Genomic DNA, 56131 nt, shown 5'->3' with positions numbered 1-56131 from the left:
ACATATATATATATATATATATATAATGACGCTGATTAGTAAAGGGAAAAAAAATTTCCCGCTTCAATGCAAAGGCTGTATTTACTAATAAGTTACTAATTCTGTAAGGAAAAATTTAAAGTGAAGAACATAATCGATGTTTTCTTGGTGCTGGTGTGCAGTACCTCTTTTAATTAAGATCTCTGCCTTTAGCCTTTTCAGGACATCGTGGCAGAAGTCAGTGGTTCCTTGCTTTTTACCCAGTGATTAGAGAACTTCTCCAGGATATCGGAGATCAGTTCCATCCCCCAGGGCTTCTGAGCCTGCATCTCTCACCTTCCAGGGGAGTGCTCTCATCACCACGCTATGTGTTATTCCGAGGCTGAGCTTTGTGTGTCCTTTTAAATCTATTTCACTTCATCTGGAATACTGTAAATATTTGCTGGACCAGGAAGCAGGCATGCCTTTCTGCCTTAGTGATCAAAATATTAATTTGGGATTGGCGGGGACCTGGGTTCCACTTTGTGCCTTGATAGAAACGTGGTGTGGAAGACGGGAGGGGCTGTGGTCTGGGGGGGTCGTTCAGGGTGCTCCTCTAGAGATGTAAGTTGGAATTCCCACAGACAGAACCTGAATATGATTGCCTGTGTCATAGGTAAATGAGCTGTTAGGTAGGTGGATCTACCATTATCGCTACCTTGTCTTGTGTTTTGTGTCAGGTTCGATGAACCTGAGAGCATCTCTTCCTTTTATTGAAGGATATGATCCAATAAAGTAATTGCTTATTTTGTGCGCTTTGGGATTTTGGTAGGAGTTAAGCAACCTGATGCTGTTGGAATTTGAGGAATTGTGTGTGGACCACCAGACAGGCCAAATTAATTGAGGATATTAAGTTCTTCTGAGATTAGATGTGTTTTGGTAAATACTACGGTTTTAAATACTAGATCCAGGTGCTGAAATCTGGCCCTAATCACTTGTCACTGAAACACAATGCCAAAAAATGTATACATATGAAACCTTCCTACGAGATGTGCTTTGAAATGCATGTCATGCTTTTTAAAATGCAGTGATTTCAATTTCCTAAAATTTGGAAGAAGAGCAAAGTGGATTCTGGTCTTTTTTAATCTCTCAGCTGTTTTATTTCATTGTTTCAGTAATGTGGTGTATCGACATTTCTGGCGTAAGTGCCACCATCTTTATTGCCCTTTGACATTTTATGATGACTCTAAGCATTATAGTATACTCAAATATTCAAATAATTAACACGTGCCATTTAGTCAAACAGTCCGAGTTAGTTCTGGTGACATCTGAATAAAGTTTCCAGGAAGAACCAAGGCTGAAATTGGTAGAAAAAAATCATTGTGCACATTTTCTTTTTGGTGCTACATTGCTTTAGTGTAACTAAGATGAAAATTTGAAACGATTTAGCCAATTATGTCGGTCGAGTGGAGTGAAACACAAGCTAGTGTGCTAGCTGAACTGGATCCAGGCAATCAAACTGACTTTGAAAGGTGGTGATTTAATAAGATTAATGGAGCATATGTGTCATTGCAACAAGTCCTGATCCCCTTTCTCCCCTTTAATTCTTCCAAGGATGTTCTTTTCTCCTACATCTTTTACAAGTGGTGTCTGTGCTTGAAATACTCCGATCTGTCAGACCAGGGTTCCCCTCTCCTGTGCCGTCCCTGCAGAAACTCGGCTCTCGTGTTACATTAAGTGTCTCTGTCCACCAGAACCACCATGATGAGATTATCCTGGAACTGATTAATTGTGTAGCTGTTGTGCTGTCATCTTCATTATTAGATTCTGTTGAGTTTTTCTTTTTAGGGCCAGGTCTAAGCTCCAGGTCCCAGATTCCCTTGGATAGCCTCCATATCTGTCTGTCACATTAAGTGGCATGGTATAGACAGGGGCGTCAGAAAATAAGAATGTTCTGCTGACTTTTTGGAAAGACGTTCTGTAACTGATAACTAATCAATTAAACCCGAACATTTTTAATATCCTATGACAACAAGTATTGAAAATAATAAATGTATTAAATGAGACTATCTTTATACTTTGCTTGTGTGGGGACAGACAGGGTTTAGGGATGGAGTGACTTTTCTTTTTTTCAGGATGTCAGAACAGAGATTCTTTAAAATCATCACGGCCAGTGTCCTGAAGTAGAGGAGAACGCGCTGAGAAAATTATTCTCTGTTGCACAGTCTTGTGCTTAAGATGCCTCCCTTGTTACTGAAGTTGCCCACGTAGAAGTTGGAGAGAGAGAATCATGTCTTGTAGTTTATATATGGCGGCATTTTCCCTAACCAGTGGAATCTGAAAGGAAAGTGATGATGTTTGACTCTACTTCTTCTCTCCTCCTTCCTTCTGAAAACAGTATTTTCTTCTGTGTCTGTCAGGCGTGGATGTTCTTCCTTTACTTTCTGTAGCTAGTTCATAGACTTTTGACCCAAGAAAGTATTCTCCCGTGCGGCATGAGTTTGTAGCTGAAGACTGTGAAATGATTCTCTTCCATTTTTCTCTCTTAGCTGCATTTCTGCAGGCGTCTCCACGGCAGAGGTAGTGTGGGGGAAGCAGGAGGAGACCCAAGGGGTTCCACCCTCTGTTCACACACACAGTCTTTAACTTTAGGCATGAGTTGGCAAGCTTACCTGCAGGAATAGGCTTGAATCTAGATTATTCTTCAGTCCAGCTGCTAAAAGAAGAAAAAAAAAGTGCTATGCAGTGTGTGTGATCTACTGGGTTTTAAAGCCAAGCACCCTCCAGTCCTCTGGTGTTACCAATTAGTTCTACCCCATCAGTGCTTTTCTGCTTGCCACTTTCTGTCTCGAAAGCCCAATTTACTTCTTCATTCCTATGGACTCTGCTGATTTTGGACATGGGTGTCTTTAAAAAGTCCTTTTGTTCATCTGATAACTTGCCAGAAGATAACTTCATTTATGTATGTATTTGCAATGATACATAATTTTAAATAGCTTTAAAAGTTTGGCAGAAGTTTACAGAGATCGATGGAAATGTTAAAGAGTTGATAGTGGTCCACTGAATCACAGAAGTTTGGGAACTCTTTGCTTACACCATTTTCTTGTGTCAGTAGTACCACAAATAGCAACTTCATGCTAGAATAGCGAGAGCACTGTACGGATAGATTCATGGTTTCAGGTGTTACAAAAAGTCAGCTGCTCTCAGCACGTAAATGTGGTGCACCTGTCTCTATAGCAGTGATGCACAGATAGTTTTGCAGGGGCTTTCTCCATACAGGTTAAACTAGTAGCAAGTGTATATCCTCAAGATTTATTTCAATTTCAGTAGTTGCTTGGATGAATAAGTTCAACTTACTCCACCTGAGATAGCATAGCTTGGGCACGAAGTAGAATTACAAAACATTTGAACTCTGTGGTAGTGCGATTAGTGGGACAGAGGTGAACGCTACGGCGGAGTTACGGCTCTGGCTGCTGCAGTGTTAGTTCTGGTGTCTGTGGCACTTAGCAATCAGCCGTCCCTTCTTCTGTTGGATAGCTAGCTCCAGTTTAAAACTTGACTTAAATTTATTTGGAAACATTTGCAGTGGGTAGAAATTCAACAACGAATTCTGAATAATCATTGTAATTAGGGGCAACCAGCTGTTGGTATAGATACGTTGGATGTACAAGACCAAAGCTCAATGGTATGTTCTTATACAAAGGACCATCAAGGCTGCAGTTGTGGTTTGTCTCACCATCATCTGTGTCAGACCCATTTGGCAAGATAAAATAGGTGTAACTTGACTTTGACTTACTTAATCAATGAGAAGTCCATTTTCCAGGTGACTGTTAGCTAAAGGTGAGGTTGATGAAATAGCAGGAGGCAAACACAGCAAACAGAGATGGATTATATGGATTTCTGTGGTCTGTATTGCAGACTGGTGAGGTGAGGTATGTCTGTGTCTTGCTTTCTAGGTTTGATGGCAGAAGGTCATTCTGGTCCTTTTTAGAAGTTCAGATTGGTGGTCTGTTTGCTGGAGGAAAGATTATCTGCTCTGTGAACTCGTTGCTTGAGGTGGCTGATCCTATACCTTCACTTGAATAGCTGCTCTGAGAAGTTATCACAAAGGGCTAAAAGCTCTCCTGGGAAGTATTATGATCTCTGCAGGGTTTTGAAGATGAAGAGTAGAATCTAATTAAGCTTTATGTTGAAAATAGTTTAAAGAGCTTTCTTTTTCTTTCTCTTGAAAAAGGAAACTTTAAAGCTAAACAGTGAAGAGCTGGACTTTTTTTTTTTTTTTATTATTTTCTGCTAACTCAACTACTTCTAAAGCAGATGCAGCTGTAAGCAGTTACCGATGGTACAGAGCAGAAAGAACCTCTTTATCATACTTCAGTGTCGTACAAGGACCCCGATGTTAGTTTTCCAGCTAGTTATCTTTCTCTTTTTTTTTTTAATGTTTTTGCAGATCGAACATAAAAAAGAGCCACCTTAAAGCTAAATCGAGAGATGAAAAAAAGTCTGCCGTAAAACAGAAATACTTCTCTGCAGGGTGGTTTGCTGGAAGAAGTTTCATACGATTCCCAAAGCACCCTCTCTAAAGAATGTTCCTACTTTTTGTTGTCACAAACAAAGGTTTTTAGATATTTCGTATAGAATTTGTTGAAAACAGTCTCTGACTGTTCTTCAGCAGCCTGTTTTTTGCCACTGAAACTGAAACTTCTACCTTAAGCCTGACACTTGAGTATTAATGTACCGTGGTTCTCTTGCATACGGGTTGTAAGGCAGAGATCAGACCCTATCCAGTCTATCACAGGACAGCTTCTCTCATCTATGTGGTGTGTTTATCTGTAAAGTGGCCACATTCGTTACTGTCAAGACCTTTTGTTTTTCGAGTTTACCTCTCTTAATTGGAGGGAGCAAAAACAGGGTGCCAAGTTTTGATGGGCTATATTTTGTGTTTTCATATCAGCTGAATCCCCTCTCTTCACTTTGTGCAGTTGTGAATAGTCACGTTTGCTTCAGAGTCTCACCATCCGTCATCTGACAGCATTAATTGGTCTTGATACAGACCCAGCGTGATGAAAGCTGCTTAAATCTGACTAGACAGACTGGCTACTCTATAGCTTTGACTCATACAGGAATGTACTTTCAACATTGTCGCTGAGGAGTCATAGTTTAGTGCTGATGATGTCAACTCGTTCTTTTATGGATTTTTTATGAAAATAGTGTTTAATTCTACCTAGGCATGTCATGATAAAGTATATACCATAATCCTGTACTGTGCAGGTAAGTCAGCTCGTCAATAGCACTCATAGCTGCTCTTTCTGTATGACAAGGTCATATTGAGCAATTTCACTTTGGTTTTGCCTTGTTGATTGTAAGGCCTGATTGTTAAATGCTTTGATTAAACTATTAGTTGTTATTTTTATTTTTTGATTTGAATTCTGAATATGTTGCTAAAAAGAGTTTGGATTTCCAAGCACATAATCAATAAAATACTGGCCTAAGTGTCAGAGGTGTGAGGTGTGGTTTTCTTTTGGTTTTTCAAGTCAACAGTGGAGTCAATATAGATGAGATAACACCCTCTTTTCTGACTTCAGTGATAAAAACAAGCAAACTTTTTTCTGATTAGAGAGCCTACTACATTTTGATATCTTTAAAAAAAATATTAGAGAGAACCAAGGTATTCTGCATGTTTGTAACTGAAGTATGGGAATTGCTGTGGAAGTTAAACCTCGAAATAAAAAATATTTTTTATACTGGGATGGAAATACATGCTTTGTCTAGGAAGCAATGCAGCATTCAGATCAATATCCTTCGTACCCGAGAGGACTTCATAGTGTCTTTGTACATTAAGTCTTAGGTGAGTGTTCTTCAGTCGATTTGGCCAGCTGCATTTTTGAATCTATGTAAAGTACAAAGTGATGATACCAAGTTGTCGGAAAAGGTAGACACCTGGGGTCTCTGCTGGGGAGTCTTCCCGGGACATATTCTAGGATTTGATGAATTAATTCTTCCCAGTAGTGCCTGCATATGTACACGTTAAGCTTTTCTGTAGCGCTCATTGCCAAAACGCCTATGTCTCACAGATATGTCTGTGTATGGTTCTAGTACAAGTATTCTTGCACTTTCTCGGTCTGTGAACCACTGTGGACCTTCAGTTGTTGCGTTTCCTTTCTGAGGAGGCAGTGACTTAGCAAAGAGGTGGGATGTACAGCACGTTCTGCTATTGGAGTTCTGCTCTGCATGATCAGCTCTATCACTTACAGAAAGAAACCTTATGAATGTGAAGAAACGCCTCTTTTATTAGGCCTTGACGCTGGTGAGTATTATACCCCGGATAGGTAGAACAAGGTTAGTGGAAGAGTATCTGTACTGCTGGGTCTAGGTACGTTGACAGTTACAAAGTCCAGAACTGGGCACAGACTTTATCGTGTTCTGGGGCAGTTTGCGCTCTGGGAGCGAAGCTTTGCTTAGAACCTCGGGATGGCCATGCAAGCCGAGGAGCAGGGCTAGCGTGAGAGCCCGGTGATAAAGGATGGAGCTGGCCACAAGGCAAAGAAGTTAAGCAGGAATATGCACAGAATGTTTTTAGGTAGTACTTTGAGAGTGGGTTAGGCCACTCAAGAGGGACTCTCCAGTGTAAGCTATGTGTCTTGAGTGAAACCATATATATAGAAGATGATCAACTTAATCTTCTAGTTTTGGCTTCCGGATGAGGTCAGATATGGCACTGAGTAGTGGTATTCTTTTGTGTGCTTGTTAGGAAACCTGCTGTACTTTTTCTCTGTGTTTTTCTTTGTGTTGCTTCAAATGGAGATACTTACTTTGGTCTGAACTTTCTTGGTTTAGTCTGTTACTTGCCTCTCTGCATCCCATAAGAAGTCAGAATACAGATTTGTTAAGATTTATTGTCTTAAATATTTAAGTATTCTTTTTGCTCAGTGTGATGTTTCCTGTCCAAGCAAAGCTGCCAGAATGATTACATGTCTGTCTTACAGTGCTTTACAACAAGATTTTCAAGGTGAAATCGTTTATTGGGTCCTCAGAGGCAATACAGCTTGTCCTGTCTCCCGTGCTGGATTATCGGTGCTGCCTGGTTAGCTCCTGGTGTAGCAAACAGCAGTCGCTTCAGTTCACACATGTAAGACACCTTGGCAAGCGTCTGACCGCTGCGGCCGTGCAAAATGTGCACTTGCCTGGATGGGCTGAAGGACAGTCTCAGCACAGCAGTGTTGCTGTGGGGCTCTGCCCTTCGCCTTGGGATTTCTCTTGCGGAATATTGCAGGCTAACAGATACACGGGAATTTCCCTGCATATCCTGTGGGTGGTCTCTTTCTGCCACATAGTTAATCTGTTTTCTTTTGTCATTGCCCTTTTTTAAGTGCTTGCTAGCACCATGACAGCCATAATATTCTGCATATGATTGAATGTTGATAAATACGGCGGGGATGATGTACCTTGGCTCAGTGGCGTATTAGATGAACTTAGCACTGGATCTTCAGCAGATGTCTGATACTCGGGTAATATGGCTGTAAGAGGAGCAAGAGGGGGAAGGTGAAGTTGAGCTATTAGTCATATAGAGTATTTACCTTGAACAACCTTATACAGAAAAATGCCATTTCTGAACTTGGATGACTGACAGTGTCTGGGACAAGACTGAATTGCATTACTAGAAGGCAGACTGTGTTTTCTTATATTAAAGACTCAATTGATGGAACCTTGTTCAGATAACTTACTGCTTCAGTTCTGGAAAACACTAATGTAGTTTCCTCTCATTACGGTAAAGTATGAAAATTTGTTGTCCCTTGTTACTAATAGTAACCTTGAATTTGCTGCTTGTAGCGCAACTACTGTAAGGTTTTCGTAATGGAATTTTTCCATGCTATTAGGGAAGTTGCTGTTGATTATCCTGTATCTTGGTACTGCATAGGAAATGGATAGCTTTGGATGAACAGGATTCCAGGACTCCATGCCAATTTATTAATAGGATCTATATGACTAATTTGGAAAGGCTGCAGTGCCATAGTCTTTCAAAATTTAGACTTGTTTGTTGAAGTGAGATAACAGAATCTCCTGACCCCTCTGGACACTGAGTAATGCCCCCAATCATCTGAAGAGATCCAGCTTATCCTCCATTTCTCTGGCTTATTAATTCTTTTGCTGACAATTTGTGCAAGAGAGAGGAACAAAGGAAGTAATTTAAAAATAGTTGTAGGAATGATGTGAATTCATGACTTTTAGCAAGTATGGTGCCTTATCAGGGGAGTGATGTCCCATATTTTTTTCCATGCAAGCTATTCAATCCTAAAATCAGGCAAGTATTTAGATTTTCTTAAGGTTGTGGACACCCGAGGATAGTGAGTCTGCAAAATGCCCAACTAATAAAAGTTCATAGGGCTCTTATTTTGGAAACAAGTGTTCCTTTGAGTAGTAGATGTTTTGTAACTAAAAGTGTCTTGAGTATATAATGTGTTGAGAGATGTTTTAGAAACCACTGCTGAGTTGATGTTTTCTTGATGATGGAGGGGCTCCTGAGTTAAATTTTTAGCATGTTTGTAACTAAACTCTTTTTTTTTTTCCTTTTTGAAATCTTGTGTTACTAAACTTAAAGATGTTACTAAACTTAAAGATATGCCACCTTCACATTTCTGATACAAGGCAAATGGGGAACATAAGATCAAATGGTAATAAAAATCCTGCACAACTCTCTGATGCCATTTGGAATTTTTATCACAAAACAAATTTTTTGCAAATCTTTTTATTAGAGTATAACTGTACCAGAGATATACCAGAACTTGGTTTTGATTTTGCAGTTAGGGAAGTGACTAACCTGTGTTCCGTTCTTCTCTTCCCAAGAGGAAAGATCCCATGAATGTGCAGGTGTGCTGGGAAGGTTCAAGGAATGGGTTGGATTTCTGCCGCCCCGTGATGAGCGGTGGGCTTCCTCATTCCTCTGAAGGGGTTGCTCGGTTTTAGATCAGCTGCAAACCTCCTTGCTGCCTAGCCAAGCTATGCTTTCCCCGCTGGAAAGTTACAAAAACTCTCTTAAGTAGAAAATGTGAAGAAAGCAGCTGAGAAACCCTTTATCTGACGGTGTTGGTCGGATTTAAGATCTGAGTTGTTGTTTTCATGACAGTAAGAGAGAATTGGAAGTCCGTGATTTCAGCAGAGTTTATCGGCAAGGTAATCGGTTACCTGCTTTGCTTATTAACAGGCTGTTGTGTTCCGCGCCAAATCTCATTTCACACTAAGACATATTCCATCTCTGTAGTCGAAATGGGAATTATGAGCTGGTATGTGCTCCTGAATCTAGGCCTTCTGTTCAATCTGAGGGGTAGCTGTTATTCCGGCATTGTGTCTACGTAGCACCTTTGCATTGCGTATGCTGGAGTTGAAAATATTTCTGTTATATCACTTCTTGGACTCATTACTGTCAAGTGCTTGTCTCTTAGAAAACACAAGCAGTGCTACAGATCATTAGTATTAGCAAAAAAATCCCTCCAATATTAACTGTTAAAGGACTCGCTTTAAAAATAAATTCCGTGTAACTAGTCATTAAACTTATCTGCATGGACAGTTAGTCTGGGCAGTTCTGTGATGCTTTTTCTGGCTTATTTGTTTATTCTGACACTTCAGATTGTTTATTTGCTAATTACAAAGAGAAATATTTCTACTGTTCTAGAACATCCTCTGTTTTAAGATGCCAGAAACTTGAGCTGTCTTTTGTAGTGTCACTGGGCTATTCCAAACTGTTCTGGTGAAAGAATGCTTGACTCTGGAAGTACTAAACTTAAGTTTATTTTAAATTAAATAACTTTTATGCACGAATTGTAGGAAGAGCTTCTATACTTTGGGGCATTCACTTGGACTGCTGGGGTTGGTTTTGTTTCTTTGTTATAGGAATTCATAATTGTTTAACTTCTTGAAAGAAAATGATTTCTGTTGAATGGCTTATGCTATGGCACCAGACATCTGTAATCAAATGCTGTAGGCCCTACTGTTTTGCTACAACTTGCCTGTGACAGTTGTCTGAACATTGAGTTAGGTAACTCTCACAGGCGTGCGAGGACGTTTCCAGGCTCGGTTGCTTACGTTTCTCCGAGCTCAGCATGAGGAGCACCGTAGCATTCACGTAGCTATATTGTGTTTTGTAAAGGAATTTGTCACTTGCGCAGTTGTCTGGGCTTGGATGTTGTAGAGAGGCTTATATTTTTGTTTGTCTTTTGCTAATACAGTCTCAGGTGGTGTATCTCTAGCCAGATTCTTCTGTTTGAACTTTCAGGGAAATCGTCGTTCTGTGCTTTGATTATTTCCATATCACCGTGGCAAATAATTCATGCTGCTAATTAAAACGCTATTAGAATTGCATGGAAAGATGGGCAGGAAAAAAATACAGCCTGCTTATGCTCACAGTTTATCTGTCTTATAAATTTATAGCACGGTTATTGGTAAGGTACCTCACAGTTTACAAATGAAAATATATAACCTTCTGATTCATGGTATCAGTCTACTGAAGGTAGAAGGGAAGAGCCACGTATTTCAAAGAGCCTCATTTTGTCTGGTGCATACGGAGGTGTGTGGGTAAGAGGAGCATTGTGCCCCAAACTAGATTTGTGTTCCACTGGAGAGAAACACATTCAGAGAGACCCTTCTGTTTGGTACTGAGAGCCTGAAGCTGGGAAGGCCATGACTTCCCAAAATAACTGATGACTGGCATTTTTATGCTTAGCAAAGTTTCTTATGCGGGTCTCGGAAACGAAAAGGAGGCATCTTTGCAATTGTGAAATGAATGGCAAGCCATTGCAGACTCTGGGAAGTAGATAATAAATCCAGAAGACTATCTTAGTCTTGGTTGAAGTGCAGAGAGAAATTAGGAGACCTAATTAAGGTATGTGTTGAACACCTGGGAAGTATCAACACTGAAGAAAACTAACGGTAGTGTCTTTGTTGTCCACATCTAATACTGGAGACTTCAAAACTAACGATAAGTCTGTGGTACATTGTGACTGCGCATCGCAAGCCAGATGTGCTACTTCTGCCTCTCTCTTTTCCTCCTGTTAGAAGTCATACGAATTCAATTCCGTCTTGTCTGAATTGTGGTGGATAATTTGTATATTCTTTCCTGTGTTCAGAAAAAGTTATTAGTAATTCTTGTTTAATACAAAAAGATGAAAATCGTCAATATTGCCGATGACATTAGAGTGAAAGATGTCTCCATTGTGGTAGTTCATACTGCACCGTGTCTGTAACTGGGTAGTGCTGCCATTGCACAACTACTGCAGGAGAAAATGAGATGCCCAACGTTAAAAGAGAACGTGCTTTTATAGTCATCGTCTTAATAAAAGACACTGTTCTCCTTTGTCGAGGACCTATGTGATTAGATATTTATCCTCCTTCATTCCCAGGAGAGCGGACATTGTGGTTCATACCTTGTTTTGTGAAATAAGGTTTCGTGTAGATGATTACATCTCGGGAATCTTATGTCATTCTCCCCCTAAAAGGAATTGATAAGCAAATTGGTTTTCTAAAACATGAAAGAAACCTAGAGGAAGCTCTTTGTCATCGCATTCCTGGTCAAATCCAGCATTTGCCTTCCACAGAGTTCTTAATATTTAGTAAAGTCTGTGGTTTCCCACAGGGTTGCTTAGGTGAACATAGTAACTGAGAGCTGTTGAAAGAGAAAAGGGTGAAGACTGGCTTCATCATGAGCTAAAGTGGGTGAAAACTATTTTGGATTGTGTACGTGTTTTGTATGTAGTTTTCCAAAATCATACTAGTGTCAATCCATATGTTTCTTACCTTCACAGTACGTTATTCATCAGAGAAAGAAAATGCCAACTATTAAACAAAATTTATGGAGATTAATTGAATTTTTACTCATATATGCTTCAGAAATTATGAGGTGATTATTCACATCATCTTAATTTTAACCTCCAGATTTAGGACTGCATAAATACCTGAACTGAAGGGAGAGACCAGAGGATAATTGCAAACCCTCGGTAGAAGCACGCCTCTCTCCGCAGACTCCGTAGGGAGCACGGTCTGGTAAATTAAGTGCTTCCGATGCCCTAGGTAGGAGGACTCGAATAAGCTCTGTATCCATTTGCTGCACCACCATTTCAGTGAACATCTCAAACCAATTTGTAGAGAGCATGACAGTTAGAAAAAAGGGAAGTGTTCCCATTCATCTGCTGAGGTGTCAGCAAGTACTAGTTGCTGTCTGAAAACTTCCCTCTGACTTGCACAAATGCAATCTCCTGAGCATCTCCTGCAGTAACACAAATAAATGTGAGCCCTTGCCATCAGATGTGTGCTGTGAGCATGGCTCTGTATGTGTTTAGCATTTTTATAACTAGTGTTGAAAATGTGCTTTCCAAGGGTTGTGCTGTTATAGTAATTTCTGGAGAGATGAGAGGAAAACAGTTGGACAAACCAGTGTTAAGTCCTGAATAAAGAAAAGTTCTCCTCAGTTTTTCATCCAGAAATCACATCTGTCTGTTTGTTTAGTGTTGTTTTTTTTTTTTGGTCACTTTCTCACATTAGGACGTCACCCAACTTTGTTTGTCTTGCGTAATTATTTGCTTTTTCTTGCCTTTCAGATACCTTGATTTAAAACTCTCTTAGAAGTAAAATACAGGAAACGAAACAGGCAGGAAAAATGTCTTAAACTTTGTGTGGTTTAGATTTTAAACTGCTTAATCCTGCGCTTTGCTTCCTGTGAAGCGTTGGAGCATCTTAAGCCTTGTCATCAACCTCTGCCCATTTCCAGACTGGTAGACGGAGAAGCCTAAAGGGAAAGTCTTTTGTGCGTGTGTGCCCACGCCGCTTTCCAGGTACAGTGACTGACGTGGGACTTGAGCTGTGGCTTGTGCCCACCCTTGGGAAAGCTCCTCTAGCCACGCTTTAGTCCATCCCTGGAACAGCGTTGTTCTTTGTTCTAGCCTTCATTTGCTGGGTTTGACAAAAATCTGGTCTGGTAGATCTGGGATCTCTGGTGTAAGTCTCAAGCAGTCGCTTGGATCTTCGCCGCTGGAATCTGGGGAAGAATGACACTTAATAGAGAGAAATTCCAAAGCTCCTTCCTGTTTCTCATCCAGAGCCTTTTGATGTTTTCACACACTAGCAGCTATGCAAAAGTGACAGTTAAGTGGCTGTATAGTAGGTATTAGTACTTGGATGTAGACTGAAATAACACTTTCCAATGTGTTGTGAGTGTGTGGGGTTTTTTTGTTGTTTTTTTGGTTTGGTGTTTTTTTTTAATTCGAGCTTGGGATGAATTTGAGCAGAGCTGATTTATTTTTTTTTCTTAATAATTTAACTTGCAGAGCATGAGTTTGTTCCAGCTAGATGTTACTTACAAACCTCAAATATTAAAATTACTTTTTGAACATCCAGAAGCAGCACCACATTTCTTCTGCATTTTGTATCTTTGTTTCTGTAAACTTTTGGAATTGGTGTCTGTGAATGAAATGTACGTAATTTACTTTTCTGTTTCTCTAGTATTTAATTTGCAACTTCATGCATGGCTGGTGAAAGTTAATAACTTATGCATTGATTAAGATAACTTTCTCTTTTTGTATTTCAAAAACACAAGATGCAGTTGCTCACGCATAAGATCTTAACTTAAAAAGTTCCCCAGACACCAAGCAGTAACGAAATAGTGTTTTAAAAACAGCTCAAAATTTATGGTAGCTACATACTCACTGTGCTTTACTACTTCTTATGCAAAAGTGGTTTTTAAATAAAATATTAAGGATGATTAAGCGATATTTATAAATTGTTGGTTTTACTTTGTTCATCACTGTACATTCTAATCTGAATAATGCTGTGAAAGTGAAATAGCATTTTAGTAGTATTATGGACTGAAAATAGCATATAGTTTTTAGTTAAGGAATCAAAGCAAAGTGACAAACTGAATGTGAAATATGTCTAAATTTAGCAGGTGGCTTATGTATAATACTTAAACTAACCATCAACAAAAGATGCTAATATGCTTGAGTTAGGTTTGTCATCTTGCCATGACATTTTTCTGAGTTTAACTTTTGCTGGAGATGAGTTTATCTTCTAGTTCTCATGTGAGTGCTTTTGCCTGTAGGGCGCCCTGAGATTAAAAGAGCGTTCCAAGGGTGAATTCGGTTATTTTTAGGAAGGTTAAACATCTGGATGTGCACTACAAAACCTTTTCCAGGAAAGCGATTTGTTCCTGAGCAAGAAATATCAGCAGAAATATAAATGCAGCACAACAGCATGTAATCTCTGGCTTCCCAGGGGACTCTGGTATTTTCGGACTGGTCTGTTGCTTAAAGTAGCTCTGAGGATTACAGAAAGATACTGGGAGGATTTACCTCTGTAGTATTTTTCTAGGTGGTTTTGAGACGTGGGAGTCCAGAACAGGGATGAAACCAAGCAGAAATGCCAAATTAGAAAGGAAGGAATTGTTATGAGGGACGTAGGAAATACATTTGTAATGTTCCTAAGACTCCCAGTGTTTGCATTCTGGCTGAAAAAAAAGGTAGATTTTTGATTGACATAGGTTGATTAGTAGAAAATTGTTCTCTATCAGTATTAAACAGTTTTCTGGATTCAGAAAATATGGAAATGTTAACAAGTACAATGTAGGATTTGGGGAAGAAAACTTAGGTTGTACGTAATGGTTTTAAGGCATTCCCATATACATTGTATGTGTATGGAAAACTCAAGAAAGTTGTGCAAGTTAGATGAATTAAATATGTTTAACTGAAATAACTTTGTAAAGAGCCAGACTTCTGTTTTATATGAGCTATCTTACACCCTTGGTTGTACAGAATACTGCTTTAAAAATGTATCCTGGCTGCCTAGCTTGAAACTTGAACGGCTAGAACAAAAGTCTTATGCAAATACGCTAATGTGTTTTGAAATTCCAAATTTCAGCAATGTTGATTGCTAAAAAACTGCGTTTGCAGCTGAGGGGTATTTTGCCCCCTTATCAGTTTCCAGATTCTGCTTAGAGAACTGTGACATTCCTTTTTCATGATCTTAATACATTTTGAGTATCTTTAACTCTACACTTCTTTTTTTTTTTCTCAAGCAGGAAAACTTAAGATTTTCAAATTTTAGTTAGTTACTATACCAGTTTTCTAACATTGTAGATATGATGGTAAGTCTATTTGTGGTGAGAGGCAATTTCAAAACCTCTCGTGTTTATGTATTGCAAAGCTTATGTCTCTCCAGTTGTACATTAGCTGGTCTAGTAAGAGGTTGCTCCTCTCCATAAATACGGTTTGATTTTACTTGTATGCATTATGATAGCATGAGGCTGTTGCCGAGTTGAAAAGACTATTTTGTTTATTTGAAATGCTTAAATCTGGTCACTCACTTTATTTTGTTGTTTACTACATATATGACATGAAAATGTGAATCAAAATAGATGCTGAAGGATCAGCATTTAGGCTCCCAGCATGTAAAGTTTCCTGGAAAGCAGACTCCTCTGCTATAGCATCAGCAGCATGTCTTCAAAGCCACATAGTGTTTGTTTTATAATAGCTCCCGGGTGCCAGGCATATATTAAGTCATTCTGAGCCTGCTGGTACATGGACATCCCTATCAAGCCCAGCAGTTCTGTTTTTTTTAGGAGAAGTATTGAGCTATTAATTCCCTAATCCTTACGGAAATTATTTTAAGTTACTGTAAAAATTAGAGACTATTGTTTCAGTGGGCTTCAGGATTCCTACAAAAGTGTCACAAAAAGAAAGAAAAATAGAAGTTAACCTGACTTGTATTTATGAGTTTTCCTTTCTATTGGTGTGGTTGGAAGTGTGATGCTTTTTATTAATACCTGAGAAATCTGGTACGGCAGCTCCTGGCAGTGCTGGATTGGATTTCTGTCTGGGTTAGAGTTCTGTTGCTGAAGATTTAATCTGACTCTGCTGTAACATTTAATAAATACCTAAGTAAAAACATTTTTTTTAGAAGTGGACCACTGCTCTGATGTGTTCTGGTTTTTCTAGCGTACAACACCCATTAAATGAGTACGACTTGAATGAATGAAATAAAAAGAATGTTATACTAAGAGGGAGATGGGTACAGAAGGAATCATCTTGGGTCCTTTTGCTACGGAGTGTCAATTATCCTGTATTTAGGATGACCATTGCAAATTAACAGATGACCTGTGAATAGAACTTATTTTCCTGTGTAACGTTATCTTGATGCCTTTACAGAGAAGTTTACTTTTTAAAAGGCGAACATTTTGTCCAGTAGAAATAATCTTTTTTGTTTTGTTTGAGATTTCTAGTAGCGTTTGAACATAGTTACCCCTGGCTTGCAGAAATATTACAGACTCACCCTCTGTGTTTGATGCTGGATTTGGTGCGTACGTTTCGCTTCTGTGCTTGTGGAAGAAGAGTGGTACCTAATGAAATGACAATATCTCTCAGATAAAATTGGTTAAATTTTCAAGTGGGTGTAATTTGCTACGGGTCAAACATAAATTTCACTGGGTCCTGTACACGAAGCCTCATACACTTCAGTTTGTCCAAAAGGTTGACGTGGTGCAATATTGAAGACGCAACAGCTGCTGTTAGGGAAGCTGGCTGTTAATGAGCATGGCAAGGTTCAGAGTCTCAGTATCTGAGGTGCCTCGAATAATCTGTCTGAACATTATTGTTTCATTAAACCTCTACTGTTTAGAATAAGTGAGTACAAAAGAGCAGTAGGACGTGTTCTCCTTCTTGTTTCTCAAGACTGAAAAGAGCATACTGGATACTACATTTGAAACGGGTCCGTTTGGGTGTTTTGTGGTGTTTGAGTTTTGGTTTCCTCTCCCCCCCAAGAGCACGGTGCATGAAAGTGGAAGAACTGCCATCTCTTGTGCTCTCGCTAGTGTTCGTGAGACTATGGAGATGTTAATCTGAAAATGAACTTGGATTTGATGGGGGAAAAACTTGTTCAACTGGATCTGCTTACTGTTTGGTGTTGGGAAGGAAGGTGGATTCTCCTATTGCTAGTAACGCAATTTTAGGTCATTTTAATCTCATAGTTCCCCCGTTTGGTGTTTGCTTTTGCCTGTGTGCTGGCTTCTCCTCTGTTGTGTATTTTTCTAGGCTAAACAAACTCAGTTCTTATCTCTCCTAGTCATCTTGGAAACTTTTCTGCACATGTTCCAGTGACAGGCTGATAATTCTGCTCACACTAAAGCTCAATTCACACTTAAATGCCAGTGCCTGCCTTCCCCCTTAATAGTCCTCTCTCCTTCCTGTACTGTATTTATTGTATGCTCTTGCAAAACAGGATTAAAAAGAAGAGAAATGAAGAAGAGAGAACACCTCAGGAAAATTGTGACTACAGAAGTGTCTATCCAAAATACTAGTATTAGTAGGCTCAGTAGTACGGGAAAATCATAATAATCATAATGGAAAACCTTAAGTGACTCCTGTATTAAATCATGTGCAGTTTTAACAAGTTAATTGCATTAGAGTCTGTCTGTATGCATTTAGTACCATACCGACAATTTAAGCTGAAGTTCTGTTCATGCTACCCTGATCCACGGAGCCTTTGGCACAGGTACCTTGGAAACACGCTGTGTTGATTGTCTATTTCTTTGTAGTGCGGTGTTCTTCCCGGTGAGGGTGGTGAGGCAGCGGCAGAGGTTGCCCAGAGAAGCTGTGGATGCCCCATCCCTGGAAGTGTTCAAGGCCAGGTTGGATGGGGCTTGGAGCAACCTGGTCTGGTGGAAGGTGTCCCTGCCCATGGCAGGGGGGTTGGAACCAGATGGTTTTGAAGGTCCTTTCAACCCAAACTGTTCTATGATTCTATGATTTTGGTGCTTTATACTCAGAAATTTTCTTCCTGTAATAAATACACGTAGCTCTCCGATTCACTGGTTTCCATTTTCTTTCTGTACTAAGTAAAATAGCCATTCTTTCTCTTTGATTAAGAGACTTTGCAGAGCGTCCCCCGTGCTTGTGAGTGTGAGAATTTTAACTCGAGTTAATAGGGAGTTAATGATGTGAATTAGAACAAGAGCAAAATCCCAGGTTTATGCTTAATTGCCCCCCTCCACCACCTCTGTTGTGACGGAACTACTGGGAATGGTGGTGTGTTCATATACAGCTTTGTGCGTTCTCTCCGGGTGGGATCCATTCAGCAGTGAAAAACTGGTAATGTAGATCCTAATGATGCTTGAATTTGTTTGCCTGTTTAAAGAAGTTTATTCTTTGTAGAGAAGTTGCCTTGCATTTGCTTTTCAAAAAGCAAAATATGTTGCAGTTAGTTTTTTAATTTTGTTTTTTTTTTAAAGAATTATACTTCTGGTTTTGTGAACAGCGGTGCCTTATTCCTCTACAAATGAAGTACTGGAACCATGAAATATTATCATTATAATATTACAGAAAACCTGGTGTGAGATTTTACTTAAAGCTTTTCATTCTAACTACATTAAGGTTTGTTTTTTTGGTTTGGGTTTTTTTATGTTCTAACCTCCTTGCTGTTCACTTATACTGTAAAGTAGAAGGGGTGTTATTTTCAGTCAGTGCTTTTGCTTCAATGAAGAACTTAAACATACCTTAAATTTTCAGGGTTCAACTGCTGGTAGTTCCTTGACCCACTTGAAGCTCATTTTTTCCGCCACCAGCACTTTTTTCTCATATGATCCAGAATAATGATGATACTTTCTGTTTATATCAGTATGCTTTTTGATCATATTTGTACACTTGGAGAATAGATTGATTCATCTTAGGTGTTTGACTTTTGTGTGTGTGTGTGTGCCAAAGTAATCTGATGCTATTGTAGGGCTTTCGGTCTGCTATAGACCCAAGAAGCTTTTTTTGTTGTTCTGGAGGTGAGCAAGTGTAGAGCTGAAGTCTTACTATCACCCACTTTCCTAAATTTAGAAAAACTTAAAGCCTTCGTGGCACAGTATTAAAGTACTCAAAAGTAAGGCTAGCCCTGTATGACCAATTATATGAGCTTATTTTGGTGCTCTGGGAATATGTGGGAGAGAAGTTTGGGTTTCAGGGTTTTTTGTTTATTTTTCTTTTAGTGAAAAGATTTTTGTGTGTTTATCAGACACTTTTACAGGACATACGGTTGGACTTGATGATCTTTGAGGTCTCTTCCAACCATAATGATTCTATGATTCTATATTATCGTCAGAGGTTGTAAATTAATTGTTTGGCAATAGCTTGTAAAGTCAATGTGAACCTCTTAATTGTGAGACAGAGGTGAGATATTTGCTCACCGCTGTCTTGCTGGTCCAGAGGGAGCAGCAGTGAAGATTGGGACAAATATTTAATTCCAAATAATGAAAACTCCCACGTTTTCTCAGCTCAGACAGCTTTTGGTTGTGGATTAGGGTCCTCTGAGATGTTGTTGGCTGAAAGTAATAATGTGCTGTAGTAGCTTTGTTAACAGTGTTGAGTCATGATATAAATTGCCTGTCAGCATTTTCACCGCAGTGACTTCTAGCCCTGCTCGGAACAGGTCTTCCTGCTCCGGTAAGAGCAAAATACCCACATTGAGCCCACGTCGAGTCTGTTCTGACTGTGCTGTGGGTGACAGCAGGAACCGTTGGGTTGTTGGCATCTCACTATAGAGCGTGAGCAGGGCTTGGTTATAGGACGGGGGATTCTTGTGCAGGAGACTTGTAGTCGTTCTTCAAGCAATAAATGGATTTTATTGTAGACTGGAAGTAAGGAGCATCCTCGTGTTCTAGGTGATTATAGTAATTGCTAATGAGGTTTTCTGTTAAGTAGAAAAAGGCTTACAGAGATGAAAACAGCTGGGAGCCTACGGTGAAGACTTTGGGGAAGTTTTCATCTTCTTCCTGTAACTAGAATAAGTGCAATAAAATGAAACCTAGCACTAAGCAGTCTTCTCTAATGCAGACCTGTACTACCAAGTGATTGAAACCCCTGGCTTGCATATATGACTGGAGTATAAATTGATCTCTCTATAACCCAAAAAGGTCTTAGCTGTCAAAAATGCAGAAAACTTTCCTGCGCCAGGGATAACCACTGACATTTCCAAACGGCCCTTCCCGAAAGCACCATGTGTTTTGGATCATGATGAGGTTGTCTAGCATGAAACTGTAGACAGCTTGCACAGTGGTACCCTGTAGACTTGAATTACCATAACCACACCCTTGATTTGCCTTTTTTTCTGATGCAAAAAGGGCTATTTTTGGAAAATTCATACAGTTGAAAGTCGTAATTTAGATAGAAGAGCTGTTTCAGCAGAGCTTTGGGATAGGCTAAATATTGGACTGACCTTTGCAGAGTTCACTGGTCTGTTGGAATCTGAAAATTTACATAAAGAAATGTGCTTGTGGCTCTGGCGAGAAAGGATTGTGTGTAACAGATCTTGATTTGACCTCCCCTCTTCTCCCTCCTTCTAATCCTCCTTCTGATGATTTGTGGAAGGCGGAAACAGTTTCCCAGATGAGGAAAGTCTTCCTATGTGGTCACTTTGTTCTTGCCGCTAAGCCACAACCTTCTTGCTTTGTCAGACGTCTCATACATATGTTTATGTATCTTTTCATAGTTATATATTTACATCTTGCTAATCTTAATGCTTCCACAAAAGCCTTATATTAATATTTTTGTTTGGCAATTTATATGGTACTACAGCAAAGCTTGAATCTATGCTCTGCAGTACGCTGACGTCTTCTATGAATTGATAAACTATGAAGACAATTACAGACAAGACTTCACTTACTTCAGCAAATGAGTCTTCTCTCTTTTTCTCATTCTCATGAAACATGTTTTTTAACACACTAATAGTTTGACCCTTGCAAATGCGGTGTAGCTACTACTTCTACCTCACTGAGTACCCTTACATGTTAACGATGCTGAGGTTTACTTGACAGTCTCATTAATGGATGGCTGGTGCCTCAAGGTGTTGTCCTGTGGTAGGAGCGTGCGGCTGTAGCAAAGGTGTCTGGAGAGCCGGGGGTTGTAACAACCTTTGTACAGGTGCTCAAAAGGCTTGTGGGGACAGCTAAATTTAGTATGGTTTTCAAGAGATGGTTAATACTACATGCTGCAGCGGTAGAGTTTACTAGTGAAAACAAATCTGGAAGGAATGAAATAGCACAAAATACTATAAAAGGTTGTCATAGATTGCAGCAGCTACAGTACCTGTGGTCTGTTTTGAAAACTTGCTGAATTAAACCCATGCTAACTTCTGCGTGGGTGGTTAGTTAGAGGGAAATAGGAGGGTTAGTTTTGTTTAATTTACATTAGCTCCAGTAAAGCTTGGATTCCCGTTGTGTATGTTACAATGTGCTTAATCAGACCTAACTGTAAGCTGCTTCTCAAAGGGGTTTAGTCCCACGGTGTCCCTGGCCACACGTTGACTCCTTTCGTCTTTGCGTCATACCTAGTAATTGTGCAAGTGCTGGCCTGACTGAGCACTCGCCTCACAAAAACGGTAATTTACCGTGTCAGCTTGCTGGTTTGCTGGGGTAATGTTTCCACCTCTTTCTTCTTTTCCTGCCCATGAATAAAATAAGTTTTACTAGCAAAACCCAAGCTAATAGTAGTGGCAAATGTTTGAAAAAGGAGATTTTGTTGGCGGAGCTCTCTTAATGCCGCTGAAGTCAGAGGTGAGCTAACTTAAGGTGACTAAAATTTACAGTGTAGGGCTGGCCTATTAATCTTTCTTGTCTCAGACTTTTGGTTTTTCAAACCAACTTAGGCAATTCTATCTGAAGCTGGAGTCCTTTAGATTTAATAGTCAAGAAGGGATAAAAGTAATACTGGTTTTAAAAAGTAAAACCAGGGCTGTGCCTTGCAAGGCTCAGCAGTTTGTTGGGGCTGGTCTGTAGTAGGATGCCAGTGTTCTGGAACAAGTTAGCTGATCTGAAGCAGCTCCATTAAAATAAACATTATGCAATTAAAATACAAAATTGAGTAAAACATTCACTACTAACAGGCTCTGTGTTTTGATATCATATGTGTTTTTCCATATAGTCTTGTTCAGTTTATCTCATTGAAATGATACCTACTGACTTTTCTTCCATGGGGATCCATTATTGCAGACATTATTGTATGGATGTTTTGTTCACATTTTCAAAAAATGTTTGCAGTTGTGTATACTTGCGATACAGTTTCAAAATCTGCTGCTGGAGAGGATTCCTTGGCTGATGGTGACATATATTTGGCAGTAAAAGCATACCCTGTTATTCATGACATCTTGTTTTTTCTTTCTTTCTTTCTTTGAGAAAGAGAAGAAAGAAGGGGAGGTTCCTGGGTCTTTTTTTGTTTGTCTGTTTTAGAGCAAAAACCCCAACTCAAGCCAAATCAACCAACCAAGCCTCATCGATAAAACAATGCACCTCAAAAAAGTAAATTTATTTTTATGTGTAGGTGGGAAGTGAAAATTATGTGTCCAGGCTCCCATTCAGTCTACAAATGGATAATATGAAATAAAAAAGCCTCTATTTTCTGTTGCCGCAATGTCAAAGACATTCAATATATTTTTGGATATTTATTTTGATTCTGACTCCTTAATTCTCAAACAGATATGTGTGTCCACTATAATTTACTTGAAGATGTAATTTTTCTCCAGTAACCACTGATGGCAAATTTTGCTCCCAAGGGTCCTGTTTAGTGTGGTTCCAGCAGAGCGGTGGGGAGGTGAGGAGCTGAGGGTGCTTTTGAGGTACACTGGTCTGTGTTGGTTGGAAGTAACGCCGCTTTGCATGAGTAAGGTAGTCTTATGCTTCCATGCAGCAGGGACTGGAAGTTACGCTCCCATTCCTGCGGGGAAGCGAGTGCTCCAAGCTGGATGTGAAATCTGGAAATCTTTCAGTTACTGTAATTCTTAAACACTATGAAGCATGTAATTCTTTGTTCTGTTGGCAAACAGTCCGGTGAACCAAAGGAGTAGCTCCAATAATGTTTTTAACAGAAAATGCTTTTTTTTTGCAAGATTGTGTCTCCTGATGCCTCACTGGATGTACTTCAATTTCATCTCCAAGTGAGCTCAGAGGAGTGTTTTCTCTTAGCAATTTAGTTGGGAGCTTAGAATTTGGGTTTGGGGGGAGAGCTTTAGGAAAGCAGCTTTCTGGAAAGGGTAGAAGAGGGAGTTGGGTTTTTTAATTGGATATGTAGAAATAGATATATATGTGGTATCTAATAGTGTGAAAATGTTGCTCTGAGACCTCTGTCTGATAAACAGCAGAATTATTCTCCAGCAACAACTTTGAAATGCCTGCCTGAGCCCTAACCAAGTCTGTGTAGGAAAATCTGATTTTAGTGGGACATCTCAAATTACTCTTTTTTTTTTTTTCCTTCTTCTTCACTTCAGACGTGCTTTACTTTTTTTTTTTCTGATATGATCCGTGTTTCCATAAATTACTCAGACTTAGCAGACCTTATCTGCATGTGACAATGAGATGAAATCGTAAACTGGCTTTAGAAAGCAAGCTATTCCTTTAACGTAAGTGAAGCCATAGCAATTTGCTTGTTTTTCCTGTGAATCACACTAAAGAATGGAATAGTGTTGAGATATGTTTACAGCTGTGGGTGCCATGACTTCACGCTTAAAATTATACCTTTAACTGTTACACTCGGATTTAACTTTGGTTTGGCAGCAAGCCTAATGGAGGCTCTTAAATATGTATATATCTTGCACATATAAGGCAGTTGAAAGAGGCTTTTTAGTTATACCCTTGACCTGGAATGCAGTAAAGGAAAAAAGTAGTATTGGTTTTACCTACGGAGTGAGTCCGCCCCCCAACCAAAATGAATATTTGTGCAATTAACTGTAATTGATCTTCATGTATGTGGTGGTGCTCTTCTTTCATGTGCCCTAGGGCCGTGCTCTGGAGTCCTTGAGTTTGATTTGCTGGTGTTAATAAATGGTGCTACAGTGATAGCTCACAAATGCCTTGCTCGGAGGCATCAAAAATTAATTGCTCTTAGCAGTAAATTGTCTTGATCACTGTACACTCTCATGCTCCTTTTCAGTTCTTTTAAGGAATAAAATAGTTAGTCGAATGTCTGGAAAATGTAAGGGACACGTAGATTCAGGAAAACATGTTCTTCATGCGTGGCATACTCTTGCATGATCAAAAGAAAATAGATGCATAGGGTCATTGCAGCAGTGTGAAAGTGAACATTGATTTCTGCCTACAGCTGATAGCTCCAAAATCCAGGGGTGGGGCGGGGGAAGCGAGTTGCAAAATATTCTTCAACTTGCCTTAAATCTACCAACTAGTATTTCTTGACTTTCTGTTTTTCTATTGCTATAGCAATCACTGATGTAATAAACACACTAAAAAGATTTTGAAATATATGAAAGCCTTGGAGGAGGTGGGAACTTTCCCCATCCTTGATTTTGACATTTAACACCAGATTTTCAGCAGAAGTTGATTTTTGGGGTTTAGGGTTTTGGTTGGTTTGTTGTTTTTGTTTTTTTTCCTTTGAAAGAATTGGCTGTCTGCTGAGATGGGACCCTCAAACCGAATGCGTGCATTCAGCAGGTTCTGAAAATGAATGATGAGTAACAGGGCAGGGAAGGAGATGTTTGTTGTCACCCTTCCAATGCTGATACCTACCTACGAGGAGTTTTCTTTCAAAGAGAATGGAAATAGGGGAAGTGGGATACCTGTGTTGGTGGGCATGGATTATTGTCACTTACCTTGTGAGAAGACTGGACATTTGATAATAAAAGTGGTATTTGAAGTGTAGGTGAAGAGTACCATATTGATTGAATAAATAGTCACGGCTTTTAATGTGGGCTGAAGAGTATTTGAAGGTTTGTGTGGTCACTTCTGAAGCAGCCACATCTTTCAGAAACTGGAATATGCAAGTGAATTCATGTATGGATCCAGTTTACCCCAGTTGTGTCTGGTATGAGAAGCTCCCCATGAGTTTTGAAGGACTTTTTGTATAGGAGAAAAAGTATGGACTAAAATTGTAGTCAGAAAGATTTACATTAGATGTCAAGCAAAGTCTTCTGGTTTCACCAATGAGTGTTTTAAACAGCAAATGAGGTAAACATGTCATGACTGATTGATTGTCTTTCCCCAACGCATGATGAAATTATAACTCAGTGAATGAAATGATCTCCTTACATTCCTGTCAGTGTGAATTTCTGTGATTCTGTGATAGATGTCTGCAAGTTGTAGGTTTGGTCCTGTTAAACAAAGTAAAAGCTCTTCTATTTTAATCCATCCTTACACTAGCCTATCTAGTGTGCTTACCTTCCTTTTATAGTTTTACTTTCCTTAATCTTGAAAGCACTTGCATGTCATGATTGCTGATAAAGAAAAATACCTGCTGAGATGCAGTCTTCTCTCTTCCTGCGAACTTGAGTGAAGTTAGTTCAGCTACTGCACTTTTCAAGTTGATGGGCTTTATTTGTTGCTCTATTATTTGCATTCTCATGTGTGTACAGTAAATGCAGGGAAAGTTCATCTTGCTGCTGTTATAACAGCTTTTATAGGAGAATGACTCATGTCAGAGGCCTTTAGCATGCATTGCTATAGAAACTTTAGTGCACAGGCTTCTCATTTCCCCCTCAGCAGAATTCTTCACAATAATTTCTCTTGTACCTGGAAGTCAGGGGAGTGATACTTGCTACTGAAACATTGAGGGGCTGAATTTCTTTGATCATACTTTTAGTCGGCATCTTGTTCAAACAGAAAGAGGTTTTTATTTCAATTACATAAAACTTCCCTGATCTCTTAGGTGATACTTTTGGGGTACTTAAGCCAATGCTGCCACTGAAAAGTCTCTCCTGTTTGATTTTATGTCCAGAAACAGGCCAGATCAGGATTCTGAATCGCTTGAGAAACCTTCCCGTTCATTCTCCATTATTCAAGCAGACAGGTCCCCTCATCTAGTTTTCCACGTGGTTTTGCAAATGGTTGTGCTGGCACGGGATGAAGAAAGAAGATAGGTGACTGGCAGTAGGTGAGAAGGTGCTTTTGTAATGGCAGTGTTGGCTTGTGGTCACTTCAAACTGGACCATGACAAGTAGGTTACGTAGAGGGTAATGCTCTGCTGTCATCAGGAGACGTGTTTGGTTCCTAGTTCTCTGAGTCTTCATTGAACAAAGTGAGTTGCAGATAGTTATTGCTCAAGACGGAGGGCAAAAAGAAGTACCAGGCTTTGCCTAAGGGACTCCTCCTGCTGGTTTGGAAGGACTGTTGAGACTCATATCAAGAAAGTGCTTATCTTTTGGTGATAAGGAAGAGCTGAAACATAAAAACCAGTGCTTGCATTGACTGGGTGATTTTCTTGAGTGGAAGTGCAAAAGAAATGAGAAAACCAGAGAAATTAAAAAGTAAGTACGTAATAGGAAACAGAGGGGCTGAAAGAGAGGGTTTTATACGAAATTCCTAAGCAGGCAGATGGCAGGGACTCTGTAGGGTTAATGTTCACAGAGACAGGTGAGCTTGGACCTGTGCCGACAGGCGAAAAGAGCTTGACCTGCAGCTACTGATACCGAGAAAAGTGAGCTTGCAAGTGTCTCTAATGTAACGCTATTGCTGTTGTTGTTGCAACTTGCGTTAGCTGGTCACCATCTTCTCTAGCTGGGAATGAAGTGGGTCTCTGTTCCCTTGGGAATACAGAAGTTATTCATTTTTTCCCAGAAGAAAGGAGAGTGCTGCTCAGAACGCCGTTTGTAACTGGTGTGGCGTATTTTGCATGGTTACTGTTTGGGACACGTGGAAGTGGTGGTGTGTCGCAACGGCCGGGCATCCCTGGAATTGTTCTGTAGGTAAAGGTCTATGGAGCAGTCTGTGCCAGGCTGGAGAGCTCGCTGCTTGGATTGTTGTCTGGACAATACTGTCACTGTATAGCTGCAGGGCTGACACACAGAGTATGTTATAGAACAGTGCTTGCTGTGTCTCTGTCTTGGCATGCCTTAGCAGGCTCTGTGTTGTAAGCACTTGCCCATGAAGCTGCCAGAAATAGATGCCTAATGGCAGAGAATTTGTTAAAATTTATCTCAGCCCTGTAAAGATGTAGGTTCAGAGTGAGATCTCAAGTTGTAGAGAAGGCGTTTGGGAAGTTATCTCTCATGAGCTGGCTGGCAAAAGGAGCTTACAGAGAAAAGTAAGCCGTCGGTGTGTTTGGTTTTGTAAAATACTTGGGTCTAATAATTAGCTTTAGTTACTTGTTACTTGACTGAGTTAGCAAGAATCTATCTGATAGCCTGGTTAAATAACTTACTTCTAAGCCAACTTCCTTACATGGATGTTGAATTTCAGGTGTGGTAATGTAAGAATCCTAAAAAATGTACTTCCCTGTAAAAACCCATGGAGTCTTTGTATTTTGAGCAATGTTCTGCGTATATGCTAGAGTTTAGAAAGGGGTTGGTAGTTGTTCTTGTAATGTAGCACTAAAACGTCCTTCAGAAGGCAGCAGTCTTTAGCATGGCCTTATCCAGTGTTAATTTTCAGAATGAGAATGAAGAATAACAGTCTTTTCTTCATGGATTGTCATGTAGTAAGAGCTAAGAATTGCTGCTAAAATCAGCGTTTAAGTCAAAGGACAACTATGCACAGGCTTGTTACAGGCATTTTCTGTGCTTAACTTTCCCCTCCTTGTTCTGAGATTAAAGACTTAACCTTATAAAAGTATGTTGATGAAGGAAGGTGGTTCGGTTTTATATGTGCAGTGGAAGCCTGATTAAACGTGAGTGCACAAAGTCTACTCCAACTTATGAAAAATTTCGTTATTGTGGGGTTTTGTTTTGGTTTTGGCTGATCCCATTTGAGAAGAACGTAACACTGATGCCATGTTTGGCTGTGGGAGTATGAGAACTTGCATACTTGAAATATGCTTTTAGGAGAATCCAGTTATATGCATATGGACTCTGTTGAACTTGTAGAAGATAATTTAAGTTTCCGTTAAAAATACAAATGGGTTTGCAGATCACTGACATTTTAAAAATTTTGAAGTAATCTTACTTCTTGATTCTTTCATGTCATGCTGTCATTTGCTTATTATCTCTGGACTAGATGAATGCATCAGCAAGTGTTTATTAGGGATCGAGTGTGTCTAGTCTCTTAATGAATTGTCCAGTGCTTAGGATTTTAGGAAGCAGTTCTGTTTTCAGGTTTTGTGCAATACCTTTAGGGAAACTAGATGTTAAAAAGTTGCAGGGTTTTATTACGATGAGATTCACTTCAGCATTATAAAATTATTCTTGACGTTTGCTTGTGGGCTACTTGTGTTGGAAACTTTGGATGGAATCTGGACATGCCTGAGCCGCTCGCTTGATTCCTGCCGTGCGGTTACTCTTAGACTTGCCATACTGTGTGTGTTTTGCATTGCTCTTTTTCCAGCTGCCTCAGGAAGAAGGAAAGTGTGACTCCATCTCCCTGGCCCTGTTTCCTGGAGTATCAGTGAACATGAGTTTTCCCAGACCATCATCGTGATACCAACATTGAGTTTTTAGGATGTCCTGCTATAAGATCTCTAAGCGGAGAAGTTAGGAAACATCACTGGTCTGTGATGAGTTTATAATTACACTATTGCACTTTTCCTGTGCAGGTTGGAAGGACTTTAATTCTTGTTTCTCCCTTGCCTAGGATCAGCTGTCCTAACCATCACTGCAGCCTATCAGTAGGGTTATGGTATATCAGTTCATTGTTTAGAATGGGTTTGCATGTATTCAGTTCCTTTCATTGTACCAAAAGGCCCTCAGTTTTTAATACAAAACTTAATGGATTATGCACAGGGCTGATCCATCATCTGGGTATCATCCTTATTTTATCTGTTTTGTAAACCATTCTAAAATTTACAACCTTGTTTTGACTAATCGTTAGTTATTATGATGAAATGGCATTTTAATTATCATAGATTCCAAAATTGTCATTGAATGATGAATTATATAGAAAAGATTGCTCATCTCAAAAGTATTTGCTGATTTATGAAGATACAATTTTACGAACATCAGTTAATAAAGTTTAGTGCATAACACTGGATGTGTTTAATCCCAGCTGAAATTCCATTCAATCATTTTGCTTTTCTTATATATTTGGAGTTCCTGAGTATTCTTTTAAAAGATGAATTCCACTCTTTATTCTCAAATCCAAACAGGATACGAAGTTTCCCTTTCCCTTCACTCAAGGTTGGGTGAGGGAATGCTGCTCTCTGAAACTGAACCCAATAACAGGACGTAAAACTAGTATGCTCGTCCTTAAACTGTTTCTTCTTGGTGTGTGCTTAGCTGTAATCATTGACTAAAAATAATACGCTATGAACTATATTGTATATAACCTGAACAGCGTTTATATATACGCTGGTTGTAAGTGCTTACTTACATATTACATGCATTTGCAATTCAGTATATTGGTCTTCATGGATGCTTTTAAGACCTCTGTTCCACAGCCTGGAAACTAAAGGTCAAACATGACCGAAAAAAAAAAAATACATAAAACTTAAGATCGTCTTTATGTGTTGGCCAACTTTATGAGCAAGTAAGACATCTGGTTTTTCACTTTTAGTGTGGGGTTGTGTTGAAGTTATTTATGGTAATTAACCAAAGTAGTTTCTCGTTTCTTAAAAGCTTATTCCACAAGTATATAATTTCATCTAAAAGAGGCAGTTTTTCAGTGACGTTTGGTATTGAATTTCTGTAGTAGAAGGTTCACATTTGTGTTTCTATATTAAAAAAAGTACTTTTAAAGTGTGTGCCTAGTAGTTTGGTAATTTTCTCTAAATTGCTTTTAAATTGGGATGGGGATGAGTGATTCTTTAACTATCTTGTAGCTTTAGTTTTTATTTGCTTAGTGATATTTAATTTGTAACTATCATGTAATTCAATTATCTTTGTTCCATACCCATAGTCTTGCTGAAATGAGGCTTTTCGGTTGGCTTTCAGAAATGTTTAGTTATCTTTTTTGTAGGATAAGACTAGTGCGATTAATGTTGGGCATTACGCTTTTCCTTTTCCGTTACTTTAGCAGAAGTTGTGGAAAAACTGTTGGGAGTTGCGGGGTGACTCCCAGTGCCTCTCCTTGTCTGCTGTACGCCAGCCAGCCCGCTGGCCCTCTGCTTGGCTCGCTCCACTCTGCCAGGGTTTTTCTCTTTTGGGCCCCCCAAACTGTAGGCAATACCTGAAATACGGCTTCACAAGTGCTAAGTAGAGGCAGTGATTGTTTCTCTTGACTTGCAAGCTGTTGTCTTCTTGTTGGTCCATTCCTCAAGGTCCCCCTTAAAGATTTTTCTGTCCTCCAGTACATCAACCCCACTCTTCCTCAGCTGGGAACGTGCTGAGGCTGCCTTCTGTCCCCAGTTTTTAGAAGTTTCGGTGTAGGCTACCAAGTAGGGTTTGGTCTGTCAAGGGTAGGAAACAAAATTGGCAAATATCTATGTTTCTGTGCTTTAAACACAAAGGTATCAGGAAATCGATCCAGATAAAGCTGGGTTTTAAGCCTCCTGTCCTGCGGAAAAGTCTATCCTGAAGCCTGTATCAAGTGGCCTGTAAGATGTAATAGGGAAGTAATTGTGTGTGGTTTACTAAATGCGTATTGCAGCTTGTTGCGAGGTTTGGGGTTTTTTTGCTTGTTTTGTTTTTTTCCTTTTTTTTTCCTGGACTAAGTGAACCTTGACTGCCATATTGCAACTCAACTATTATCGGTTAAGACATAAGAAGTCTTACAGAAAACAGGTCGGTGTTATTTACATACAAGGTTGCGTTAGTTGCAATTGAAGCAATTTTAATGTGTTTGAGGAAAAAAAATCTGATTGCAGTGAGTTTAGAATAAGTTACCACAAAGCTTTTGAATTGTCCTTTGGTGGTTGTACAGATTTTGCATGCTGCAGACTTGAATATAAAAAATTAATTTACATGCTACAGGTTTTATATTCCTAGATAAGAGAATTTGAGAGAGCGCTGTCGTAAAGATTTGTCATCCAGTTCTCTATTTGTATTATAATAAGAAAAAGAATTAGCAAATGGAACTGGAGAAATGGACACTCATGATGACACACCTGCCTTCTTTTTCCTAATTCCAGGGCATATTCCCTTGTGGATTCCAGTCAAGTGTCTACCTTCCTGATTTCTATTCTCCTCATAGTCTACGGCAGTTTCAGGTAAGATATTTCTTTAAAGTTCTGCAGAATTTTTCTTTTTCAAATAAAAATATGGCAAGTGACTGAATACACTCTATGCCTTTTGTTTTATTGTATCTTTGTCAGACTGATGGCTAATGTAAATGAAATATTTCTTGCTTCTGAAAAGGAACTGGAAAAGGAAGGAAAAGTAGCTAGTTGGGGTTTCTGAAAGACATGATTGTACGTCAAGTTACAAGCACATATAAGATAACTTAGAAGTTAGTCCTTGAAAATAGCTCTGTAAAATTGTATTTTGGGGGATATGAAAGGATTGTTGAGAGAGATAGGAATGTAATGTTATCAATAGTATATAATGTTTCAGTGTTGGTCGTTTCAGCATGTCCTTGTGATTGCAAACAAGTCTTGTAAAACAGAGATTCCCAGTCCCAGTGCTGTTTACTTGAGTGTGAGTAACAGCTTAGTAGAGAAGTAAGAAACATCATCAGTGTTGAATTCCAGCGAAGTGTCTGAGAACTGCTGCAGAATAAGTTTGAATCTTCAAAAATCAAATTTGCCTCATTTTAGGAGACTTGAGTATAGTTTAGAGAAAACATAGTTGTCCCTTTAGACTTGCATCTTGTGTCATACAGTTTGTTTTAATGTAGTGGCACCTAAGGAATGAGGTTCATACTGACATACTAAAAAAAATAATTAATCACAGCATGAAAGTATTATTTTTTTCAAACTTAAGTACAGAATATTTTTCTTTCTGTTTCTTGAAGAATATTGCTGCTTTTAACAAGGCTATGATAAAAAGCCATACATTCACTATGAAGTCTCTGAACTGCTATGAGTATTCCTGAAATAGATGATAGCCATGGTCATACATATGATGTAAGTTGCAGCTGTTAGGATAAGAGGTCTTAAATTGCCGTCATCAGTTAATAAAATCATATAATGAAAGAGCCAATTTTTCATAAGAGCTGTCTGTTGTTGCTAGCAAGTATTAGGTAACAGCACTGCTGGTGGAATTAAAATAGAAGGCTTTAGGAAAACAAAATCTAGAGATGATGAAAATAAAAAAGAAAGGTGGTATCTTGTCTAGTTTTTTCTTCAAGTTTTGAGTAAGTCTAGCATATAGTTGAGGGACTAACTTAGTTTTTAACTATTTGAATTTATGCAGTTGTGTAAAAAGGAACTATGCATCTGTCTGCAAGAAGCCATAGCGTTTATTAAAATTCAATTGTGAAAACATAATGGAATATAAAACAGCAGGAGCGCGTGAACTTAAATTGCCTGCCCTTCTCAGAGCTTCTTGCTCTTAAAAATTTTCCCCTGCTGTTTGCCATCCTATTCGTATATGCACATGCTCTTTTACCATCTTGTCCTATGTTTTACATTTAAAACTTGCTCACGTAACAAGGACTGCAACCTTCAGAACAATCTGACTTATTGGATGAAGTAATGGAGTGGTGATGGATACAAATCAATTGAGCCAATGCCCTGTTCTAGTCCACTTCCTTTGCATGTGTCCTGAAGACCTCAAGATGCAAGTTATTACAGCCCAAGATAGGGTCCCATAGTTTTAAAATTAATTTCCTAATTAGTTTCCTGTATGTAGTTTATTTAGCAGATGTCTGAGCTGAAACCCAGAGTTATGATGGTGACTTGGACAAATTCCTGTTCTGTTGAGTCAGCAAGTGAGGTCAAAAGCTGGTTTTTAGAGAAAATTGTACAGTGGTGTTAACGAAGAGGTCTAAGATACAATTAAGTTATTTAATAAATTCAAGTGTGGTACTAAGTTTCCAAATTACATTAATCTGGAAAATCCTAAAGTAGTAAAATAAAAACTTCTGGCAAAGTGAGTGGATTTTCTTAGAAGAGTATCTTGCTGGAAAGACGAAAGTTATGGCTTAGGGTGCTTATTCTCAAATGACAACAATGATGTCTTCATCTAGATTTGAGTGCTTTGTCTCAAGTGGAGCTGTTGTAAGACAAAAAGAAAATAGCACTCTTGAGTTAACCTTCATGTTGCAGCAGGTGGGTTTAGTTTCTCATTTTCAGTCTGAAAAGAAGCAAATCGAGTTATTGTGGTATTGCTGGCAAGTGACTTGAACCGAAGTGCAGTAATAGGATCAGAAAGAATTGGGTGGATGAGTCATTAGGATAAAATCCACGTGCGTGGTAGATCTAATCTCATGCAAGGGGTTTCAGGGAACAAAGGAAAGCCTTGGTCTACTGTCCTTATTCATACAAGCAGCATTTGTCCAAAACCAAAATAAACCAAAAAACCCCAAACCCTCAAGCTATTCAGAAGAGCATCTACTAGATCCTGGGTAAAGTCTGCATCCAGAACAAAGCGCAGTTTATAGGTTTGTGTTCCCGCTTCTCTCGCTGTGGATGATCGAGCATTTCCTTCCTGCATTTGTGCTGGGTCAGGAGTTTTAGCTTTAAGCCCTTCTGAACGTCCCTCCCATACACATTCTGCCTCTCAGTCCTTGAACTTGATATACTTTGACTGCCAAAGGGGCAAGTATAATCCTTTAAACTGTTACAAGCTGTAAACTGGAGCGTGCAAGTATGTGTGGTAGTTACAGGTTTTTAAAGAGGTGAGCTTAGCTTGGAACAGGTTGTTTCCTATGGGTTCTTGTAAGACCTGTTCTTGTCCAGGTGCTTCTCTGTGATTTAAATGTTGGGGTTACTTTGCAGGCAGGTAACAGCTAAATCTTTTTCTGTCCTATCACATACCCGGACATGGTGTCTCAGCTTATGTAAAGCCAGATTTAACCCAGAATCTACCTGTTCAAGTATCTGCTTTCAAACCAAACCAAGAAGCATGGGAGACTGATGTCTTTTATCTCTAGGCTTTGGGTACCTAAAGTATGTGTGTAAAGAGAAGGTAGTTCAAACGGTGTCCTTGTGGTTGGCTTTACGACTTGACGTTTACAGAAATCAGGATACATATTTCACAATTAAAAAAAAAAAAAAAGACTGCGCTTGGAGTTCATAAGCAGCTACAGCCGCAGCGCTGGCAGGGTGGAACCAGGGTTTTAGAGAGACCTCACCAAATGCTACAAAGGTGGTCTGCATGTGCACACACAAGTGGGTGGACATAAAATACCTGCTGAAGGTGAGATGTTCTTATCAGAGATGTGGGACTCGGGCACTCCTACTCCATATGGGCTGTGGAAACATTTTTTTGCATGCACTTTCTGCTATTGTTTCCCCTGTTCTTATTCCCACTCCAGGTCTTGCATTGGAACTTGTCCTTTAATCTCACAGGAACGTTTTATAAGCGACTGTAGCAATGTTAGAGCACACAACGTATCTTCGGATCGCTCTCTATTTAATATGCATTGAGATTTGGTTGAATTAAACTGTCTCAGGTCAATGACTGATTCTGATAGTAATTTTTTATTTAGAGCAATTGAAATCTGGCAATTCTCTGGCAACCCACAATTTTCATAGTCCCAGAGCTGTTAAGATGGGTGACTGTCCTCACTGATTAGAGCAAGAAGGAACTTCTCAATATATTGCATCTGCAAGTGACTCTATAGATACGTACTTGCTTTCATACTTCCTCCGTTGTTTCATAAGAATGTTCTGCAAGGTTTCCCTGAAGCATTACTGCAGTAGAAGTGATCCGTAGTTGAATCTGAACTTTCATGATAATGATGTGCCAGCAGCTTACTCATTCCTTTGGCCTTGGTGTAACCCTACTGAGTGGCTCCCTGTGGGAGGCTGAGCTGTGCTTGCTTTGAAACATCGTGCTAGAAATCCTACCAACTTCCAACTGCGAGGACCCACAGAAGAAACAACTGTGTAGTTTATTGCCTGGTGGGAGGTGCTGGCTGGACGTTGCCTTTGGAAGCCCAGCAGAAACTTGAACAAAAAAGCAAATGTTTCTCAGCTCACCATTTCTTTACAGTCCACTAGTTTTGAGTGTATCTTGTTTTACAATATACTTTTTAACTTTCTTGGAGGATGTTTTAGTGATCACTTCTCAATTTTTGTACTGTGTTAGTGATCATTTGTGGCAGAGGGAAGAGCCAAATCATAAAACGGAGATTGTTCGGACATTGTCTTGGATCAGCAGCTGTGAGGCTAAGTGACAGTAATTTCCTAATTTATGCTTACTTTTGAGGTAGGGAGGTTTATAGGTAATAATGTAATAATTGCTGACACTATTGCAATGAAAGGAGAGAGGCTGCGGTTGTTCGTGAGCAGTAGATCTAATAGTTTATTTCCAGTTTTCTTTGCTGATAGCAATCCCTTAAATTGTGAGTTACCTGATGCCCCTGGGAGAACGATGGTGTGAAGTTCTTGCTAAAGTGCGCTAATTCAGAGAGGAATGAAACGCTGCACTGAGAAAAGAATTATCTTGTTTGACTGAGTCTTGGGTCAAGTCCTGGAAGGCTGTCGGCCTCCTCCCAGATTTTTATAGCTTGAGAGGAAAATTATGAGGCTACAATGCATTAATGGGGAAAAAAGGAAGTGTGAATGAAGGATAAAGGCACCCCGAACAAGATGCAGAGCAGAGAGATCTTTAGAAGAACAAGCTAAGAACAACTGATTAATTTGTCAGAATTTTAGCATTCTCCATTGCCTTTGTGTGTTTTTTATAACTTTTTAGTTGATGATCCGTAATCTGTGTAGAAGTACTGTATGTCTTAGGTTGAAGCTTCCTCATATTTTGCCTGAGCAAAAAAAGCTGCTTTAATTTCATACCACTGTTTGGGAGCGCTTGCATAATAGAAGCAGAAGAAACAAACCAGTTTTATACTGGAAGAGCCTTTTTCTTGTTTTTCTTTTATACAGTGAAACTGCTCAACTTGTCTGTCTTTAGTACACCACGCCTATCTTGATACTATAGACCTGTGTATACTTGATTTCAGGTTGTATGGCTGCAGCACAAAATGGCTCACCTGTGCATTGCAGTAGGTAACCTGTACACTAAAATGAAATAACTTTGATACCAATAGAATTGTATAAAAGATTGTGGTGTATTTTTTACTTGTCTGATAAATTCATAGACTTGGTTTACTTTGCGTAGCGCAATTACTCACAGCTAAACTTGAAAAGGAGTTTAATGCCTGTTGACCTGGAAGTTTTATTGAAATACTTGGGACAGTGCTGCAGACTTAAGACACTGCTTCTGGTGGTTCTCTGTAGCTTATTTGAATAAATAAATATGCAGCTAAATCATGGATAACATGCATGCATCAGAATGAAAAACGATCATGGTCAACTTGATTGCTAGTATTTTGATTAGAAACAACATAGAATTTAACGATAGAAATGATTGCTGGCCAAAACAGACCTTAAGTGCAATTCCCCCATTTCAGAATGTATTGTGAAAATTTGTTAGAATATAATTCAGAGATTGCGTCAAAGTAAAGGACTGTAGCAAAAGGGGTAGAATACTGTGTTATTTTGGAACGTTTTTAAAGTACATATGTCAAAATGAAAAGATGAATCAATTAGCGCTGAGCTGGATACCTAGGGGAATGTTGTCGGCTCCTATGGATTAATTAAATTGTATCCATTTGTACTATTTATTCAGAGCTTCCTCTAGTCATCTGTTCTGCGTGTATGTAAAATATATATATGGTTATTTTCCAGGCTTTGCTGAAATTTTTAAAATCAAGTAAGACTTTACATTCAGCAGGCAATTACTTAAAAGCTAGTTTTGATCATCATTCATAACAAGATTTAGAGGAAGGAAATAATATTGTTTTAAAAATGAAATACGGTAGTTGAATTTGAATGAAAAGTATCAAAATGAGAGCTTGGAAAGAGTTTGAAGTCATCAGAGAAGTGAAATGTTGATTTCCATCATGTTCTACACTTCCCAGTAATGCAGATAAGCATCTTTGTTGTGGTGTGTTATTAACACGTACCATTCAGACGCTATGGTGACTAGTCTCACTACTACAACCTGTGTGATTTGGTGCCTCATCTGTAACTGTAAGCATTTTCTTTTTTTTTTTTTTTAATTTTCTGGTATGTATAGTGTTTTTTCTGATAACCACTGTTAAAGGGCTTTTCCAAGGAGAAGGTGCTGTGGCAGAATGGTAATGAGACCGTAGCTGATGAGCCTAAATAGGAGTTTGAAACATGTCTGTTAAGTTTGCTTTGTTTCCTGCAGGTCTCTTAACATGGACTTTGAGAATCAAGACAAAGAGAAAGACAATAGCAGCGCAGCTGGGTCTTTTAATGGCAACAGCACCAATAACAGTAAGGGTTAGCTTTGCTCTTTATCTTTCTTTCCTCGCGACAGTGTGCTGCATCTTCTTTTGCTTCATCTCTCCGTGTGTTTCAGCTGTGCGCGTCGTAGATTCACCTGATACAACGGAACTGTTTTGTCTGCGCACTTACCGTCTTGCTATGCGCTAATGCTGCTATCTGGTTCCTGCCTGTGGAAGCTAAATTTAAAACATCAACATAACATTTCCATAATGCGTAGAAATTGCATGCTGCACAATTTGTCAGGTTTTACTGGAAATGGCTTTACTTTTCTAAAAAAAACCCACAAACAAACGCCACACACTTAGGAGAAGGGAATGTAATTTCTTTTTGTCTGGAGTTTATCACTGTGATGTATTAGCCAGCCTGTAAGCAATGAGAGATCTCGTGGTATGCGAACAAGTCCATAAGGATGATTCAGCTTTATCAATAGAGAAATTGAAGTACAGAGTTCACATGGCTTTGGGCAACTCATTTATAATGGACAACAAAATATGTGTCTACACACAATCTATTCAGAGTGGGGATTAACATGTCAGCTCCTACGTGGTGATTGTCCTCTCTGTAATCTATAAATAGATTCCAGGCAGCTTGGCCATTTGAGATGCGCTGTTTTGCAGGTAAAAATACGGACACGAACAGTTAGTGCAATGTGTTGTACACGATGTGCTGTAAATTCACACCTGAGTTTAACTTGAAGCAATTTATATGGCCATATTCTGAGAATAGGCTCCAGAAGGAATAGCTTCCACAAGTGTAGAAGACAGGAGTGAGATATGAGAGAAGCCCTGTGGACAAAACCCTGAACGCTAAGGTTGCTTTGTTTAAAGTAAGAAATATAGCTTAAAAATTATAAATTAATTAACATCGATTGTATGTGTCTTTTGCTTTTTTTGCCCCCCTTTTTTTTTTTTTAAATATAGACTCTTGGAATTTGCATAGCTGTCAGAGCACTGCTTCTGTTGACAACACAGAGCAAAGAGGTTGCTGTGCTTGGTGATTCAGCAATGAACGGTTGAGGCTTTTGGCATCTGGGAAGTAAGAGAAGGCAGTCTGGGGCTGGGGAATAAGCACATTAAGGGGATTAGCTGTCAAAGTGATCAGAAATGAAATGAAGAACTTTTGACATTTCACACTGCAGGCACTAATTCCTGAATGCCAAGGTGGTTTGTAGTATGCAATTCTGGGGTTTAGTTTTGTTTATTTTTTCCCTTGGGAAGTTGAAGGGCATGTGAATAAATGCTTCTTCTCAAGGCAGGAGGAACTAGATCTAAGTCACAGATTAGAACACAGGAATTTCTGTGTCTTCACATTGTCGGCACTGGATTTCTATATTGTACTTTTTGTACCAGACCTCAGTAACATAGAAATCCCAAATGACTGAATTGTTTTGGTTTTTATTTTTAAAATTTATTGTGCTACTTATGTTTGAGAGTAATAGATCCATGATCTGAACTAATAAATGACCATGTAGTGCAAGTGTCATGGCTTTCATACTCATTGTTTAGCTTTTCTTTTATGAAAATGCTTAAATACTCATGGCAGATACTAAGTTGTAGTGAGTGTATTTCACGTATGTTTGAGGTTTTTCAGCATGCTCAGATACACTGGTAACTGAGTTGTGTAGGCAACCTGTTATTTAGACAACTTGCCACTCTTCCATGGAAAAAATTAAAATAGACGCATTCTCCCACACACACACAAACAATGTGTGTGTATATTTACTTGTATCTGTATGTCTCTGTATATGTGCGTACATACATGTGCACAGATATTCTGCTTGTTAACCTAAAAGCTTATTCTTAAAATCCTGGGACTTGTAAAACCCTGCACCGTACAGCGGTGTCTAATTATTTAGGATAACGCAGTGATGTTTACCTGGTTCTAGATCTCCTCTAGGTCTGAGTCTTGTATTAATTTTTCATTAGAGACATTTTGGATACTTCTTATCAAGCAACTACTTCAGATGTTACCTGTGATTTTTAAGGCTGTACAGGTATAAGTATGTCTTGTATTTTTAATTGAGTTAATACTTATGGCTTCTTCCCCCCATGATCAAATCTAAATGTAGCTAGAGAGACTGGTGAAGTATTAGAATTTGTGGGGATAGGTGGGCTTTTCAAAGCCTCATCTTCTCAATTTTGTTAGTAATTCTAAAAACTTGTAGTAAAATATAGTAAAAAATGCCCTGTCTTCCTATTAATATCCCTAGTAGTCACACTGCATGGTTGAGGTGGGGGAAATAATCGGGTATAAAATGTGAGCATGATTTTTTGTTGTTTTTTTAGCACAAAAGGTGATTATAGAGCACACTGAACTGAGTTGGTAGTTTCATAAACAAGTAAATGACTTGGGTGGGTTTGGAAAACTGCCCATTATTGTTAGGCTTGCTGTTACCTGGTGATTGCCGTCGGTGATGCAATGTGAGTGCATGCTGGCCTTCACCCAGGTGGAATTTGAAGCTGTGGCACCCTTAGCGTGAGCTCGGTCAGCCTAACGCTGTCTGCAGCTCTGCTGTTGGTCAGACCCTTCACCTCGTGCGGAGAGGTTAAATAAACTCATACGCTCTGTTCAACACATTTATGTTGCTCAGTATAAAATGAAGCAAATGTATAATTGCTATGCGATTCCTAATCCCTAAATAATGTTAATTCTTGTAACTTGTTATTCATTCTATCTATGGCACAAGAAACATTTCATACATTTTCTTTCAACTTTCAGTTCTTGGATTGTGCAGAGCAGGGCTGTTGCTGTACCCAGCCACTGCGATCGCGCAGTTCAGCCGGGGTGTTTGTGCACGGACTGCTGTGCTTGGTTATGATCGCGCATGAGGCTCTCGGAGTAAACGTGTATTGCACCAGGACCGAAATGGAATATATTGCCAGAGTCCTCAATTGTGTTGGTGAGGACAGGCTGTCGATATGTGTGCGGTAAGACATAGCCCAAGTTAAATGGCACTCTCTTTCTTTCGCAGGTATTCAAACCATTGATTCTACCCAGGCGTTGTTCCTGCCGATCGGCGCGTCTGTGTCTCTCCTAGTTATGTTCTTCTTCTTTGATTCAGTTCAAGTTGTCTTTACAATATGCACAGCAGGTGACTAAGTTTTCTTCTCTTTATAAGAATTGGATTAGAATGCATTGATATAATTAAATAACGTTGATAAGAATTATAATACATGTCATAGTACATGAAAAAAACCCTCATCAGGTTTCACAGTTGTATTTTCGTGTCTCTGTAGCTATTAATAAAGTGACAAGTATTATCTGAGAAGTATTTTCCACTTGGAGACTTGCTAAACCTACTGAACTATAAATTGTCAGAGTTTTGAAAGATGCTGGATGTATTATTTTATGTGAAGTTCACTTGTTTATAAACTGGTCCTCAGAACTGTACATGGTATTTCATAATTCAGGTACTCTATAGGATCGTAGCATAACTCCTGGAGATCCTATCCAGAGACTTATTTTCTTAGTTTAATTTGTGGTTTTGCTTTTATGCAGTTTGTCTTTGTTTCAAGGCTACTTCTGCTCTCACTAGCATTTTGAGTATTATTCTTTTCCACTGCTTGAATTTAGAACGAAAGTGAAACTGTTGTCCACAAATGCATTCCAAGTCTTCTGATCCTGTTTATTATTATTTACATTTTGTCATTTAAGTAAATACTAGGGCTTTCACTTTTGGAAAAATTTGGCCTTTTGATCTTTTGCAGTTCTTCAAGAGACCAGCTGCAGTTCAGGGTAGCAAGATTCTTCCTACTGCTCCAAATACGCAGCAGCTTTTAAAAACTGTACTCCTCAGTCCACATACTGAGTCTGTGAAGATTTTTAAACCCCTAAATACCTCTCATCTTCTCCTACTTCATGTGTATGCAAGGCAGGCTTTTCTCTCATGATTTAACTCCTGAGCTATGCATCCTCTCTAGCTTCTTAAACAGGGCTGATGTTGATGGATGAAACCTAAATCTCTGCTCATGACAGGAGTCTTGAGACTCCTGTCTCTAATTCTGGAGGCACCATCCTGTAGAGGTCTGTTGAATACCGCTTTTATAACTTTGACGTATGACACAGAAGTTCTTTCTTATTAAAAATAAATTATTACTTCAGAGGAGTTCTACTATATGCTAGATATTAGGGGAATATATATGCACGCATACATGTAAGGTATCATAAGGGAAGATTTATGACAAAAGACAGTTTTAATTTGTCGAGCTTATTGGTCCATTTATTTCCAGAATGACCTTGACTTGTAACTTTATTTGTAACATTTATGGAGCGTAATTAGATGATATTGTGTCGGTTGGGGGTTGTTGCAGCTTTAAGAGGATTGAGTCTGGATCAGTGCACTTGGGTATCTTTATTCTTGAACCCAGTTTTATGATACTTTTGTGCTTTTCCTTGGTTTTGCATCAGAGGGTGTCGTTAAGCCCCGGGGACTTTGGCCCCAGAGCCTCTGAAATGCAGAGCATCGTTAGAGGCAATCCAGCAGGATGCGGACCCTGCTGGAGTCGGGAACTTGGGAGCTGCGGGACCTGGTCCCTCTGTCCCCTGAAGCCCGAGTAGTGCTGGTTTACATCCTCTTTTTGTAGATTTCAGAGGCTGATTTGGGGGGGCCTTCTAAATTACAGCTGATGTCTGGTTTCTTAAACCCCTCTTAAATCTTCCTCCGGCAAAGATTTGGGAGGCATCGGGAGCAAGGGTGGGTGCAGCAAACAGCCCAAGGCCAGGAGCAGCTGCTAAGCAGAGGGCAGAGCTGAAGAGCTGGCACGGTGCCTGCAGACAGGAGTTAAGCCAAGGGATTGCCCATTGAATAATGGGTATTAAGACTACAGGGAAGAGAAGATTTATGACTGGAAGCCTGGACAGTCAGGAACGAGATTGAGAGTGGGTACTCGTGGGCAGTGCGTGTTAGTGTGATTACATTTTAATTCTTATGCTCTCTTTGGGGGGGCAGCAGTTGGGGATACCAGGACAGGAGACGCAGGGTTCCCTGGTGAGGAGAGCTGGAGGGGAGATTCCAAGGGCAAAGAGGGTCGGTCTGGGGTGAGGAAGAGTCAGGCCCGCCGCGGTGAAGGGAGCCGGGCAGGGAGGCAGCGAGGCATGCAGGACTTGGGGCGGCAGGGGCACAGGTTTTGCCATGCAGCGTTTTTGCCAGGCCCCTCTCAAAATGGTTCCTAGTTCAATGTGTACAGAGTTGCCGCGCTCTTCTTTCTTTCCCTGCCCATTCTGCTTTTTTTTCCTCCTCTCTGAAATATTGATAAACTCTGAGTTTCCACAGAGTTGTTTGTGTACAGACACTTTTAAAAAATTTCTTTTTAAATGAATTGATTTTTTTTTTTTTTATCTTCCTCCCACCAGAAGGAGCAGAATTGAGGGGTGGAAAGATGTGGTTTGACCAAACCAATTTCTTTTCTCCAGTTGGCTTAAGCCATGTTCTAAAGAGAATGTTTGATTCTTTCCCATCATTTTCATTTGAGAAGCGAAAAAAGAAATCCCTTTTAAAAAAACAACCACCACCCCAGTTTTTTAAGGAATGAGTAGAAGACAGCACAAAGATTTGATTTGCAGCATGCAGAAAATGTCAGGCGACTCTTCCATTTTCATTTCAGTCGGTTCTTGCTACGGCAGTTTTGGATGGGTACTGCTGAACATGTCTGTGTCTCCACACCCTCGCTCTTCAGCCTTTTAAACAGTCCTTAGTACAAATTCAGTGCTAGTATTTTTAAAAAAACTGGAAGGAAAAATGATTCTAAATACTAGCAGTTACTAAACATTTTTACAAATGTGTGGGTGGGGTAAGTACACTGCTTAAAAATGAAAATGTTTGTGGAAATAGTCGATTTGGATATTTGTCTATTTTTACCATCCTGTTTTTGAAAACTTAAAGCTCTTCGTATTTTTAAAAAGTTGCCAGCTACTGGATATAACTTATTTTAAGTTATACTGTGTTTCAGTAATGAATAAAGGGTTTTGAGTGAGATGGGGGGGGAAAATTACTATCTCATTTAAAAAGTAGAAAAAAACTCTTCATTATGCTGACTTAGTCTGTGTCGTATGTTGAAGAATTTTAAAAGAATCTCACAACCAGCTTGTAGTAAGTTTTCTGTTTTGGTTTGGTTTTTTTGACTCTCAGAATATTTGAAAACGTTTTCTTGCTGACATGATCATGAATAGCTTTAAGACCTTTTTTTCTTTTTTTTTAAAGTTTGGGGTTGGGGCATTGCATTCCTTTGAGAGCTTTTATTTTGATGGAAGTTTGAAAGCGTACTACTAACAATAGAAGTTCTGCAGAAAACCTTGGAGCCTTTAGCTGCTCTTGCTTTAATAATACTGCAGCGTATCATAATAGGATGTTGTTGCAAGAGCTTTTTCAAATTAGAGAAGCTTGTTTGTGTACTGTAGAAATTAGGTCTGAATGTACTAATATTACCTTTTCTTCTTTTTCTAGTCCTTGCAACAATAGCGTTTGCTTTCCTTCTGCTCCCAATGTGCCAGTACTTAACACGGCCTTGTTCACCTCAAAACAAGTAAGGACTTGAGAAATCTTTTGCTCCTCTTCTTGTATGTAGCATTTATTTCTTTTAATGAGAATTCTTTAATGGAGTCTGTGGTTACGAGCGTGAACCTCAGGGCTTCAGGGCTGATGTTTGTGCATATTTTTTGTGCCAACACCATGTTTCCACTTTGAAACTAGGAAGCACAGTTTCTGCAACTCGCACAGGCTTGCCAGCCTGGAAAATGCGGTACTGTTGCAGGGGACTCGATTTCCCAAGAGTGGTTTTTAAGAAGTTTGGCTTATTTTGGCTGAGATTTCAGAGTCTGGGATTTGGTATTGGATTTTAATGTTTGTTAACAGTGGACTATGGATTTTAATGCTGGCTTTTTCAGAGACTGTAGTCACACTAGTGAAAATTACAGCTGTTAATGTCATGTTTTGAAACTTTTTTTTTTCCTTGTTTTTAACCTTGTGACTGGAGTTCATGTTGCAAAAAGCACCATCTTAGATGGTACTAGGAAATAGCATTCATGGTAACAATTTCAAGAGAGGTGCCAGGATTTACAGGGTTTTTTCCATCTCTGTAGTTCGGGCTTTACACACGTTATTTGAATGTGAGGAAAGCTTTTATTTTGCTGCTGTTTTGGTACCTATTTGTGGCAAAGGAACTTCCCTTCAGTTGTTCTTGGCACCTTTCATCAGCAGTTGAGCCTTGTTCCAACAGCGTCCATTTTCTGTTCTTTAAATGGAAACATAAAATCTTCTAGCTAATGTTTATATGTTGTTCCTAGGATTTCCTTTGGCTGCTGCGGGCGTTTCACTGCTGCCGAGTTGCTCTCATTTTCTCTGTCTGTGATGCTTGTCCTTATCTGGGTCCTAACTGGCCACTGGCTCCTTATGGATGGTGAGTATGTGAATTAAGGGAGTGTACTACTGCTTTGTGCCTGTTCTGACACATCCAGTCACCTGGTGATGATTGTTGAAATCTGCTAATATTAATGGCTTGCTGAGTTGTAATACTGTGTGGTAGACTCCCTGAAGACAACCGCTGTCAGGAACATGCCAGGGTAGTGTTTGGGACACCTGTTTTTCTGGTTTGTAAAAGCTTCCAAGGAAGTGCCAGAACACTCGTGGAAGATACTCTGCACCTGTGCGGTGTAGGGTGAATCGCCAGTTTTAGTTAGATGTGTGGAGACAGTGGTTGGTTGTTAAGATCAAGTTATGATTCATAATCTGGTTAATTTTTGCTGTGCGTCTTGTTTATTGGTTCAGATGATCAAATAATTTGTTGTGAAGACAGTTCACAGTAGCTGGTTGTCTTTGATCTCGTTGATGCTTGCCATGGATGGTGAGATGGGTGAAGCTGGCAGGCATCCAGTTGGCTTGAAGGTGTGATTTTTTTTTTTTTTTTTTTTTTTTAAGGGGATTAATAAATGGTTTCAAATAAAAGCTGCCCCCCCCCCATACTGGTTGAACTGAATTCACAGCTTACTGTTCCGAAGAGGAGCTTTCCTCCCCCCCTCCTGCCTTCCAAATCTCTTGTGCTAGCTCTGGCACTCATTTAATCACATGGTAAACTGATTCAGCTCACTAGAATGGCAGCATACTCTTTTTTTGCCAAGCTATTTTTCTGCTGCTGCAGTGAGATGAATTGGATTATTGTGCAGTCAGGTATGTGCTAAATTTGGCAAAAGGTGAGTGGCAGCACGATGGGATCTGAGAGGATGGAGGAGGGGGTATGATAGCGAAGGGATGAAGGGGTAGCCAGGAGCAGGACCACTGCTTCTCAGCAGTGTCAGGCCACTAAATTGGCATAGGACATCTTGTGAAATGACACCCTAGGGTTGTGATTGCTTGAGGAAAAATAGCTGGGACAACATTACCTGCCCTTGAAATTGTTTGTTGTAATAGAAAACACACATCCCACCAGCTCTCCAGCTCCTTCTAAATGAGATAGCAGCGGCAGAAAGTCCTTAGCACTGAAACCTCTCATGACACCTTGATTACAGGTGTTACGTTTCATTCATGCTTTTTGCTGCTTTAAAAGTTCCACCTGTTGTATGTTAGGGAATACCTTGTAAAGTACCCAGATACTAAATGAAGAAATGCAGATGGAGTTTGTTTTGTGTTAAGCAGAGCAGCCCACCATCAAATCAAGGGTGGTTCTTGATCTGCAGTAGCTACAAAGCTAAATGGAGTATCGAGTGTGGATTTTGGCAAAATCTGAAAAGACTTGTCTACACTGAGATATCGGCAGAAGCATTTACTTAAAAATAGCTATTTTTGTGCATGCTTCAGTGTGAAATAGTGGGCTTTGAGGTAATTAATCTGCAGAGTACTGAACTGCTGGTGCAGAGTGGTTTCTGGGATTTATTTCTCTCGGTGGTTGTTTATGATTTACTGAATTGGGTTGATACTGTCTAGCTTTGGAGTATTTTATGTAGTTTATATTAAGGGAGCTTGAACTATATAGGTAAGCGTCCTGTCATTTGTTCAAGTCCAATTAAATCACTGTTTGTCAGTGACATTGAACAGGGAACAGCATTTACTGGCCTTCATCAGGGAAACAGAGTCTGCAGTTTTACTCCTCATGCTCTACCGCTGCAAGCGGGATCACACCATCTCTGCCTTTACCCTTTGCTTCTCTGTAACTGAATACTTGAGACCCTGATTAATCTTGTTTGGAGGGCAGCGTGGGCAATAAGTACTGCTCGGTAATATATGCAAGTGGAGCACTTACTCGTCTTTAAGCCAGCACTTGCCAGCTGCTGGCTGTGCTGTGGTCTGATGCCTCCTCCCCGCTTGCACGGGGATGATCTTCTGTTTCGCTGTTGGCAGAAAATGAAATGGATGTTGTGAATATCGCCCGGGCCGGCGGCCGGAGGGAGAAGTGGGGCAGGTGTTTCTTCTTAACAATACACCTCCATTTTTGTGGGTATGGTTTGTTGTTGTGCAGTTGATTCTCTCTTCATGAGACAGTATTTCTACTTTAGAGCTCAGTAAAAAGGAGGGGAAATACTTCATGGTAGTTTCCAGTCCCTACAAAATCGAGGTATGGCAGTTCCTGCCATTACATTGCTAGAATTCTAGAATTCCCATGTCTGCGCAGTAGTTGGCCGAACTGTTTGTAAAGCCAGGGACATTTGACAGGATAGAATGAGCAGATCGTCTCCGGGGGGTTGTTCTGGCATGTGACGATGTACGTTTATAGGTCTTGAAACGCTTATTTCTCAGAGCAGATTGTTTGATGGTCACTGTCCCCTGGTAAAGCCTGGCTAAAAGCTTTCCTAAACAGTGGACATAGCTGGAGAGGTGCAGTGGGAATGCCGTAGATGTGTGCAGTGTCTATCTATAGCTACAGAGTGAACTGAATGGGCACCGATGCCCCGGGAGCTGCTGCAGACCTTCACTGCTGCGGCAGTCGGGCAGAGGCTGCTTCATGATGTGTGTTTTTATTCCCACTCTTTAAAATACACTTTGAGAGTTTTATAGGAACACAATTTGATCAGAACTTCAGTACCTGTTTGTTTCAAAGGTCAACTGGTGGCCTGTAGGGGAAGTTTAAGGCTTGCCAGGTTGCATAATGCTTTGCAAACCAGACACCACACCACCGGCATCTCGGTGGTTTCATCTGTTCTGGGTGCAGTGGTGCAGTAAAGGTGAAAAATATGCTGTATCCGGAGAGTCTAATCACATATGCAAGAATATTCTTAATCCTCAGAATATCCGTATTCCATAAGGACTATGCTTGCAGGGACTCTGAAGTTAATTCGTTCTGTTAATTGAAAGTTAACTCTTTCAGTTAGTTCTTTTCTTACTCTGCTTCATTAACCCGTTGCCCAGCACTTCCAACCCAGAGCTACTGTTCGTGTGGCTATTTTACCTTTTTCCTTCTCTCTCCTTTCTCCCTCCTCGCCTCCTTTCTGTATCTCTGCCACCCCCCCCCAATCCGGAGTATATTTCAGTGGAGATCTCTTAGATAGTTTGTCAGCCCCATCCATGAGCTTGGATACGGATGGCTTGTTTCTCAGACGATTTCTGGACTCCTTCATTGGAAAGGGAAGCTGGCTTCCACTTCGAGAAGCCTGTTGATGGTTTGACCGCACTTTGGCCTATATTGCTTGTACTTGCTCTCAGGCATTCTTGCTTCCCTTCTGTTTTTTAAAATTTACCAATATTTCTTAAAGCAGTTGCAAAACTGCATAATGATTAGCATGTGTATTTCACCGTCATCTAAAGGACTTCTTTCCATCTCCTTTTCTACCCAGTTTTTGCTTGGTTTGATTAAAAGTGTCTCGCGTGTGTGCCTGTGTTCGTTTCAGTGGTAGAGAAATAGAGTACGTGAACATTAGATAAAACTTCATGCTGGTTAAACTATTCCCACTTCTAGTTAATTATAACCTGGAAATCCTCTCCTAAATATAGGCTTGCTTGAGCTATTATTAACACTGGCTTTAGAGAAACCTCTTTGATTTAAGACAGGACTGTTCCCTTGTATTTGCTCTTCCGCCAGAGGAAGTCTGTAACTGAAGGCGGTATTGAGTTACTGAATGCAGTTCTTTTTCTTGCTGCTTTGCTGTGGCAGATTCTTTAAACCTCAATAATTTGCTTACATTTTATAGCTAGTTACAGTTATGCAGCATGATTTAGGGTACGTTTTTGTCTGAGTAATCCCATTACTTTGTTAAAACTGGCAGCCGTGACACTGAGTGTCGTGCCAAGCTTGTCACTTCTCAGCAGGTAAGGTGGGTTTGGCAAAGCCATTGCTGGGATGCAGCCCCTGGGCGCTGCGAGCAGCCACGCTGGCAGGCAGTTGGGGGCATTTTTGCCCCTTGAATCTGTATGGATATGTTCCCTTAGTGTTTTAATGGAAGAATTCCATGTCTTTCAGGTGACATGCAAGCATAAGGTAGTTTCACAGTTGTATAATTATAGCATGAGAATCCAAAGGTTAACTTGTAAATTTTGGCCTAGTCAAGTTGCCGCGCTGGTGGACGTAATGAATCCATTTTCCCTGCAGTTTCAGTTGGTCAAAATAGGATTATAACTTTTTACAAATTCTATGTGATGTTAGACAAATACATTTTTGGTTACAAATGTCTGCATACTTAAGTGTAATGTAGTCCCATTATTTCTTGTAAATATACTGATATCATAGATAAAAGTTGATTTACTTTTTATTTTAAGTATCTCTAGGGACTTGCTTGTAACCAGTTGAAATGTATTCGGTTGTCAGTTGAGTATCTTTGGTAGCTAAGGCTAGGCTTAAAGAAGCAGGAAATCACACAAATGTGAAGACTGGGATTTTATTTTTTTTTTTGAGTATAACATCTTAGTTTTCTACCCTGACAAAATTCCCCTTGGAGCAGAACTCACATCTGAGCTGCAGCATGCCGTTCAACTTGTTGACCTTGCTGAAGATTCACCCTTGGGAGAGGGGTTAGGAAAAGACTTGCCCATATTTTTCACCCCGTTGATAGGTAGTCTTTCGCTTAGGTTTTTGTTATTGGGAAATCCCTGTATATCTGAACAATAATATTTCATAGTTAGTGTTCAGGCAGTCTTACACAATCTTGCCCAAGCAGAAGATTGGTTTGAGTGCATTTTTGTCGTATCATGTTCTAACATGTCACATAACCATGCTATTTCTGAATTAAGAGTCAAGGATTTTCCTTATCTTACGCATTTACTAGAAAACCTCCTAATAGTGTAAAAGTAGACGTTTATGTTTGGGGCACAAAGAGTTCAAAGCTGTTTTGTTGGTTCTGTTTTTAACTGGGTAGTCAGTGTTTTACAGAGGAGATAGAGTCCCTAGGACACGAGACGTGAAAACATTTCTTTGTGGTGGGTGCTGGAAGTTGAGTGGAATGGGCAGTTGTGCCTGCAGAGGGATTTCTGCTTCCATGGGGGCACGTTCGCCATTGGCTACTGAATGTACTTTGTCTTCTCTTGACTCCAGTAAGAAGAATTTCCCTATCTGGAAATAGTAGACAGTCTATCTAGTGCATGCAGTGCTGCACAGGTGCAAACAGAGGCTTCTCTGGGGTGTTTTTTGTGGGGGAGGTATTGGCTTGGGGATAGTTTGGGGGTTTTTTTGGTTTGCTATTTTTAATGAACTAATTATGTGCTTGCATTTTGTAGCTCTGGCTATGGGCCTGTGTGTTGCAATGATAGCCTTTGTGCGGCTGCCGAGCCTGAAGGTTTCCTGCTTGCTACTCTCTGGGTTACTAATTTATGATGTCTTTTGGGTAAGTGTTCTGTTTAGTTTTCCTAAAACTGTTTTTATCCTTTGGATTTGTAATTGGCCTTGGGCCATTTTTACATGAATCGTACTAGTATGAAGTTGATGAAATCTGGGAAAACCAGATCAGTTTCATGATGGCTCCATTCTGAGACGTTAAAGTCTGCAGCAGGATACGGGATGATTTCCTCACTAATTAGTTGACAAAAGCAGAAACATGATTAGAATACTTCAACTTTGGCATATTATTTAAAAAAAGAAATTGGACCTCAAATTCTGAAAGCCTGGCTGAAGATCAGAACAAGCATTTCCAAATAAACACAAAGCTTTATCCACGCTTGCACAGTACGCACATGCCAACTTCTGATTAGCAGTGAAATCCACAAAATGGGAATGCAAACTGATTTATAGCCAGTAAAGCTGGCACAAAATCTTACCTCACTTTTACAAGAAACCTGACAGAATATATTTTGTAATACTGAAAGGATTTTGTTTTACCTTTGCATAACACCGAGCACTGATCCAGGGAAGCGCTTGCTGCCAGCTCTGGCAGCCAGTCAGTTTCCCAGTGTGATGAGCTGCAGCGTAAGAGCCTGTTTGAAGCAAGTGTTGCATCATTCCGTTTATGAGTGAGCACCACACTTACCTCTTCTCTACTTTCAAGCTTTCTCATATCTTCAGTATCCTGTTACCTGCCCTTGTAGTCCTGGACTACCTACTTGTGGCCCAGACAGATTCTTTGCCAAAGGATGTCAACATACTGATCAATATCTTGATATCAGAAAGTATATTCCAGTTATTCTTGAGGACTAATAGTGTAAAAAAAACCCCGTCTGAAATTTTGAAATATATTTTGCCTTTTATCATCATATATACAATGTATGTATATGGAAAATTTGGGCAGTATCCTTTCGTTTCTTGAATAAGCAAAGCAAAAATGCATGCAGCTTTGAGTTGCTGTATCATTGCGGTTTGTAATTTCTGATGATTTCCTTGCTCCGTAGGTCTTTTTTTCTGCCTACATCTTTAACAGCAACGTTATGGTGAAAGTGGCCACGCAGCCAGCTGATAATCCCCTGGACGTTTTATCCCGGAAACTTCACCTGGGACCAAATGTGGGTAGAGATGTTCCCCGTCTGTCACTGCCTGGTAAACTTGTATTTCCAAGGTAAAATCAGCAGTTCTTTTACTGTATTTTATAAGAAAAAATTTCTCTCCCTGTACTTTTTAGTAGTACTAATTCTGCTGGAAAATACCAACTTAGTTCCTTGTTTGGTCACTCCCTCTTCATGATAAAAAGGTATATAATGAGTAATGAGGATTGGACACTTTGCATTGGCTGACTCATAGCATGCAAAAATGATCCTAGTTAGGTTAAAAGGTGCCCTGTTCAGAACAGGATATGCTTTTTGACATACATGTGAGTTCTGCAGTTTAATGACTGCTGTTGTAGAGTTTATGACTTAATGCTTGAAAGCAAAAGACCAGAGGTTTATTATAACATCAGAATAGTCTTGATTACTGCATAATTGCAAGGGATTGGGAAGGGAGTTAGAATCTGATCTAAGCAGGGACGGCTTACCGGGCAAGTGCTGTGCCAGAGGGAGGTTATTCCACATCTCTCTACTGCAGGGGTTCCTGGGTGTCTCAGGTTTTTAACCAGGTGTGCACAGGCCTGATTGGGCAGTAAGCTCCAATGCGTCAGCGGTGATGCAGTAGGTTGTGCTGGCATATTTACTCTGTTCTTGTTGCTTTAGATGTTGGGATGCTGGAATTACACAGATTAGGCGTTGATTGTCTGCAGCGATAAAACCAAAATTGTTCATTTTGTCAACTTTGGGATAACTTAATTAGGCTTAGTTTTCATGAAAAAAAATCTTGGGATTTAAGATAATGGGCAATTTCAGTTCTTAATCTACTTAACGACTGGCTCTGTTCTGGGAATCTGGTGAGAGTACAGTTTTCAATGTGTTTTGTCTGAATGAGGCCAAAGATCTGAGAAGTCCATAAATTGACTTACTGCCTCGGATTGGAGGTGATCTGTGTACACAGGAATGAAGGTGCGAGGTCTATCAGCGTTAATCAGTTTGGTGAAATGGTCTGCTGGTACCTCCCCTCAACGCTTAGAAGAGAGGTGATTGAAATGCTGAGTTGATAGATCTGTTTCATCGAGTGAGTTAAGAGCAAAAGCAGCATAAACAAACACTGCTGGCAGAAATGAACTGGTTTGGAGCAACATGTCATTACTGTCAAAATGGGTATGTTTAAAACTGAGCTGAGGGGGTGGTGAAATCACTGAGGAAAAAGGCTTCAGTAGCCAGCGTTTAGCTTCTGCTACATAAAAGTTTGCCGACAGAAAGAAGGGGTGTGCAAAATGAAGCTGAGAAGCAAAGTGGAGGAATCTGAAGCTTGTCACCTTGTGTTTTGGGCATCAACCCAATCTCAGTTGCTCTCTAGTTCCACAGGCAGCCACTTCTCCATGCTGGGGATCGGAGATATTGTGATGCCAGGTCTTCTGCTCTGCTTTGTCCTGCGTTACGATAACTACAAAAAGCAAGCCAACAGTGATTCCTGTGGTGCCCCAGGGCCAGGGAACATCTCGGGACGTATGCAGAAGGTCTCTTACTTTCACTGCACACTTATTGGATATTTTGTAGGTGAGTAATTAGTTTAATATGGATAGCTGCTTAGTGAGCAGCAGTGTGATTATTGTAGTAGGTTTAAAAGATGATGAAAGGGAGTGTAAAGAGGCTTTGAGAGAACGCTTGGTTATGTTCTTTTTTAATCCTCCTCTCTTTGGGTTTCATTGGCATGGTCTAGGGAGAAATTCGAGAGTCTTTAAGATTTTATTATTGTCGTATTTTATTTAGAGAATGAAAGAGATTATCTGTATTTTTGTTAGCAACTGTTTATACTTCGCTTTAGTAGCACAGAAGGTGTCGTAGCTCATACCTGGGTTATGGGAAAAATATCAGAGTTCTAGATGGATTATGCTGTGCAAGAGTACATCTAGGTAATTCATCTAGATAACTCCTGCATTTTTGTATTCTACTGTTAATGCTCCTGTGACACAACCAGAATGCCGTTCATAATTCAACGTAGCCATCCCTCTCCTCGCTAGCATAAAATAGGTTTTTCCCTAAGGTCAGGACACGTGTGTGCGTATCCTGACCTCCTGCAGTCCTTCCGAGGATGAAAAGGAAAGATCATTTCCTACCAACAGCCTTCCTCCTCCCACCCTCATCTTTCCCCCTACGTTCCCTTTCAGCAGGTATCCAGGAAAAGCACTCCTGGTGTGTGCAGCCCTTCCTCTCAGCCCCCGTTTCTCCGGCTCAGGGCCTCAGACTGACAGTCTCCAGGGGTACCGGCACTGGAGTAGCACTTCAGTGTGGTGCGTTCAACTTCCTCCCCTTCGCCTTTTGTTGCATTTGGTTTGAGTTATTCTTAGCTTAGGCTTTGAGATTCAAAACTGGAGCAAGTGGCTCAACACAGCCTAATATTAGAATAGAATAATTTTTCACCATTTTGTTTGTTTCAGTTGTATTCAGAGAACGTGAAGCACAGATAAGTAACTTTTCCACAGCCTGTCTCTTTAAGTGGTGAGGAAAGGAGCCACGTGTGGATAAAATGATGAGAACATCCGTATGCAACCTAAAGATATTTATAGCCACTTTTTTCTTCTACAGGTCTATTAACTGCAACAGTAGCTTCTCGTATTCACCGGGCAGCCCAGCCTGCCCTACTCTATTTGGTACCGTTTACTTTATTGCCGCTCCTCACCATGGCCTATTTAAAGGTAAGACAGGGCGATACATTGGCAGCGGGAAGCTCGGGGGCTCAGCTGGCCGCGGGTTCGGTGTTCCTGCCCTGGGCAGCAGCTCTCACGAGGATGATGCCGTGTCCTTAACAGCCCTGGCCCAGGACTGAGGTACCGCTGCTGTTGGGGTGATTCTTCGTTTTAGAGGGCTGAGTAACTGAGAGTACCTGAAATAGAAGATAGTTGATGTACATAAAGCACCAGTAATTATAAACTAAATAAATTCTGAAGTATTAAGTACTGTTTTAATTAAGGAAGTGAATTTGTCCTCGCCCAGCTGGTCATGAAAGAATGCTTGCACAAAGGTCGGACAGAGAGTGGAGAGGCAGATCCTTGTTTACCTCTTTCCAGTCACCTGTTCTGAACTGAAATTTTAAAATGGAGCCTTTCCTATTACAGGAACACACATCTAGCACTCTGCAGAGCGGAGCGTAAGAAAGGGCGGAATTTTCCACCTGCATAAGTACTTCCTTCCCATTGGAAACCCACTTTGGGTAGATCTGTTGCCAAAATAACACGTTCTGGCCTGACAGGGAAAGGATTTATTTTTTTACCGTCTTTATTGTAATTTTCAAAACAGGTGAAGAATGGTTTTGCTTTAAGACACGCTTGCACTTATATATGCATTTTAAAATCTGAATTCTAAGTGGACTTTCTCAGTTTCTGAGGGCACAGTCCTTCTGCTGTTTTCCTGCCTAGGGCGATCTACGTCGCATGTGGTCCGAGCCTTTCCACTCAAAGTCCAGCAGCTCCCGTTTCCTGGAAGTATGATGGAACGGATAGAAAGTGACCTGAACTTCTGCCTTGGTCCTTTTCACTTTAACTTGTGGCTTTGTTGTCTCCTAAAGCTGGACTGGCTGGTACTTGGGAAGGTACCAATTACGGGACTTGTGTGAAAGGACTTGGTGTTAAAAGGAGGAAAAGGAAAAAAAAAAAAAAAGCTAAGATCCTGGAGATCCGTGTGACTCCGTATCTCCCTGCAGATGTGGAATTGGGGACCCTTTGTGCAACTGCAGCCACTTTCCTCTTTTCCTCACTCGGATGGATTAGTACCAGACTATTACCTTTGTGAGGGAGGAAGAGACAGACTTGAAACTGAAAACGACTTGAAGTCGTTCAAAAACTTGTGAACACTAAAAGAAAAAAACGGTTACGCAAACTGAAGCTTCTTCAGAGAACTCCTCGTGGACATTGGGACCAGTTTCCTGCTGGACTTCGGTTTTGAAAAGAACTGAGACAGAAGGTCTTCTGTCACAATACTGGTTTTTTTTTGATTTATTAAATATTTCCTGTGGTGTGAGGTTACTTATTAAATCCACAGACATTGAGTGACTCCTTGCAGTATACATACAGAAATTTGTTGTAACAAGTTACATTTCCACCCAGATGTCATGTTGCAGTGAAAAAGGGCACGATTTTTATACATATATATATACACACATATAGATATATATATGAATAAATAAAAAGGAAAACCTGCTAAGATCATGCTATGTAGCAGACAGGGGCTTGCTGTAATTTTTAGCATGTAGAGCAGTTTACTATGGCTTCCTTGTATATGGATCTACAACGAGCTGCTGTTTTTTTCCCCCCTCCTACAACTGAACCTGCAGTTTAAAACCAAGTGTAGTATTTGTACTGATTGTACTCATGGACTTTAGGGGATATTTGATTTTGATCAATGTAGCAAACTAGGGAAGAAAAAAGTTCAAACCCAACCCTGTTCGTTTGAGGGGGGGAGGGGGTGGGGTGTCGTCTTTTTTTTTTTTAATTTTCTTTTTTTTTTTACAAACAGCTCCCTTGCAGGTTTTTAGTAGTTCCTTCTTGACCCAGTGCATGTATTATAGCAGCAACTGTCTTTGTGCTTTCTGATCATAGTAATGTATCACTTGTAAATACATTTTTTCTATTTTCTATTTTTTTGTATTTTTTGCATTTTGTTTCATTAGTGTGCTGTATTTTTTCCATGCCCCTGCCCCTTAAAAAAAAAAAAAAAAAAGGAAAAAAGAAAACTGTCCTTTACTGTTGTGACTGGTTGGACTTTGTGTGTTGACTGCTTTGTACCTGCAGCCTGTTAAAATGTGGATTTTTTTTTTTTTTTTTTTAAACCAGCAGTTCCAGTTCTGTTATTTTATTGACTGAAGGGCTTCCCTGAGGTAAACAGAACTTTTTTCCTTGAAAATACTCTGCCAAAATGGGTTTGGGGAACTCTCCCGAAAGCTCTCGTAGCTCTTCTTAGTTTGGTAGATGCTGATAGCGGTTAGCTGACTGGAAGGAAAACAGGAATCTTTGAGACTGAACAGTGACGTCACTTTGGGGTACGGTTTCACTACAACAGGTAAGGGAGCATCGGTGAAAGGTCTGATCCTTTCTGCTCTGTCAGATGTTACGAG

The 56131-nt window shown here is 39.9% G+C and overlaps 1 protein-coding gene across 1 annotated transcript; it reads left to right on the top strand.

Moving 5' to 3' along the window:
- Positions 1 to 30902: 30902 nt before the first annotated feature.
- On the top strand, positions 30903 to 55051 carry SPPL3 (signal peptide peptidase like 3; the record flags this gene model as incomplete). The annotated part of the gene is made up of 10 exons (XM_009705527.1): positions 30903 to 30980; positions 37090 to 37178; positions 40162 to 40281; positions 43633 to 43711; positions 44472 to 44584; positions 49822 to 49928; positions 50926 to 51089; positions 52379 to 52578; positions 53608 to 53717; positions 54438 to 55051. Coding segments are annotated over 10 exons (1132 nt in total), but the record flags the coding sequence as incomplete, so codon positions are not given.
- Between the last annotated feature and the right edge of the window lie 1080 nt (positions 55052 to 56131).

Source organism: Cariama cristata, unplaced genomic scaffold (genome assembly GCF_000690535.1).
Source record: "Cariama cristata isolate BGI_N322 unplaced genomic scaffold, ASM69053v1 scaffold3328, whole genome shotgun sequence".
In the NCBI taxonomy this organism is placed as follows: domain Eukaryota; kingdom Metazoa; phylum Chordata; class Aves; order Cariamiformes; family Cariamidae; genus Cariama; species Cariama cristata.
Note: the sequence above shows the minus strand (reverse complement) of the source record. Positions and strands in the feature narration are given on the sequence as shown.